This window comes from Colletes gigas, unplaced genomic scaffold (genome assembly GCF_013123115.1).
Source record: "Colletes gigas isolate AHSC1104 unplaced genomic scaffold, ASM1312311v1 Colletes_gigas_Sc00010, whole genome shotgun sequence".
NCBI lineage: Eukaryota > Metazoa > Arthropoda > Insecta > Hymenoptera > Colletidae > Colletes > Colletes gigas.
In genome coordinates this window covers 7667695-7719976 of record NW_025106639.1, presented here as the reverse complement: position 1 = coordinate 7719976, position 52282 = coordinate 7667695, and the positions used below count along the sequence as shown (strand labels likewise).

The following is a 52282-nucleotide window of genomic DNA, read 5'->3' as shown; positions in this document are numbered from 1 at the left end:
CGGGAACGGCTGATATCGCTTCTAAGCGACGTGCCAGACACACCGACGTCCGCTGGCACCGTGCGAAAAGAAGCGCGTCTCTCTATTAACACCGGCTACGGATGAAAAACCGTGCGAACCAGTTCTCGGAGACAGTTCAAAGAACCTCCTCTTTCGACAGCGGCAGATGGATCGGAGCGTTCTCGCGCGACGAATTCGCTAAAAGCTCTGGCCGTAGCAATCCATACGTCAACGTGTCCGTTGCAGCGTCGCGACGCCTCCGAAAAATGCCTCCAAATGGAAGCAAATTTAACTATCGCCGTTTCGTAACGGTGCAATCTACGAAGAAGGAATAAAAACATGGAAAAAATTTCTAATTTTAAATAAAACCGAATAGAATTTAACCCTTTGCGCTCCAAATTGTATTTGAATTTTGTTACCAGCGGCTTCCAACACTTCCAAGTGTTTTATTTGAAAGTAGGGTAAATTTAAACAGATTCAATGAAATATCTGTTTCACTTACACTGTTGTATTTTCTAATTTTCAAGTGTACGATATCTCTTTGGTTTCGACTCGACATTTGTTCAAATTCAAACCAAAGATATATCATACACTTGCAACAATAGTGTAAATAACACAGATATTTGATTGAATTTGTTTGTTCCTCCATTTGTTCAAATTTCCCTATTTTTCAGTAAATTTCAAATAAAACACTTGAAAGCGTTGGGAGCTGCTTGGTAACAAAATTCAACTATAAATCGGAGTGCAAAGGGTTAAAATTAAAATATCGTACTCTGTAGTGGTCCTCGCGAGGGATCTATGAACGTACGATCTTCCGAGGCTTAAAGGCTCTGCATTCCCGTTCCGGGGGGCAGGATCAAGAAATAAAGGACTGGGAGCCAGAGTCCGGTCTTTCGTAAATATTCGCGCGGCTGACAAGTGGCTAGATACCGAGGACTGCAAATCATTTTTTTCGGTCGTCTCGAGCCGGACACGCGGGGGGTAATCCTATTAGCAAGATGGCGAGCTCCTAAAATCCTATCGAGCTCTTTTCTTTTTTTCTTCGTTCCCTGCGCATAGGCGAATCTAAAAAACACAAAGAGGACGGTGTTTAAAAAACGAGCCAAAAGGCGGGAACCTGTCTGACGGGAAGGCGGCGAAGCTGGCCCCCGCGTCTCGTTTCGTGGAAATAGTGAACGATGGCTGCGCGTGTGCGACTTACACGCGATAAAAACGGAAGAAAACAATTGCAACGAGACTTAACAAGCGTAGGAAACATTTTATTTAAAACAACGTCGTACGCTCGATTCGATAACGAGACGAGCATCTCTAATATATAGTTAATAACGTGAAATGTATTTTTTAACGCGCGATAAACGTACAGCGTGGCAAAAGTCGACGAGAGCAAGTGTCGTAATTAACCGACTTTTCCTACGACGCACGCATTTCCCACGATGATGCTGTTTTCCATACAATGTGTGCCGCAACAATGCGCTACACATCTCAGTATTCAGACAGATCGGTGATACCGCGATGTGCGCGTTAATTATTCACTCGTATCGACGCTTCTGTTAACGTGGCGCGCATTTATCGAGGCCGCGTCCATCTTCGCGTTCGAGGTTTTCGTACGTAGGATTTTTCCAACAAATTTTTCGCGAACCCTCGACAGGACCAAGTGTCCCGATTACCGTGAAATTATACGCAACGTTGTCGATACGTTATACAGCAAACAGCATCGACTCGTCAACTCAACGTTGACGCGGGACGACAGTGATTATTATTCGCGTTTAATCGAAACGGTACCGCCGGTGAAAACTAAACTTTGATCATTATACGCCCACGTGGCAAATAGAGTATTCCATGAATCGTTGAAATCGATATCGACGTAAACGTGCAAGGAAATTGCATCGAACAACGCGGCTAATTGGATAGGGGCAACGTTAAGTGTACACGTTACAAAGACGCTTTATAAATAATTGATATCGTGCATTTATTAGTGCACCAGCGCGATGTTTATTCCATGCTGTTGAAAGATTCTGACGATCATTTTAATAATTTCGCCCGGTGTTTGGAAAGGGGTCGACGAAATTCTGTTCGGTGGTTCCCGTTTCTATTTTCCGGCGAACGTGAAAAGGTTCGCGATCCACCGCGAAACGACTCGTCCCACATACGAGGGCTACCGGTCGGAGAAAATGTACTAAGTAACGCTAAGCAGGAAAATTGCCGGAAGATGGAAGGTATTAATTTACGCAAATTGCAGTCGAACGCGAGGAGGGGGGCGATCGCGACACGAGAGAGGAAAAGACAGAAGGATGGACGGTTTCTGATCCAGCATCAGGTTCAATGTCGACAAGTTACGTACCTACGGAATTACGTGGCCGCTTCGAAGACCGTCTTCGACACCGTTTCGAACGGATTCCCGATTGAACGCGCGTAATTCGTTGATCGGGGAACGTTCGTCCCGACGCGTGTCGTAATAATTATTTAGCGAACGAACAACAGGATGTTGTGCCAGCAACTGTATCTCAAGGTTTCCAGACAAACGGAATCCGTTGTTCGTTATCCTGGCTCCTTGGAATCGTCGAGTAGGTGGTCGAACGATAGCGCGACGTCCAGAGAAAAATGAACTACGAAAACAAAGGAACACGACACCCGAGATGCGCCATATTAATCAGTGCACGAGTTATCTGCTCTTCCGGGAAGTATCGTATCCGGTGAACGATACGCGCAGTCTGTTGATAAAAATATAGCAATAACAATACACGTAATCGCATCGGCGATTCGATTTCGCTCTTCTTTACAATTGCCATTCGAAATATTAACCCTCGAGTGGACAATCTCGACCAAATCGGTAAATGAAAATCGACTCTCCTTTGAAGCATTTAAAAAATAATTAACTCGTGCAGGATTACATCAATTTTCAAATAATTGCATTCACATATACAGAGCGTTCAGCCATCTCTGGGAAAAATTTTAATGGGCGATTCTGGAGGGGCAAAATAAGACAAAAATTAAGAATTCCAGGTAAGGAGGTACTGAAACTTTTCGGCGAAAATAGAAAATTTCAAATCGTTCTGAAAAAATTATTTTCAGTAGCGGGGGTCAATTGCAATCATTTTTGGTGAATAGATATACCCCCGAATTCCTACTCAGTTTCGAGAAAAAAATTCAGTAGGTGCCTGAACTTTTCGACGAAAATAAAAAATTTTAAATCGGTTTTAAAAAATTATTCTTAGTTGCAGGGGTCAATTACAATCATTTTTGGTGAATAGATATACCCCCGAATTCCTACTCAGTTTCGAGAAAAAAATTCAGTAGGTGCCTAAATTTTTCGGCGAAAATAGACAATTTCAAATCGTTCTGGAAAAATTATTCTTAGTTGCAGGGGTCAATTACAATCATTTTTGGTGAATAGATATACCCCCGAAATCCTACTCAGTTTCGAGAAAAAAAATTCCTTACCGAAGATATAGTTTGTAGCCAGAAATACTTTTACGCGAATCTTTAAAATATCATAACTTCTGAACGGATTGGAGGATTTTAATGTTTCGACCGGCAAACAACGCGTATTTTAGTCAAGAATATGTAGAGATTATAAAAATATTCGAAAAGTTGCTCCTTAACCCCGTAAACTGAGAAAGAACCCCATAAAAGTGGGCCAATACTCATACAGCCACAACTCCTACAATAGTGAATATATTTCGATGAAACTTTTCCCCGAAGTAGAGCTCATGGATACCTATAAAAAAGTATTAGACAAAATTTCCGGTAGGACGTCAGGAAAATTTATTAAAAATGAAAAATGAATTTTAAGAAAAATCGACAGGGGGTAGGTGCCTAAATTTTTCGGCGAAAAAAAAAATTACAAATCGTTCTAAAAAAATTATTTTCAACTGCAGGGTGTGTATAGACATACCCCTGAAATCCTACGCACTTTTGAGAAACAAAGGGGTAAAAGGTACCGATTGAATACGTTCAGGCGAGTTTCGCGAGAATGGCAGCGTGCAATTTGGTAGCTCCTGGCAAATTCACTTCTTTGTAGCCGGGCAGCTCCTTCTCGCATCTCTGCAGCCAAGCTTTCACGTTCGGGTAATCGTCCAGGTTGATCACCACCTGCGAAACGGTTCAAAACAATGTACCACGCGCCTCTAAGATTTATTTCCACGCGCGACGATCGAAACGTGAACGCTTACGGAGGTACTGGACGTAGTGGCGGCGGAACACAGATCCGCGAGGGTGTAGGAATCCCCGACGAACCACTTCTTACCCTCCAGGTGCTTGTCCATGATCTCGTAGGCCTCTTTCAAGGCCGTCGATCCCTCCTCGGCAATTTCCTTCTGATCCAGGAAGATTATTGGTTTCTACGGCAAATAAAATTGAAAGTTCGATAGATCTACCCCTCGAATCCCTGTGGAAGAACTCGGAATTGATATCTAATCGATGGAATAATTTCCATTTCTATTTTGAGTGGTGGTTTTGGCACCTGGGAACTGGACAGCTACCAGAAAAGTAAGACGCGATAGGGATAGGGTCGTTTGAGAATTTCACGTCGCTACTTCTCCCTGTAATATTAATTCGAGCCGGCTACCGCTTATAAGCGGCGCACACGTAGAGGGAAACGAGTCCCTCGTAGTTGGCCCATCGCGGGGCAAAAATGCGCAGTTAGCTGACTTTATTAGGCGCCGTAAAAGGTACATAGGATGCACAGGGAACATCCTACCGGCATCACATAATGCTCCTGCGCGTATATACGCGCGGAAAGGCGAATAGCATTAACCTCCTTTCGCCTGGCTTAATCGGCAGCCCCGATGGACTCGCCTTTGTCCATGGAACAAGGCCCCCATCGACCAGATACCGGACTACCCAAGTGCCATCCAACCGTCCAAGGATTCTACGTGTATCAAATATCATATTTTATTCCAGGGGAATCCCCAATTTCTCTCTTCAACCCCTAAGTGGGTCATTGGGGCCACAAAGTTTGAGCTAATAATTGTAACAATTCAGAGACTCCACTTACCAAACCGTCCAAGGATTCTACGTGTATCAAATATCATATTTTATTACAGGGGAATCCCAAATTTCTCTCTTCAACCCCTAAGTGGGGGTCATCGGGGCCACAAGTTTGAGCTAATAATTGTAATGTGGCGTCGCCTCCCATGCTCGCCACCAGAGGGGTCGCGCTCTCACAAGCGCTCGACCGACCCCTCCGTTGTTATATATACACTATATATCCCAGTCGTCTAAGGCAGGGCCTGCTAGAAAGTCTTACTGATGAGTCCACTGGCAGGCCCGGACGAAACGGCGCCCCCTCCTTTCCTTTTCTGTCCTCCTACGAATTCTCACGAGATCCCCTACCCGCAGCGAAGCAGCGCCACAGTAACAATTCAGAGAGTCCACTTACCAACCGTCCAAGGATTCGACGTGTATCAAATATCATATTTTATTACAGGGGAATCCCCGATTTCTCTCTTCAACCCCTAAGTGGGTCATTGGGGCCACAAATTTGAGCTGATAATTGTAACAATTCAGAGAGTCCACTTACCAATCGTCCAAGGATTCGACGTGTATCAAATATAATATTTTATTCCAGGGGAATCCCCGATTTCTCTCTTCAACCCTTAAGTGGGGGTCATCGGGGCCACAAGTTTGAGCTAATAATTGTAACAATTCAGAGAGTCCACTTACCAACCGTGTAAGGATTCTACATGTATCAAATATCATATTTTATTCCAGGGGAATCCCCGATTTCTCTCTTCAACCCCTAAGTGGGTCATTGGGGCCACAAATTTGAGCTGATAATTGTAACAATTCAGAGAGTCCACTTACCAACCATCCAAGGATTCTACGTGTATCAAATATCATATTTTATTCCAGGGGAATCCCCAATTTCTCTCTTCAACCCTTAAGCCATCGGGGCCAGAAGTTTAAGCTAATGATTGTAACAATCAAGAGTCTACTTAAGCGTTAAATAACGATCACTTACGAAGACTCTCTTCGCAGGATTGAAATGCCGTTCCGCGTCGAAGATGAGCTGCTGATTGATGAGGGCGCGTTTCTGCAAGTCCTTCGGGTACAAGGAATCGTTTTTCGCGTACTTGTCGACCAGGTAGCAGGCGATAACGTGGCTGAAACAGTCGATCTATGTATTCATTCGAAAGCAGCGATGTCTCGATCGTTCTCTAACGCAGCCCTGTTACCTTTCCGCGAGTATGAAGCCATTGTCGTTTAACGCTGGGATCGTGTGCTGGGGATTGATCTGACAAGAACGCAGAAAAGTTATAAATCATTGAATAAATCAATTTACACTCCGGTATACTAACTTTTAAGTAGTCCTCCTTCAAGTGGTCCCTGCTGGCGAGACTGGTCTCGAGAATGTTCAGCTCTAGCCCGATCGCCTTCGCTGTAAGTAGAACCGAACGACACGGTGGACTTATTTCGTCGGAGTATAAGACGACCTTCGCCATTTTGTCCTCGAGGTATCCCTAAAATAATTAGTAAATCAGAGCGATTAAAATTCTCCGATCTCCTCCGCGGTACACTCGACCGATCAAGGACCAAATCTTCGAACGAAATGATCGAAGTTTTCGTACAATTTGTACGAGGTAACGACCAATTTAACCTGACGTACAAATCTAATTATCACGAACTGAATATGCTTTCTCCTCGGAGGCTCTCGTAGAAGCGGAGCTAGAACACGCTCCGAATCAAGCGTATTGAGTCAATTAACCGCAACGTTGACTGTGAATGCGTACAGCCTACTCCGCTTCGGGTTCTTCAAAGCAGATTTCAATTTCATTCTAGTTTCTTTTTTCACTTCTTATCCTCTTATCGTTCAGATTCCCGCGTAATCGCCTCTGTTAACTTTGTAACCTTGTTATTGGAACGATAAAACTGATAATCTTTTCCAAATAGTGTTGGATCGTTCGAAGAAGAACGATCAAATTGCTCGTTATTATATCAACCTTGTATTTCGATTCCTTTTATTATTTTAGCCTATTTAAAACGACCCGAATACTTCTATTATGGCCAATAGAGCGTTAGATTTTCATTATCTCTTATCTCGACTTATTATTAATAACGCGTTGATGAAAAACAAAACTAGTGTTATTTGTTCCCTGAATCTTGTTATTTGTATTACGTATATGTACACGTACCTGTCGTCAAAACAAACGGAAACGATGTTGCTATAACGATGTACGGTGATATTAATGGGGACCACGAATGTTGCGTATAATCTGTTGCGCGCCACGTCAGTCCGCAATAGCAACTAGAATCTCTAGAACGAATTGTTCACCAATCATCGGACAGATGGAACCCGTGACTTTACTAAAAAACGAGTAGTCGTTAAACCGGTCTCCTTTTTGTAGATGGTACTAACGGCCCCCACTTTCACACGCATTGCTAAACACGCATAATCCAACCTGCAATTCATCCTTCCTATTCCTCTTCGCGTCCCTTTCCCTCGAAATATTCAAAATCTCCAATTTCTTATCAAACAAATATTACGGGACACCAACGGACTCCATTCCGAAGCGCCATTTTGAAAAATGGGTCCACGAATTTCTACCCGACCGTCAAGAGGTTAAAAATCATTGTCCAACTTCCTAAAGTTGTTCACGTTTGAACGTAACAACTGTTCGATAACCGTGAATCTATATTAAGCCCGGTTCGTTTCGTAATCGGTCACGCAAAGCGATTAGAAACGAACATCACGCGAGAAATATTTCGTTGACTTCATTTTTTCTTTCCTGTACCAATTGTAAAATTAAACGGAAGTAGCATCGTGGAACTACTACGCGTAAACCAACGATTCTCGTTTGAGAATCGAAAGCCATTTAAAAAAAGGTACGCCGATGAAAATTTCGCCATTTTTGCCAGGGCACTGAATTACATATCGACAACGGTTGTAATAGTTGACTATTTCAGACCGTTGCATACCCCTCGAACAAAACATCATTGTAAATAATAAACATGTTCGATGTTACGCAATCTTCTGCATGGATGTGTTAGCGTATCGAAATTTTGCATATCATGGTCGCACACACACCGACATCTGTTGCAACGAAAGTAAACATAGGAAAGATGAAACGTTCTATGCGAACAAACGATTACGTGGAACTTCGAGCATTTATAAATTTGTATGCTTCGATCGACTGGGTGTTGATTATAAATAAAATACATCGGTATCGTTGTGATCAACGCGTGTACATTTCGTACGCTTCGTTTTAAAGAAGTGTCTTCGGTTTGGAGTAATTTATATGCGCGCAAATATTCTCCGTAAAATGGTGTATTTTTTTACCGGCAGATGGGGCTGTGGATTTCCGGCGATAAAGAAGGAGCTGGCGATGCCGCGACGATATAAACCGAATGGTTGTTGGACCTGTCGAATCTCCTTTTTATAGGTGATTCTAACAAGAGACACGCATAATCTATGGTAGTCTATTCGTTTCCACATTCCACTGTATATTACTTCTCGGAGTCATGCTTGTTTTAACACTTTAATGGGCCCACGTTTCACACGAAGGCTATTGTCTATTGTTTCGATCCGATGGAAGCTCCCTGTTTTTCGACCCGATACTGTCAAACGAATACACTTTATTGTAAATAATAAACGTGCTCGATGCCACGCAATATTTCTAATATCTAAATTTTCCTTATCGCGTTGCTTGGTCACGAGGAGGATCGATCATCGGAGATCACGTAAGATGATTTGGAAACGATGTTCCTGTCGACATCTGTCGGAGACGCCATAAACCGTCCCGTGTTATCGAACCGCGACAGTTCAGTTTTGATGATTTTTGTTTCTAACCCCGATACGATTTGATTTTTAATTACGATATCAATCTAAAATGTTTATAGAAACAAAATATCGCATGTTCTAATGTTATTTACGACGATGACGAGCAACGTCGATCGCAGGGCAACGACGAACGAAATTTGAACGTTTCGGGGATAAAAATGTACAATTTTCTGCGGTGGATCACTATTTTTTAAGGAAGAGAATAAATACTGATCGAAAACCTGTAAAGCTACTACGCCTGTTTCGTTGTTCCCTGTTCGTTGGCGATCGAATAATATCCATATATTTCCATTCGAATTCGCGTACCATGTTAGATTGTGCAATGAAAATCTTGATAGATAACGAATGTATTTATAGGAAGATTTTCACACTTAACAACATTTAAAGAAACCATAATCCTTGATCGTTCATTCACGTGCCCTCGCTGTTGGAAATATAAGAGGGATAGTTTCACCGAGTCCGATGGTCATTCAGTTTTTAGTCGCGACTCAACCACCTCGTCGATAGTTCGTGTCGCTTGTCGTCTTTCGCCGAACCGAACTTCAAACCAAACCGTCAGTGATCGTTTCAATTGTTCGATCTAAAAGCAAAGGGTACCGATATCGATCGCGATAAACTCAAGAAACAAAGTGTTTAGGTGTTTTTAAACTACGATCCAATTTGATTATTAATTCGAGGGCATTGCAGTGGCCAAAAAATGGCTTGTCCTTTATCCGTTGGCATTGCGTAAGTAACAGTTATCCGAGCTACTAATGGTAAACAAATGGAATCCCATCGAATTGTTTCTAAACTAAAAAATCGACAAGACTCGACGCGTCTGTATCAATTCGTTAAACTCGTACATCTTCTCCTACGTCTATTGACCCTCATAGACCTCACGACGGGTTGTTATTACGGGAGGAATTAATTAACTCGATAATTAACACGTTCCATGCCGGATGAATTTTTTTCTAGAAACTGGGTAGGATTTCGAGGGTAGGTCTGTTCACCAAAAATTATTGTAATCGACTCCCGCGACCGAGAATAATTTTTTCAGAACGATTTGAAAAATTTTTTTTTCGCCGAAAAGTTCAGGTACCTATTCGAATTTTTTTCTCGAAAACGTGTAGGATTTCGGGGGTATGTGTAACGACCAAAAATGATTGTAATCGACCCCTGCAACGGAAAATAATTTTTTTAGGATGATTTGAAATTTTTTAATAACTTTTTAACGAAGCCTCGGTCAAGAAATTTGTATTCTTGGTTTTCGTCTTATTTTGCCCTATATATCCTAAACACCCTGTATATCCGTGATTTGAAACTCCTCGAATAACAGTTCTTTGGGATTCTTTGGCAAAAAAACTACAAAATCGATTGGAATAAAAGCTTCAGGGTAGATTTGAACGTGTTTTGGTAATTTCAGGGAGGATCTCGATCAAGATGGCGACCAATTGACCGAGGGCCCGGGTATGCTTTACAGCGAGTACCTTCGTTTGGACAAAATCCTGACCGCGCAGAGATTGTTGAGCGCCGAATACAACAAGGAAGTGCACGACGAGCATCTGTTTATCGTCACTCATCAGGGTAAATATTATCTGGTTGCGTAATTTTCTGTTTTCGCGTCGATAAGCAAATTAAATATTCCTCGTGTCAAGGACAGTATTTCTACGATCGTGCATCTTTTGCCGTAGCGTACGAGCTTTGGTTCAAGCAGATCATCTACGAATTGGACTCGGTGAGATTGCTCTTCAACCCGGAGACCAGCGACTACGACTCTCTGAACGGTACACCGAACAATCGTACCGGTGTTCAGAAGAATCGGCTCTCCCAGGTTCTGAACGAGTCGAGAACCCTGGAGATCCTGAAGAGATTGAACCGCATCGTCCTCATTTTGAAAGTAAGCGACAGAAGACTCCACGTTCAAACCGATCAGAAGCAGGAGCTGTACCGTGAATATTTCTGGTAAACGGTTGGAGGAAGAAACAGCGAAACGAGAGTTTTTCCCGCGCAAACGCGAGACCACCGATAGGTAATCCTATGCTCGGGGAATCGAGGCCAGTGGCCATACGTTGACAATGACAGTGATGGGAGGAACGTGAACGACCCTTAATCGCAAGCCAATTAGGGCACTATTCATGACAAGGGTGTTGATCCGCTGTGGTTACTCTAATCGAATTTCTTTGAAATACGTCACTGCTCCCAGGGGCCAGCGACACACTGTCTCACATCAAACATATCAAGCCTCGCGTCTTCGACCAAACGAACAAGAACGAATTCCAGATCGCTGCAGGAACGCGTAACGCGGTACGAGAGAACCAGTTTCAGATGCCGTTCGCACCACTCTTTGCACGACGATTGGGAAATCATTCCCCTGGTATCTGCTCGAGGCAGTCTCATCGTCGTTAGAATACACTACGTGTATGTTTCTCATGACCGATCGTCGATGAAAATCGAGACACTGTTTTTCCCCCGTTCGTCCTCCACGGAGCGTTAACAAACGGGTCAAGGTTCCCGGGAACGCGACACTTTTTCGTTACCGTTACCTTTCTGCCTTCCCCACACACACTCCCACCCCGACTCATGCCGGAATAAGAAAGATTGTGGGAACTGCAGAAATAACAGCGAGATCTATGTAAGCTAATACCGCTAGATGATACGCGACACCCCGCGCTCACACGCATAGATGAGTTAGGTAACAATCTCGTGGCGCTCTTACCATACCACAGAATGCAGGTGTGGTCGTCGCCTTTTCTCGTCTGGTTCCGTTGAAAAATCGCGTCGCAGGGTCAAGCGGGCAGGATTTCACGTGATCTACAATCGCGACCTCCCGGACGATCGTTCGAAATTTACTGTTCAGCCTGGAAAAACGATAGAAAATAGGAACGATCAGAATAATCAATTCATTGAAATGCGCATTACGGTTAACAGATCGCATACGTTGGTGGTTACGCTTCTTTCTGGCGCGGTAGACGCGTAAGCGTGGCAACCATACAATCGCGGGGCATGGGTTGTCTCTTAGACGTGGACACTCCAAGATCGATTGCGTGTCTGCGTCCAAAGACGCGCGGGCACGGTAAACTATGTATCCGCGATAAACTTAAAGGATTAAATTCACGTAGAAAGAATCTGCGTTTTTACAGAAGCGAACTAAGGCAAATTTATTGTATTTTGGAGGATTCTCGCGTAAGCTCCGATAGTCCGATGTCTGTTATTTTTTTATTGTTTGCAGCTACTGGTGGACCAAGTGACGATTTTGGAAACCATGACGCCGCTGGACTTCATGGCGTTTCGGGACTACCTGTGCTCCGCCTCCGGTTTCCAGTCGCTGCAGTTTCGTTTGTTGGAGAACAAGCTGGGCGTGAAGCAGGAGCACAGGGTCAAGTACAATCAGAGTTACGTGAGAATCTTCGGACGGGATCCGAAAGCCATCGAGGCGATCAAACGCTCGGAGGAAGAGCCGAGCCTCAGCTGTCTCGTCCAAAGATGGCTGGCGAGAACGCCGGGCCTCGACCCTCGCGACTTCGACTTTTGGGGAAAGTACAAAAACGCCGTCGACAAGCTGATCGCCGAACAGGAACAACTAGCCCGAGTAATCGTTTTCCTTCGAACGTCGACACGCTTTTCCAAATCGTTTACATTGCGGGGATCTTAACGTTTCGCGTCGTTTTCGCAGAAGCAAACGAAGGAGCAGCTTAGAAATTATTACTTGTCGAACGTGCGCTCGCGACAGGCAGCCTTCGACACGGTCTTCAACGAGTCCCTTCACAACGCGCTGGTGTCGCGGGGCGAGAGGAAATTCGCCTACGCGGCTCTTCAAGGCGCCGTGATGATCACTTTGTACCGCGACGAGCCGAGATTCAGTCAACCCCATCAGATTCTGACCGCGTTGATGGATATCGATTCCCTTATCACGAAATGGAGGTGTAAGAAGAAGCATTCAACCATTTATGTTTAGAGAGAATGATAATCGACTTGATCTTGTCTCGATCACCTTGAAGAATTAAGGAACCATCGTTTTTTTGTATTTTCTAGATAATCACGTTCTGATGGTTCAGAGAATGATCGGATCTCAGCAACTCGGAACCGGGGGATCTTCCGGTTATCAATACTTGAAGTCTACTCTAAGGTAACGTATCATAGATATGAACATACTGGAGTCGATACTGGAACAGAACGAAATTTATTACGTAAGAAACGTGTGACCGGGTAAGAATGTGTTTTACTTACTTACGTGTATCGATAACAGCGACAGGTACAAGGTGTTCTTGGACCTGTTCAACCTGTCCACGTTTTTGATACCTCGCCATATGATCCCGCCGCTGACAAAGCAAATGAAAACGAAACTGTCCATTGCCTGCAACGGATGGAATCCGGACGACAATCAGAACAATTCCGACTGTACGCTCGAGAATACCTAAATGGACGAACACACATCAGGAACGATAAGGCGATTAATAGGTTTACCAGGAAATGTTACTTTTAGATACACGTAAACGATAGAAAGTAAATATTAAGTCGATAACTTAAAACTTTATTATACTCGGGCACTTAGAGTGTATTATAACGTCTGTAAAATTATACAAATGGTCGCGTAGATTATCGTGCAACACGATACCGACGCAAGGATTCCGTCGTAACAATTATCGAACACGTAGTCGTACCAGCAATTGTCGTTGTTAATGTTATTGTCGTTTGCGAAGATATCCTGATTAAAGACAGTTTTGCGAGATCTATGTACATTTAACGTTCAATACAAATACTTAATTCGAATCAAAGAGTACCTTAAATATTTTTATTCGTTTCAAAGGACATCCAACGACGAGACCTGATTCGCTATACCTATTAACAGAACCAATTCTCCGTGTTAATATATTCATAAGGTATTTCATATTTCACGGGTGTTCGCGAGCGTTAAGATAAATCGTACCACATAAATTACTGCCTATTCCTATGTACATGTAGCCTTTATCTCCGAAGCTCGATCCCCACGAATTCTTGACGATGTAGTGCGGTATACCGGCCGATTTGTCGTACCCCACTATCTGTACAGCGTGGTTCAAATTATCAAAAGAGCCATCGCAGTGATATTGTATTACACCGCCCAAGTAGTTCTGCCAAGATAAAGCGTTCACTGCAGCCGCTACTGGTCCGTGACTAGCCAGCGTTACCAGCAGCTCATCCTCCGCGTCTCTAAAGCTAACATCCGTTAAACCTTTAATCGCCTTAACGACAAACGCGGCAACTGATTATTACTCGTTCCAAGCAGCGGCCATTTTTTAATATCAAGCTTAAGAAGGAGGCTGTTCAAAAAATGGAAAGAAAATATTCAAATTCCGATCCAACGATATTCGATTAGTCGAATCTTTCCTTTCTTAGCCAGTTAAATAAATACTTGTTACTCGAGGAATGTAAATAAATTATATCTGCATAAGACAACGTTTAATTTTGATATTTTCAACCCAATCTTCTTTGAGTAATTTAACATAATCGAGTATGTTAAGAAAAGAATGTAGCATTCACGTTCTGTATGTATTCAATGACACCGAGTTCTTATTAACAAGAATAATGCACGTCAGCTTATGTAAGGAAACCTTTACCGTTAATTGCACGCGACGAGACTCGAAGATGCGACATACCAAACGGGAATCTCCTACCGATCAAATATGCCTGATACGTGAATGCACGTTTTATAAAGTTTCTTACCTATCGCACGTGAAATCTTTTATTCTTATGCCAGACTCTTTGTCCAATGTCCTGAAAAGAAAACATTTTGTTATTAATCTTTGCCCATGATACGCGTCGTTAAAATACATCCTATTGCAATACACTCACTTCCCCAATTGGCACGTGCTCGTCTTTCGCGTGAGCGGGTAAGTGGATTCTTGAAGAATTTTCGCTTTCGACAACAGCAACCACGAGAGCAAGCTGCATACGTCGCCCCCCTCGCATCCAAAATTACCGTTCTTCGCGCAGTCGATCATCTGTTGGAAAAAAAATCAGAAATTACTGGAAAATGGAAGATTCATGACAATCGTTCGATAAACTTACTTCTTGCACGCTTAGCGAATATAAAGTACCATTTTTGATCGCAAACATCGACTCGATGACTTCGACGGTGCTGAATGCCCAACAAGCCCCGCACGATCCTTGGCCCCTCACGGGATTAACGACTCCCTTCTCCCTCCAATCAATTTTTAAGGGTACATCGGCCGATCTTTTATCCCGATCGGTTCTGTGACGCGAATGGTGATGCCGATGATACGACGCGTTCACGTGTTTTCCCCCTAACAAATTGTTCATTTGCATATAAGGCTTATTTTGTTATTGTCCTCCGTCCGCTTCGTTGCGTTAGCTGTATGTAAATTCATACCGTAAGTCCTGATCGTCGTCTAACACGTCAACGATTTTGTTCGACTATACAGGGTGTTCGGCCACCCCTGGTAAAAATTTTAATGGCGGATTCTAGAGGCCAAAATAAGACAAAAATCAAGAATACCAATTTGTTGATGGAAGCTTCGTTAAAAAGTTATTAACAATTAAATTCAAAAATTTCAAATCGTTCTGGAAAAATTATTTTCGGTTGCGGAGGTCAATTATAATCATTTTTGGTGATTAGACATACCTCCGAAATCCTATCCATTTTCGAGAAAAAAAATCGAATAGGTACTGAAACTTTTCGGTGAAAACAAATTTTTCAAATCGTTCTGGAAAAATTATTTTCGGTTGCGGGGGTCAATTACAATCAGTTTTTGTCATTAGACATACCCACGAAATCCTGCCCACTTTCGAGAAAAAAAATAGAGAAGGTGTGAAATTATTCGAGAAAATTAAAAAATTGCAAATCGTTGTGGAAAAATTATTTTCGGTTGTAGGGTTCAATTACAGTCATTTTTGGTGAATAGACATACCCCCGAAATCTTGCCCATTTTCGAGAAAAAAATTCAGTAAGGGCGGCACTTTAAACGTTAATAACTTTTTAACGAAGCTTCCATCAACAAATTGGTGTTCTTGATTTTTGTCTTATTTTGGCCTCTAGAATCCGCCATTAAAATTTTTCCCAGGGGTGGCCGAACACCCTGTATACTCGATACGCATTTTCATACAGTGCATTTCCAAATTCTCTCACCTCTTATGGGGAGGTCAGGTACGAGTGTTTGCGCCAAAAATTCGTCCTCCGACATGTCAGAGTACACGGTCAGCCCGTAAAACGCGCTCTCTTGCGAAGATCGAAGGCCATTCATTGTTTCTATGTGCCGTAACGATCTCTGCAACGAAGACACGTCACAACCTTTACGCGAGCAATGCTTTCGATTATATAAAAAACGAGTCGAGCATCCTTGTATCGTAAAAAAAATGCAAAATACCTACGCGCATATAGGTTAAGAGGATATTCTAGTCTGAAATCTAGAAACGAAGAAGAAGAAAGAGGAAATGACGAATATGATGTTCCTCTGGAGCTTGTAAAGAACCGTGAACCCGTACTATCTCTTTATTTAAGTAGCGTTTACGTCCGCTACTATCATAATGATATGAAAAGACAGACGAAAAGTAAACGCGAAGTGTCTAATAAATGCAAAATTATTCAAACAAATACAGAATAATTTGTGCCTGACAAACACTGTAAACTTTCATAATCGATTATCGGTACGAGCAATCTCAAAAAGATGACTCGAGTGTTCCGAACAAATAATATTCGCAATCTCTTAACGATTAAAATTACTTGTGTCTTATCGAATTAGATATGGAGCCTGTGGATTTTGTAAACGAGAAAACAAATAAAAATGAAAGAACGCGAACGCGGGAAATTTTCCCGCGCATTTTTACTGATACAGGTAACCCTCCTGTAACACGATAGATAGGTTCCTAGAAAATGCTGTGTTGTGCGAAACCGTGTTACACGAAACCCAGAACCAATATAAAAAGGGGATATGCGTTCCGAAAACTTATTAAAAAGAAATATTTTTTTTTAATTTGATAAGTTATGCTACCTGTACACATCAAGCATTTCCGAGGACCGTAATCTATTTTACGGACGTACCTTAAACCGATCGAACCTTTCCTCATATTCTGCTGGATCGCTTCTGTAAGATTTATTGAAGCGAACGACGTAATTCTTAAACAGCTTAACATCCTCGATGTTGGTATCGGGGCCCACTCTGATCGGTATTGCCAGAAAACATAAACCCACTATCAACACTGTGAGAGCTATTCTTCTCCACTCCATGTCAAAGGCAAATCATCGTTCTGATATACGGTACACTTCACGGCAGATCACCGTACGCATACACGAATAAATTCTCGTTGCATGACACGATAAAGTTGTGTCTGCAACGTGAAGCGTATCTCGTTGTACATGTGTGCGCGATGGTACCCAGGACCGTAAGAAGAAAATGTAATTATCATAAGCTTTACGATGCCGGGTTAGCCTTGTTACATTTTACAGAGAAAAAACTATGAAAGCACAGTGCTGCATGCAACTTCTCGATGTTCGTTTGTATCTACTTTGCTCGAACTTCAAGTATCGTTTCATCTTTTTATTCGTATTAAATAGGAGTTAACGGCATGCGATGAATTTGTTTCTCGAAATTTTGAAAACATTTGTTTTAGCGGACGAATAATGCATTGGACGTACAGCATGTGTTCAAGAAATTATTGTAACAAATGTGCTTTAAATATTACAAATACTCCACGTAAAGGAGTGTATGTGCTCTACGCTTGAAATGACTGAGGTCTCATAACCTCTATTTAGTTAAGCCTTTATATTTAATTGAAAGCGATCCACCAGTGGCTCTAATTTAAATGTTTTTTCTCTTTAAAAACAGAAAATTAATTTTTCTAATAAGTGACTACGTAAAATGATGTATTCAAGCGATGTTTTCTTCCATAATAAATATTGTTTTGACTTTGATGTGGCGCTCCAAGCAAGTTGGGATACTTCCTCTTCCAGTCGAGTCTTTTGGATTTCGGTTCCTTTTGTCGCTCCAGCCTAAAACATGGACAATCGTTCAATTTCAAAGAAGAGGAAGGTTGGTGAATTTTAGCAATCTGTGATGAGAATTTCTCAAAAATATGACTTACATTGTGTCAAAGAAAGCATGAAAGGGAATATTTCACCAAAAAATACGAACATATAACACGTGAAAGTTATGGATGATATGGATGCTTTCAGCTGTTAACCATTCAGTTAGATGCTTGAATTCTTCGCGTTATAAACATTACAAATGTGTTATCTTCGTGTGCATCGATATAATTTTCATTTATTATCAAATTAAATTAAATACACTAGTACAGTCGCGATAACATGAAATATTCATTTCATATATGTACGTGTCAACAAACATGTACTTTTAGGTTAACTCGTCTTTATTTATTGGAAGCTGGTCACGAAGAAATTATGTTAATTAATTTACATCTTCCTTTCAGTTTGTCGGAGATGGAGTCTTCAAAGCAGAGTTAAACGAATTTTTAACCCGTGAACTCGCCGAAGATGGATACTCAGGAGTAGAAGTACGCGTGACTCCGCATCGTACCGAGATTATTTTATTGGCAACGCATACACAAAGCGTTCTTGGAGAGAAAGGCCGTAGGATCAGAGAATTGACTTCTGTGGTACAGAAACGGTTCAACTTTAAAGAAACACAGAACATTGAATTGTACGCGGAGAAAGTTGCGACCCGTGGTCTGTGTGCTATTGCTCAAGCAGAATCCCTGCGTTACAAATTAATAGGAGGACTCGCAGTGCGAAGGTTAGCTTGATAATTTAATTACCATAAATAACTTGCGAACATCCGTAATAACGAACAATAAATATAATTGTTTTTAGAGCTTGTTACGGAGTTCTTCGTTTTATCATGGAATCTGGAGCGAAAGGTTGCGAAGTCGTCGTTAGCGGTAAATTGCGTGGTCAGAGAGCCAAATCCATGAAATTTGTCGACGGATTGATGATTCACTCTGGAGAACCCACCAATGAATATGTTAACACTGCAACGCGTCACGTACTTCTCAGACAAGGTACACCTTTTAGACGGCTGAAATTTAAAACAGAATTAAAGATTTTAACTTTGTAACGATCTGTTTGTATTAGGTGTGCTTGGAATCAAAGTGAAAATTATGCTCCCGTATGATCCTCAAGGCAAGACAGGTCCAAAGAAGCCTCTTCCAGATTCTGTATCTATTGTCGAACCAAAGGATGAAATATTCCCTTCGCAACCGGCATCTGAAGTGAAACCATCCAAAGATATGCCGCAAACAGCACCACTTGCAGTGTAATTTATATACAAATGACAATAAAATAAACTTTTAAAAGAACACTTTTCTTCTCGATAATTTCGATTTAAAGACTGAGAACTGAATGGAATATGTACACGCTCGAGAAAAGACACAAGTCCAACTGGCGCTCTCAATAAGAAAAACATTGCTGAATAACATCGGCGCGGTTGCGTAGTAATTACCAGAAAGGTCAAGCGCCGAGAATTTACGGAATGGAAAATTTGTATTGCCGAGTGAAACGTAAACACGAACGATAACAGGTGTGCTCGGGAAGTCTTCTCCCTTTTTTTCCCGTCAGCTTTCCCTTCCGTAGTTTCGATATATCGATTCTCGATCGTTACATTGATTTTAAATACGCGTGTAAAAGAAAAAATTTAAATACAATAAAAACAGTGTATAATAATAGTATAAGACAAAATATTTATTACTGTTTTTTATTTATGAAAATTTCACAGATCACGCTTAATCGTACTAATTATTTCGTACCATCTTTTAAATAAAATTCAATGGCAATAGAACAATCAGCCTAAAACAGCTTGTAACAACAATTAATATTGATATTGCAAAGTGAGCCAAAAATTATTAACTAAATACTGTTTTATTATGAAATTCACAAAATGACCCATATCTACAACAAATAAAAAGATGTCTAATATTATATATTAACTATACTTAGCGCGCTTTGAATATTTCTTGGGAGAAGTGAAGTGAATATACCTAAATCAAATGTTTTTTAAATGTATCGAAAACAGAATAATGTGGAACAATATACATTAAACAATATATAATGCGAGTTTACCTTGGAGACAATCACTTGTTTATAAGTGTGCAGGAATGTTACAATAATTAAAAACATATACATGCAAAATAGTAGAACAGACTAATGATATTCGCTATAGTGAGATTGTTATGCGCTCATTCGTGGAAATTTAGAATTATGTAATTAAACTCTTGTTGCGTTATCGATAGTATGCATTATAAAATATTAAAAATTCGATTACACGATCTGATCGTACAACTATTTTTGAGTTTTGGTAAATAAATTCTAAATCCGATCTAGTAATTATTTGTATGAAATGTTTGTAAAGATATCGCTATTATAACATTTAGAAATAAGTAGACATTAATCGTAATTTCAAAATGTTATACTTTGATTGTTTTTCATACACTTCAAATGATAATTCATAGGCTTGTTGCTTTTGATATTTGCACTTGTTTTATCATTCAATTATACTGTATGAAATAATTATTTCATGAACCCTAAAACCCCATGATATCTAACTTCAAAACTGTTTTATTGAAAATTAAAAATTACTGATGAACTGGAACCATCTGTTGTGTGAGTAAAAGTAGACCCTGGATCATCCGCCGCACTATTTCTGGCAAAGATTGTCTTCTTGAGAATGAACTCAGCTTATTTCTAAGTTCGTGAAATACTTTACGGGTATATGGATTTCTTTGCGATTCGAGACGCGACTTTAAGAACTGATAGTAGATAATAGGTGTCAGTAAACCAGCACGGCCTCTGTAAAAAGTTAACATTGTAAAATGCATTCAAAATATTTTTCTTTAAAAAATAAACACATGTTGGTACTTACGTAAATACTAGGAGAACTGTAAATGGCAATATAATTATTTCCGATAATGCACACAGACGCAAAATGTTATGCGACTGGAAATCGAGTAAAAATATGACGAACCGCGCTGCCCACCAATTATACTGTCCTATACACTTAATTAGAAGAAGAGAAAACATCAGTAATCATAACAATGACTATACATATCTTACAATGCTACTTTAATGTTATAGCATTAAATTATATAATGTTAAACTTTTTTACTTACGTTAAGCAACGTCTGCGAATAATCTGTAAAATGTATCAGTGCAAATAAACATATGGGAGTTAACACCACTAATCAATTAGTTAAGGAATAAGAATTTTCAATTATTCCCATACAACACGTCTGTCAGAGATAAATTATTTCAATTTGCTATGTAGTATCAAATAAAAAGGATACATGTAACAGGAGCTGCATACAAGAATATCAAGGAATAAAATAAATAATGAAAGGAATCTTCAAAAAATAAACTTTCTAAAAATTGTCTATTAACTTGAACACGTGGCACTCTTTGGTGAAGCCGCAATGCACTTGTCGCCGCACTACTCATTAAGGCTTTGTAATAAATGTTATATGGATTGCTAAAAAAAGAAATACAAAATTAGTATCTGCAGGACTTGTTTTTTTATATATATAATAACATACCCAAATATAGGAATGATGTAACCAATAGTAAATATAATAGTAAAAAGTCTTGTAATCCATAACGCAACTTTAATCTTATTGTCAATAATGTGTAGCTTCAAAGCCAGCCAACCTTTTTCTATTTGTGGAGAACTATCACCTGTACCTGTACCCGTACCTGTGCCTGTACTTGCAGTATCTGCCATGCTATTTATTGACAAGAAAAACTCATGTAAAATAACGAAGAATTACATTTTCAAATTTAAAAACATCTATAAAACGTGTACACAATGTGTATGTATTTAACCTAAACAAAAATATATTCGAAAAGAATCTTTTACAGATACGATAGTTATGCAAATCGCGTCCTGTTTTCTAAAGTGAAAGCAGCTAATTCAGACAAGACATTAAAAGTATAACATCCTAAAGTTTACATAGACTAATTTAATTACGACGTTAGAACGATCTCATATTAATAAAAATTTTCAACAACGTTAGACGTTAAATGCGATCAGAGCTTCAAATTTTTTTTAAAAGTGTAATTAACCGAATCCATCGATTTGAAACTTTTAACAATCGTATTTGTAAGTCAGGTAGAATCAATGGTAGTAATGTAAAATGAACTTACTTCGTACAGAGGTAAATCAAATGTTCGTTTACTTAGTAAAAATTTATAGTTTTAAACTTTTACGAATTTCAATCAGCTAGAGCGCATCTATACGCAATTCACTACCCACATACGCATGTACTCTACTACGCATATATCACAATATACTAGTGTACATATGCCTTAATAATTACACTGAGTTTCGTTTTTAAGATTTCTAATTTCTCTGATAGATGGTGCGAATGATTTCCTTCGCCGTGGCGATATCGCCTGAAGTTCGCCAAGAGGGGGCTACAAGTTTACCGCCACATGAAAATGCACCTTAATCGTTCAACTGAAAGTAACATCGTAGAATAGTTGGATAAAGGCGAAACTCTATTGCTATTCGTGATACTGAAAGTTGAATTTTTATGCACAACAGAACAATGGCAGATATTTTAAAAAACAATAGAGCCAGAGGCTTTATCCATTTGAATGTATAATTATTCTCAGAAAACATTACATGTCTAGATTGTAAAGATCATTTCATCAAGATATTTACGATGTATTAAATTCAATCAAATATGCAATTTACAATTGACATTAAGTACTTCTAAAGAGTACATGCATAAATGAATAATTGATTGGTCATTATTTTCATTTGATTTATGAAATATTCTTAATACAGTTGTTTCTCGTTTGAGCTTTCCATACCAGTGCATCGATATCAGATTTTCTACATTGCAAGGAACATTTCTTACTTTGTATTATGATGTCATTGGTTTTTACAACTATAAAATCTATGCAAATAAGAAACATCGAGTTGTAATACAAATTGAGCAAACATGGAATAAGATACACGTATTTTGTGAATACATCGTGCTTGCTAATGGCAATGAATATTAATTCTAGATACATATGGAACAGTATGTGGCTCCTAATCTAATATACCACATTGATATTCTGTTTTCTGTAGCCATCTGATGATCATTTATGAACTAACAAAATCCCAGATTGTATGTAACCCGTTATGCTTGCTCGTACAATCAACATCAGTAACGTTGCGTTATTTTGTTATTTATTTATCAAAAATATAGGTTTTTCATTTCATTTCTTATTATTCGGTACCTTTAAATTAAAACAAAAATTATTGTCACTCTCGAAACCTCTGTTTTTATTTAGAAATTCAATAATTTCAAAGCTATTATACCGTCACCCTTAAAACGCGTTTGACCGAATTAGTGGCACCCCAATTAATGAGAGCAATACCAAATTGGAAAACCCAATTTGGTACTGTTTTCTTAACCTGAAATGAAGTTACGCGTTACTGAAGTTCGACGATACGTTTGTGTTGTAATCGTAGGTATTACATACTGCAATACTATAACCTTGCACATATAATATACGAATAGAAAATTAGGTTAGATGCACACAGACTACGGAAAGTTTCACTTCGAAATCCATACAATTATTTAGACGGAATTGTATTAACAAATACATCTCTACGTACGAACTTTTAGAAAATAAGCTATCGTGGGTCAAAGCCCTTTAGTGGTGTAATTCCGCTCAAGGGGTATAGCAGGAAATAAATAGTTTACAGCACTATCCCTCTCTCTATATTCGGTAAAAATAAAGAGCCGTTCCTCGCCGGAATTTCGTAAATCTGGTCACATAACTGACGAGACCAACTATACATCGAACATCAGATAAAACGTAATTTTCCTATACTTTTTTTGTTTTGCCGTGCTCTGTGCTCCCAGCCAAACTTTTTGTCGTTACATAAAGTGCCGTGTTTTATTAATGCATCATTAAAATACGTTTACATCAGTGGCATATTCGATGTAACATATTACTTTCAATGTAAATATTGTCGAAATATACATATACACAAATTTATAATCATTTCTTAAAGACCCTTCCACTCGTTTGGCAAAAATATTTTGCTTGAAGAAAGTTTATCCGAGAATACAATATGTTTATAACGTTAATAAAACTGATATTAGTATTGTTAAAATTAGTTTACATAACATAACAACGTAAATCTGACCTCAAATCGAAAAGTATTACATATTACAGTTTACGCATGTACTGTTGCTATAAAAGCCCTATGTACGTGGATCGATATGAAAAGTAATAAGTACTTAATAATATGGTATCTTTAGTGTAGCGAATGGTATGTTTAAAAATAGTAATTACGCGATCAAAGTTAAATCATATGTTATCCGGATAAAAGTACATAATACCTTATTTGTATTATCGTTTCGGTAACAAGATAAAGATTGTTCACGATTAGTGCGGACACGGTAGGAAGGAAAATAGGTGGAAAATACACCTTGTCGAATACAGGCGTGATTCTTTTGGTATAACGGTAGAAATCTTCCGTTCGAGACGAATGGAAAAGTAGCTCAAGACTGTCTGGGGGTAAAGAGTTCTCGACGTGTCCGCTTAATTCAGTTCTTTACTAGCAAACGTAACATTAGCATGACGATTAGTCTGTCCTGCGAATTGCATCAATTAACACTTTTCAAAATTGCGGAAGATTAATTTCAGAAACATGCTATTCATCGGTTCGATTTGCGCTATAATTACAAGCATTTTCATGTATCTTAAACATCGCGACAATTGGTCCATTGCGATCAGACGTCTCATCATTAAAGTGAAATACTTTATACTGGGCTTTAAAGAAGTAGTCAATGATGTTATGAATGCAATATATAACAAAAATGGTAAGTAATTTTCACGATTTTTGTTTTCACTCATTTTCATAATTTAAAGGACGTTGTTTAATATTTAAAACGATATTTAAAATGCTGCATTCGCTCTGTATTAGTTCGAAATTGAGAAACGTTCCGTCAATATACGTTCCTTCGATATTATTAATAATAATAATAATACACTATATATTTTTACTTTTTATAATTATATACATTATTAAATATGTATTTAATAGACGATAATAGTTATTTACATGCGTATAAATTATATTTCTAAAATAATTTACAATTTAAATCTATTACATCAGTTCTCATTGCCATTTTTCATTGTAATTGCAAATTATTTAATGAATGCACTTTATATGCAAGTAAATGTATAATTTTGATTATTATGTTCCTGAAATAAAAAATAAAAATATGACATTCATGACAAAAAATAGAAGACTTAAAATAAAATAAAATAAATGTTACTTTTTCTTTTTAAGATTCTCCACCTCAACCAGGCAGAATTGCAATTGTCACAGGAGGTTCTAGAGGGATTGGTGTTGATGTAGTTAAAATGCTATTACAACTTGATATGGAAGTAATAATTGGTATGTTTGTAAAATATTGAAATTCTTGAAACTATTCTATTTTTTCCATGATCTGTTGATATCAACAAATAAATAGAATAATTAATATTAGTCCATTTATTTAGATATAAGAAAATCAAAATAGAGAAAAACAGTCTTAAGTCCAAACTTGTATTCTAATCTAGCTATCAAAGTGTATATATATTTATTTACATATATAGTTTGTAAAAACTGGTATAGGTAATATTACACGCATGTTTAATAATTTTTAAACATATTTTCCAGCTTGCAGAACACCTGTTGCTGGTGAACAAACCATTCTGAAAATCAGAGAATCTGGTGTTACAACCGGTCAAGCAAAAGTGTACAAACTTGATAATTCTTCTTTGGAATCTGTGAAAGAATTTGCTGCAGAGATAAAAAAAGATTATAAACAAATTCATATTTTAATCAATAATGGTAAGACACAATTCAGAGTTTACACTTTTTTCCCCATAAATAGAAACAGGTGTTGTGTACAGAATTATGATAGTAAAGGTAACATTATTTTGATATTTATAGCTGGTGTTATGTTTTGTCCATATCAGGAGACAATAGATGGTTTTGAACAACAGTGGGCCGTTAATTATTTATCACATTTTTTATTGTCAGCCCTTCTATTACCATTGCTGAAAGCAGGCGGTCTCCCAGAAAAAACCAGTAGAATCGTTAATGTTAGCTCATGTGCCCAACTTTTGGGTAAAATTAATTTCAGCGACATTAACAACAAGTCTGTATTACCGTTTCATCTAAAATGACTATGTAATTAATGTATTCACTAATGAAAAGCTTTAACTCTTTGAACAGAAATAAATTCATTACGGAAGAAGCGTATGGACAAAGTAAATTAGCGCAAGAAATATCCACAAAAACGTTGCAAAATCTTTTCAAAGAGAAACAGTATAATGTACAAGTTTACTCTGTACATCCAGGCATAGTATTTACAGATCTTTTTGAAAATACTTATATTTGGAGGTTTCAATTTCTTTTCAAACGCATTTTGAAAGTAAGTAGAGAACAAGATACGTTCGTTACGCATATTTAAAAACATTCGGCGATAATAAACGAATATTTATGTTTAGAATCCCAGAAGGGGAGCTACTTCTATTGTGTATGCGGCTGTGAACAAAGCGATTGAAAAATGCGGCGGTATATACATCAGTAACTGTCGTTCTAGTCCTGGTCACCCGGATGCTTTGAATTCATCTATTCAAAAACAATTGCTGGAACTATCTCTCAAACAAGTGCAGCTAAAAGACATTTTCCAGTACGCATAACGATGCTATGAACTATCAACGTTGGACATTTTGTATTTAAGAGAAATACTATTTATTACAAATCAGAAACTAAATAAATTTGTACATTAATTTAATTACGTACTTTCAAAATGAAACAATTTTATAAACAAATGTGTGTATAATACTATTTTGTAATTTATTTATTTGTATCGAATATTACTAAGCAAATTGATAACAATTTACAATAAACTTATATGATACAAGAGTATTAAAAATCTTGTCAATGTAAAAAGTGTATAACATTGTACCTCTTGAAACCGTTTCATTTTTACGTTCATTACTAATACGCTAGTTCACATAATATATTAGGTTGTTCGGAAAGTTTATATATGAATTCGAAATACAATATTTTGTTTAAACGTTCACCTTTATCGAGTCATATAATGCACCGTTTTGTTCTATGACCTTGGGCCCTTATTTCGAGTAACTGCACGATACCTTTAAGAAGGTTCTTTACTTCGGAAAAATGAATCCAGCTGATTTGTAAGCCCTTGCAAGATCGAGAGAATACGATGGTTGAAACAATACATCCCAGTCGAAGTCCAATAACTTTTGTCGCACGAACATTACGCGAAGATAGTAAATTTTTTGATCCACCATTTTTCCATCCAATTGAAACACACGTACTTAACAAAGCCCGTGAAATTCTGTTAGCCAAGCAACACACTCCGGAATATTTGTTTATCGCCATAGCAACCGGTTCCATAGCAACGCGAAGTGTACAAATTTAAAAACGAACTTTCCGAGCCTAATGTATTAGGTGTACAATGAACACATCAAATAAGTTAATTAAAATGCAGACAACTCGTAAAACTTTTTTTCGCACACCATAATTTCGGATAATTGCAACAAGTGTTTTCAACTAATACAACACCATTTATTATTTAGCATAGCATCTATTCAAACCTTGGAATTTGATTAATAGAATTCTTTTTTTTTACTCAAATTATGTACTATGTTTTTTCCTTTTTTTTAGAAAGTTGAATTAAATAATATATATATATTCAATACCGTCTATAAGATACATTTGTTACGATAAATTTTATGTTGACACGGAAGTTAAAGATGTATCATTTTACAGTTGTTTTTTTTTTTTTTGTCCATACACGAACTGATATGTTTTTATCAGTATAGTTTTATTACAAAATTTTTGTTCATGTTTCGTATTTTTTAAAACTTACAGAATAAAATTGTTAACAATGAACTGTTATTACACGACGACAGTAATTTAAAGTTTCAATTATTTTGTTGAAACTTAATTATATAAGAATCATAATAATTAACACAAAATTGTGCAAAACGTACTATCATTTCCCATGCTATAATTAGAGTTTAATATTGTTACAAACTGTTTGAACTACAGATATAAATATATATATCTATAATATTATTTGCAATTATAAACAATATTGTTGAGAAGAATATCCACGTTATTTTACAAATTTTAGATTTGTTTTATCCCGAATAAATTGTAAAAAAAAGGAAAATTGGTATAAAAAATAAATGCATAATGTGCTCATAATTACCTGATAAAAAAAGCAGTTATTGAAAATACAAAACTATATCAACTTATTTATAAATGTTTTATATTCGAAACATTAAAAAGTGTAAGGACTAGAGTAATGTGTTAATAAAATTGTGTTAATTGTTACAACAGTACGAGCAATAGTAGACTTATCTTATAAAATATAAATAATAATAAAAGATCTATAAATAATAACATCAGACAGTACACAGATGGAACAAGCAATAATTATCCGCTGGTTTAAAAACCATAAATAAAATCTTAAACAAATACAACAAAACTTTGGCTGTGTAAATGCTGCTAAGAGAATCTGTTAATCGTGTGCACTTATCATAAGTAGCAATAATAATCGATGTAAACAATTGTTAATAATAGTTTTGGTAAATTATTATGTGTTAAAAACGTATAGAATTGTTTGCTTTTTAATATCAAGCATCAGTAGATCTTTACAGCGGTGTAATAAACACTTATAATATATGTATATTGCACGTTTGAAAAAATCCTGGATAATATTAGGCTTACAATTTTGAGTAAAAACCTTATATTCACTGCGATGACCCCGAATTCAGTCATCAAATATGAAATATCTATTTGTACTTTCCGACACAACAAAAAATACTATAAAAAATATAGCATAATTCCGTTCATGGAAACATTATTAAATGCCTAAACACAGGCCCCCTAACTTATTTATTATTCATATAGTGCAATCATGTAAAACCGTAACGAAAAGATTCCTTTAGTCGATCTTTATGAAAACATGCTACTTTATGAACAAATATTTATCAACATACTTAAAATTCATTTTAATTTTAAGTATTGAATACTTTTTTGCAACAAAACTGTCGATATAATCTGTATGATATAACACTAGATACTAACATATAATATCAAAGATGTGCTAATATTAGAATCTTCATTTTTTTAGTTATGGAAGATTGACTAGTATCATGTTCAATCTTCATCCTCTATAAAAACTGTTCGATAATGTTCTACGTACATATTTAGCAACTAAAATTATGTGTGTTATGGGTGAATTAATGTTACATAGAAAAGCTACTTAAGAAAGTCGACTACAACCACAGTTGCTTGTATCACCGATTGATGTTGTTTTTCCATTTATTGAAGTTGTATTTGTTTCATATCTAGGTAGTTCTTTACTGCGTGCTTGCTAAAATAATATATTCACTTATCTACAATAAAATTCTTAAATAAAAATTCCCTAATAAACAATGTATTGCCCGATTACCTCCATGAGTTCAGCCGCTATCTCCATGAACAACCGTTCTACATTTTCCGCTTCTTTAGCGGACGTTTCTAAAAAGTACATTCCGTGTCTCAGTGCAAAATCTTCTCCAACATGCGTTGGTATTTCTCTGTCCTCGCGATCAATTTTATTACCTATCGATTAATCGTACGCAATTAATACATATTAAATAGTTGCGATACGATAAAATACTTACCCACTAATATCCTAAGAACTTTATTACTCGCATATTCTTCAATTTCACGTAACCAATCTGGTAGACAATCGAACGTAGGTTGACAAGAAATATCATAGACTAAAATCAGAGCATGAGCGGATCTGTAATAACTCTGAGTTATAGAACGAAACCTTTCTTGTCCAGCAGTGTCCCAGATTTGTAGCTAAAAGAAAGTCGGTATCAATTACACGCGGCATAGAATTATTCTAAAAAAGTATATACAGATATGTTAGATGAATCATAATGCATTACATCATGCGCATACCTTAACTTTCTCATTTTCTACTTCTACGGTCTTAATCATAAAATCAACACCTATTGTTGCACCTTGACCAGGAGGAAATAATCCCTACAAAATGAACGAGTATATTAATAATTAAGAATGTATAATACGAGTAGAGAAAATTTCTTAAATGTACAATTTAGGCTGTGCAATTCAAGTGCTACAAAAACAGATGGTGTTGCTTGCACAGAAAATCGTACATAAGATGATAAAATTTATTTATCGCTCGACAAATCTTCGACACGTTATTAATAGTAAATAATGTGGAAGCGATCAACAATGTACATACCTGGGTAAATCTGCGCACGAGGCAAGTCTTGCCGACGCCCGCATTTCCTACGAGCACAACTTTGAAGAGAAATTTATAATCCTCCATCACATCTGTACCGCGTTACGGTCAGAAATCCTTGCATAAAACTAACGATACATTTACGAGCAAAACCCGTGTAATTTTCTCGATCGTTCGCTTCGACGGCAATACGAAATCTCGTAATACGCTTCTTTCAACGAGACACGCTTTTCTTTACGATCGTACGCAAGAACAATTTCACGGCATTATTCCTCGATCGTAGTTCTCTTGTAATTTACTGAACACACGCGGGTCCATATTCACAGAGTAAAAATGAACGAACACTCAACACAAATCGCGTACGCCTTTCCAGACCTTCTGCCATTCTGTCAAAATGACGTTTTCACCTGTCCCCGCCATTTAATCATGACGTTATCGCGATTTAGAAATCATAAAAAAATTCGCGAGATCACGCGCGAATAGATTAATTTGGAAATTGTTCGATGATCGTGAATCCTCTTCCGTTTAGAAATTCCGACACATCATCCCATACTGTCTGTAATATCAACTTACGAACGGTATTCAAATAATCGTTCACGCGTTAAGTTCAAAAGATATTTCCATCTACGTATTTCCCAATATTATGGTTCTGGACGTTGGTAAGCGTGTTAGAAACGGTAACAAACGGTTTGAATTCAAATTCTTGTCCGTTGGAAGATTTATAACGGCCAAATAAATAACTCTGAAAGCTAATTGGGAAGTTTCCAATATATCTCTGATGTAATTAGCGTAGTACGTTACACCGTGTTAGTATTACTTGCAAATTTAAGTTATTCATTTTTTCGGCGAATGTTCTGCACAGAATTTTGGGTAAAGCTTCCCTCGTTCAAATTATTAAAGATTAAATTATGTTTAATTGACGGAGAAGAAGTTTGACGATAGGATCCCAAGTGAAAAGAAGAGACAATATACTAACGTAAGGATTAAAAAGGAAATTCGTGAATCTAAGGAAACGTTTCGACGACTAAGAAACTTGACAATAGAATTTGATTTTAAGTTTCAATGATAGTTTGAATTTTGTCATGTTATTTTATCGTTTGATTAAAATTGCACTTGAATGAATCGCGACGATGAGAACTGGACCGTATTCTTCTATTTTGCCCACTAGCGACACACGCGGATATATGTGGAATTCAGCTACTACTGAGCAAACTGTTATACTGCACTTTACAAAAGAACTTACCATTGGTGCGTTACTAAAATTCAACCGACAGAGTAAGAAATCTGACCAATCGAGAGTAGCGTTATATAGTTGTAATCCCGTTAGAAGGTACAAAGGAATGGTAGCCATTTTACGTGGATATCCCGTTCGGCGTAAGCAGTAGTATCAGCGTGATTATCGCAAAAAGTCAAAATAATCGTGGTTCGGGATATTTCTGTTTTTCGAAATGCGTTAGAAAAGGTAAATGTTTATTAGTGTTGCATATCGGGTACTCGGCAATACACGTTGGTAGGGCGCGAATATATAATACCGAATGTCGTTTAAGTTTGTCCGACGGGCGTTGAGAAAATCCAGATGCGTGTTGGCTATTCGTGTACACTTAAGTATTTGAGCTGAATTTCGAAACGTGCGGTGGATATCACGATTACGGTGTAATAAAAATTCGTTTAAAATGCGTGAAACTATCGAGCAGAAAAAAAATCAATATGTGCCCCGCGATCTATCAACCTTTTGTAAAAAGGTTCCAGATAATATTACATAAATAGAAACAGTTAACTTACTAATTTCTTCTTATCAACTTGGGTCCTGTAAGGTCAATGATCTTGCCGATTCCTTTCGGTGTAAACTAAATCTCGATAAACCGTGAACGTGTTTAATCATTTCTGCCCTACATATTAGAATCCGGTAAAAGTGGAATAGCCTAACCATAGAAATTTAAGAATTAGTACACCATACAAATCTTGTACCACTTTCTCGTTTCATTCTAAACTCGTCCCATTTTTCACCAAAGTCCATGAATCTTGTTATGATGCAATTAATACGCAACATGAGCAACAATGTTTATTCTGCTATTTGTTAAGTTACAATATTAATAATTTGTTAATGCTATCCAATTTTGTAGAACATGTGTATTTAACTATCTGAATTGTCAAATGCATTGTACTCTTGGTAGTATTCATAATTTAATATTTTTTAATTAAACTTAAATTCTATGAATTTTTCCTTTAAGAACAATCTTGTAACCAATCTCTCAACTATGTTAAGTAATAGAAATTATTTAAATTGCTTCCATGAAACGGATTAATAAATTCTTGTTGTCCAAGCTGATATGTTATTTTAATAAAAGATCAGTCATCGATATGTGTTAATTTTCTTGCCTTCCTACAATAAAATTTATATTTGTTTATTTAACATCTGTTTTCTGTGTGTCACAGTGTAATTACAACTGTCAAGTTGACGAAGATTTGTTGCACATATCAATTGGCAACACAACACCATGATGTCAACAAAGTCTAAGGAGATAGCAGATGAGTATATCTCATCACTGTCGGATCTGACCATCAATAGCAAACCTTTGATTAATATGCTCACCATGTTGGCAGAGGACAACATTGAACATGCATCAGCAATTGTTCAAGCTGTTGAGAATCATCTGCAAAAGGTTATCTATCTATTGTAGTAACCATAGAATAATACAAATTGTTTTGTACATTACAAAATATATCATTATACTTATGTTGTTGCATACTCATTTAACATTAATTATTTGTTGTTTGTAATAGATGGCAATATTACAAATTTAATCATTTTCTTTCTTACGTGGATGTTTCAAATTGTTTATTATCAAAGTGCTTTGTTTGCTAGTATTAGTAAAATTATATTTCAACCCTTTGCTTTTAAGTATAACACACGTACATAGAAGTAAATAAAAAATAAACACAATAGAACGAACTGTAATAAACTGTGTAATGCAAAATATTGCTTACAGGAAGTATATATAGACATTTTTAATAATTTACTCAGCATGTAAATTTTATATAGATTTATATAAAATTGTATAATAGCTTTTTATATTTACTTTGTCCTAAGTAATAGAGAAGTGTATATTGGAGAAATGTTACTGTAATTTAATATTGAATATTAAGTAAAAGCTACTTTTTCATTGTTATATTCTACAATCTTTTATTATATGCACATATCTTTTTTCCTCCTTTTTCTTTTAAAAAAAATTTTGTACTTGTGTAACATAGTATGAAAAGAAATTTGAATTTATCGATATTTTGAATCAAAATATAAATCGAATATATTCCGTTTTTATAGGTGAGAAGCGACATCAAATTACCTGTTCTTTATTTAATTGACTCAATTGTAAAGAATGTGAATGGAGCATACTTGAATCTCTTCACACAAAATATTGTTAACACTTTTTGCGGAGTGTTTGAAAAGGTACGTTTTTAATTTTTTTTTTTAGACCGAGAATGTATATATTCATACGTTTATATATCACTATATACATTATTATCGATTATATTTGTATCTTACAAATACAAGTATATTGCATCTCGAGACTATTGAACTCTGGAAGGCCATAAGATAATTATTTAGTCAATACCGGGGTCATTGTACTCGCAACTTTGTATATACAGACGTTTTCTATTGGAAATGTGTAGAAGATGCAAAAATTATAATGTTTGTGTAAACGAACAGGTGGATGAGAATACGCGAGCCAGTATGTGGAAACTGAGACAAACGTGGAACGACGTGTTTCCTGCGAATAAGTTATTTTCATTGGATGTACGGGTGCAAAGTATTGATCCTGCTTGGCCGATCACTGCCTCTCCTACTAGCGTTTCTTCTGGATCTATCCACGTCAACCCTCGATTTTTCTCGATGGTAAGACCTGTCAATTTTCATACATCGATTACGTATTTACAAATGATATTTTTAAAATAAAAATTCTTCGAAATTACTTCCAGCCCCAGCAATCTGCAACATCGATAGTAGCACAACCAATTGTAGCGCCTGTTAAGTTGCCTCCAGGTGATCCCGTAACACCGACAGAAGCAGCAATGCGTGAACAGGTATTAAAAAAGCAACGGGAGTTGATAGAGTTGCAGAAGAAAAAGCTCGAGCTAGAACTACTTCAGGCTAAGGCAAATTTGGAGCAGCAACAACGGCAACTTGATAAACAGGCTGGAAATTTGAAAGCAGAATTGGTAAGCGAAGATAATCGTGATTCTCCGATTATATTGCTTGTAATGTAACAGATTTATATATATAATATGTATTTATTTTGCAGGTTGCAGCAACAACCCACGTTACATCAGGCATGGAAACTATTTCGCAAGGAAAACCGGTCGCACTCAACGTGCCGTGTCAAGCGTCAAAACCAGTAACAAAACAGGTAGTTATTTAAGTTATTATTTCTTGCAATTATCGTCTTCTGTTTAGTTGTACGCTATTTACAAATATTTCGTTTCTGTTTCAAGTTTCCAGCAGCAACTGCTTCGCTTCTGAAAAATGCAGGAACGAACAATGGCCCACGAATCGCACCGGCTAGTAGTATAGCAGTAGCATCGGCTAAACCTGTGTCACGCGATCCAAGAATAAAGACTACTTCGGCTCAAGATGTACCAGTCCCAAGCGTGGATCCTCGGCAACGAATAAGTACATCAAGTCAAAAGGATACCCGGGGTGAAGGCCAAACGCAGCTAGCGGCAAATACAAACACTGTACTTTCAGATCAATTAAAACAGCAGTTACTTTCGAAACAGGCTGTAACTAGCACTATCAACAAGTCTCCGACAAATCTTGCCGGCTCCGATACTGCGACGATAAACGCTAGTAATAACAATAATGCTAATACGAACCTCAACAATAATAATAACAATAAAAATTTCAGTGGTAACGCAAATAAAGATGCTGTGTCGCATCGAACAAGTCAAAAGAAAGACCCTCGATTGTCTAGTAATAGTAGTGGTAACCTAAACAGTAATAGTTCCAAAGGTTCTCAAAGTCTATCTGTGGGTAGTAATAGTTCTTTAACGTTATCCGCGAGCAACAGAGGAGGTGGTAGTAACGATTCCAAGTCGAAGGACACGAAGGGCTCGAATTCACGGAGTTTTTCATCTTCGACGATCGAGAAATCTTCCACTTCCTCGAAATCCTCGCATAGAAAGATAGGCAACAAATCGCGTTCTAAGCAACCTCAGACATCTCCGAATAAGATACCGAAAGTTGACAGAGACGTAAGCCCAGTTAGGTCCAAATCTCGTGAGAAAGACAGTGGAGACAGTTCGCCATCCTCGCGCACCTCTCCCCAATCCTTTCAAACCTCTAAGAACCGAAAGAAGAACACGAAATCGAGAAAGCGTAGTCCAAGCCCTCCGTATAGAATCCCCAGGCGTAACGATACAAAGTCCAATTCAAGTCTAAGTAGTTCCGGTGGTGTTACTGAGGAGGAGCAGTCTGGTTCGTTGATAGTGTCTCCTCCTCATCCACCAACATTTAAAGAAATTCGACCGAATGCTAGACAAAGAAATTATGTAAGGCGAAACAAGGACGGCAGTCTAAGTCCCGAGCGGTCTCCAGTAAATACTGGAAACGCTCAAGCTTCTGCGGAGCCGACTTTGGAATCATCCAGCAAAGACGAAGACTTGAGAGCAACGCTACCTCTTCCAGGTGCAACTGCTTCTGTACCGGAAAAGAGTGAGTTAATAACTTACACTTCTTGTACATGTACATACATATCATATAAGCCACTTGCAGATAGAATGTATCCGAAACATTTTACATTACTTGATGGTGAGTCAACTTATACGATATGTAATCAATAGTGTACACAGAGATCCATTCTAGCTATTTTTGCTTACATTAATGCTGTACTTTATTCTAAATACGACACCAGGACGGTCTCAGCCCTAATAGCAATTACAAGATTTTAATGGGTGAAATATAAAAACATGTTTTATTTATAAGTAACATGTAGTCTTTGTTCCTATATCGGGCAAAGCAAAAATTTATCATTTTTCAAGATATAAAACCTAGCATGCAAAGAGGATACAAAGATCCTATGTGCTGGTAAAACTGAAAATAATGCGTGTAATGCTCGATACGGGATACGTGAGTTATTTCATCTTATTTTCACATCTTTTTCAGAAGAAGACTTAGATTTGCGCGTATTGCCACCGCCAGTTAATCCCAACAAAAGACAAAGTTCGGAACACATGGAATCATCTTTGATCAAAAAAACAAAGGCCGAGAAATTTGACGCGTATGTATCTTTATTCTATAACGTGAAATTCTTTTTTGAACTTCCCGTTACGAGTCTACTAGCGTGAATTTCTACCGAGACTGGGTTTGGCGGATACTGTCGAATGTTTCAATTGCATTCTACTTTTTTTACTAAACTAACATTGTAACGCAAAGATACCGCATGTAACAATTTTTATATTTGTTCCAGTTGTATGAAATTGTGCGCGTGAAAACATCAATTGATCGTCTCTTTTGAATTTATAGATTATTCGGAAATGAAGACGTTGATCTACGAACATTGACTCATCCTAAAGCTGGACGACCGCCCACGCCACCTCCACCTGTGATATCGGGTGAAGATGGTAAAGATGGTTGGGCAAAATTGAAAACACCGTCAAAGAATGACAGAGAGAAACAGGCTAACAACACTGACGACAAAAGAGACAGTAGAGATCGTAACAGAGACAGATTGGGCAGGCTCAGGCTTTACAATAAACTTCCGGATGATCCGAAAGAAAGAAGAAGGACGCTATCGAACGAGGATCAAGACAATAGGCCAGGGCGAAGAGGTAGAGAGAATGATAAGCCGGAACGAAACGAGGATAGAAATATTGAGATAATAATGAAACAGGCCGCCGAGCAATTGAACCAAGGTTCGATCACCAAAGCGCAATACAATATTCTTATACAGGAGGTTTTACACATGAGCGAAGATCGCAAATTGAGAGCCGCGCAACGGAAAGAGAAGGAAGTAGGTTCGATTGTTTGGGAAAAAGGCGTGAATCTGGATATGGCTGGTGCAGGCGACCGTGCATCCACCTTCAGCCCTTCGAGCGATAAAGAAGTAATGAGAAACAAAGATCACCCTATTCCAAGAAATCCGAATGGTCCAAGATGGCAAAGTCAGCCGTGGCAACAGCCAGGACCATGGGCTCACCCACCAGGACCTCCTTACGGCCCACAAGGACACTTCAATTCCGATTTCAGGCCTGTCGGTCCATGGCAAAATCCGAGACACTTTGGTCCCATACGACCCGACTATCAATACCATGGCGGTTTCAACCATAATCTTGGTCCAAATCCTCGTCTGGGACCTGGGATAATGGGACCTATGGGACCCAATGGACCACTTATGTCGAACCTTTTACCAAATGGCCCGATCGGTCCAATGGGTATGCCTAATCCACCGGCTATATCGTTACCAGGAATGAACGGACCTGGAATGATGATGAACAATGGACCAATATCGAATCTTATGTCAAATCCGAATATACCTCCGTTGAGCGCAACGAGAAACGTATCGCCGAATTCATCCTCTAAATACGATCTTGAAGAAGGCGATCAGAATTACTCTACGACGATGATGAAAAATCAAAATCCTCATAGCCGTGAATTACCGCCTCCGGACTCGAAATTGTTGGACGAAGTCGCGAGGGATACGATGAAATCTATAAACATTGATAATATACCGCGTGAAATTAGATATTATGGACAAACTGGTGTAGTTTTTATGAACTGGGACGATCCTAGAGAAATTGGATTCCAGAACGGTATAAGACGAATTTTAATCGATGACAAAGACACTATCACTTGTGCATTTAACGATCAATACAAAGAATTTATGTACGAAGGTGAAGTTCATAGGTACGTATTCAAATATCGTAACATTGAATTCTACTTATGTTTTATACTCGTGAAATCAATGAACAGTGTTACCGGACTCTTTTCTTACTGTTTCTAGAATTAAATTAGGAGCACCCACGAGAGAATTGTACGTCGACGACCGGTGGTATGAATGTTATTTCGGCGGTATGCCCGTAACGATAGATCTTGGCGGTAAAAAGGTTAGCGTCAAGTTGGAAGGACCACCGCCTCAAGTAAAGATCGGTACCGTAAAGAGAACAGACTTGGTAGTTGCCAAAATTAATCTTATTATTAACGCCCGAAATATGGTCCCCGTCTTTCTGGATGCGAAACCGCAAATGTAAGTTGCTTTCGAATGTTCGTGAGCTTTAAAACAGCGATATAAAGTAATTTTTTAGTACACTAAAATCAATGAATTTTTACAGATTTGAAATCGAAGGAAAGCCACATACACTTGAGTTTATAGACTCGTTGCAAACAGTTCTATTGAACGGACGTCCGTTTAAAGTCGAGTTTGGAGGATTGCCAAAACCTATTATTGTTAGGGATAAGAAACATTTTATACGATTTTCGGTATTGCCAAGAGGAGTTCGTCCGGGTTACGTTAAGATTACAGGTATGAGAGGCGAGGAACCGATCGAGTCACCACCCACACCGCCTCTCTTAACGCAGAAACCGAAAGTAGATACAACCTCTGCGCCAACGCAATTCTCATCGGTCGAGTCGGAGTCAACGTCGCAAGATGGTTCTGATCTTAGAACGACTCCCAAACCGGGTAAATATTGTGCTCGTGAAACTAGATTCTGTATACCGCGTGTCTTGATGTTTTTGTGCGTACGCATAGTACATTTTTCTATGGAATATTTCATTAGTCTTGTAGCGAAAATTCCCTTTGTTACAGATCTGCAATTAGACATGTTATCTTCGGTTTTACCATCCGCGATGGCGCCGGCGTCCGGATTGTCGTATCAAGCCGAACCGGCGGAAAATCCGCCACCGGCTGCTCCAGCATTATCCTTACCACTGAATATGAACGAGCTATTCCAGCGATTAGTCGAAACCGGTATCGTACCGAATCTGTCGGAACAAAAGAAACACGAGGAAGAAGAAAAGAAAGAGCCAGAAATTATTCCCGTTTCGTTCGATAAACCAGAGACACTCAAAGTGTAAGTTTAATGAAACAATTCTTTGTATCGGAAGACACAAGTTTTACTCTTTCTGCTTTCTTTTTGTGCAGCAAACAACCGGCTATCGCGGCAGCATTGTACAGTGGTATGCAGTGTAGTTCCTGTGGTGCTAGATTTGCACCCGAATTGGCAACTCGGTACAGCCATCATTTGGACTGGCATTTCAGACAGAACAGGCGAGAAAGAGATTCCGCACGGAAAGCTCATTCTCGACCTTGGTATTACGACGTTAGCGATTGGATACAGTTCGAAGAAATCGAAGATCTGGAAGACAGAGGTAGAGTATTTTTATATTTTACCATTGTCGCCTATAGAAGAAGTATCGAATGTATTTTTCTCACTTTAATCTTTAGCACAAAGTTGGTTCGAAACGGAGAAACAAACGGCGGACACGGAGGGTGTCGCTACGGAGGATTCTCCTCAAGAAGCATTGCAACCTAGTGTTCCTACTGGATCTGACGAAGATTCCAGATGTCAAGTGTGCCACGATGCATTTGAACAATTTTACAATGAAGAGAAAGAGGAGTGGCATTTAAGACCAGCGATTAATTTCGAGGAAAAGAATTACCATCCGCTGTGTCTCGATGACTACAAGGTTAGCCTCCGCGTTTTATTCTGTGCTTAGGTTTTGCGTTAACATTTTCTATCGTATTTTCAATTACCATATAGCCGGTTATAAATTTATTAACGAATTTTCCATTTGTTGCATTCTTGCAAAAATAATAGGAAAAGAGTCTTGTGGTATGTGCTTCTTAAATAATTAATATTCATATATTGCACTTGCAGAAAGTTTCTTCACGTATAGATATAGTGGAAGTAATTAGGCACTGAAAAATGTAACGTAAATGCTGCGATATATTTTTAGTTTTTTTTTACATTTGGTTCCTTTTTGTCATGTGTTAATTGTTAGCAGTTTGTAGACGAGTAGAAACAAAGGTAATGATGGGTAAAAATATCATTTTATACATCATTTATATCCATCGGATCAAATTAGAAGATGTTGCATTACTTTCACATATATCAAATATACTATTGCATTGTCATATAAACGACTCTAAAATATCAGTTATTTGTGTACATCTATACATTTTAGAGAATTAAGGTAACGGTGAATTTTTCGTTTGCGTAACGTTTTGTTGCACGTTTTAATAGTTATCAGTAACAAACACTTTTTAGTTTGACTTTCCGTTGCATATCGAAATCGAAATTGCTAATACCGTTCTGCTTTTTTCACGCCATTAGAGAGCTTTGGAAAAATCTGCGTTAGCGCTCGAGGAAACGATCGAGGAAATGGAGGATGAAAAGAAGATCACCGATGAAATGTCTGCAGAAGAAAATAAGACTGAGGAATTAAGCGTAGAGGCGTTAAATCTTGAAATAGAGACGATAGAAGCGCCCGATGAGATAATGAAAGATAACGCGGAGGAAGCAGTTTTTGACATAGAAAATACAGACGAAGCTATGGTTGTAGATGATAATGCAGATATCGAACAAAACGAGAAAGAGAAAGAACAAGAATTAGGAACCAACAGCGAGGAAACTGTCGACACTGATAATCTCGAAACAGAAGTTGCACTCGCGACAATTGAAACAGAAGAGTGCGAAACAGAAAGTGTCGATAAATCTTTCGAAAATATTAAAATCAAAGAAGAGCCAATCGATGAGCCCGAAGAACAACTAGAAGAAGAACAATTCGATTTTACCAATGTAGAAATTAAAGAAGAACCTGTAGAACCGGAACCAGGTATGTATTGTGCGCAATTAATATTAAACCTATCGCTATCTATCGTGTAGTGTACTGATTTTTTTTTAAATTTGCAAAATAATTTTACAATTAGACCCCGAGGAGAGCGTAATTACCGAACCTGCAACGGCTGATACGACGTACGCTGCTGTGAAAAGTTCCATTGATGGAAATGTAGAATTAGATTCCACGCCTGCAGCGATTCCAACAGCTCCGTCCCGAATTAAGATTAATATTACGAAAACATTGTGTATAAATAAGGAACCAGAAGAATCAAAGGAAAAACCTGTATCCGAGACACTCGCCGAAGAAATAGCAGAACCTTTGGTGGCTGCGTCTATAAAACCTGCTTTGCAAGGTAGAAAATTGTCTAATTTACCCCCTGTGGAGAGAGGGCAAGAATTATCAGGTCTTTGCTCGATTATGTAAATAGTACCTGTAATATATATTCAAAATAAGTCTGCATGAGAGTTGTGTGGTTTGAATGTAATTTTGTGTTTAGCGCTACTTAAAGGACTAAGTATCGATGTATTTGTACATCACATTTTTGTGCAACTTATACGACCTGATGCGAAGTGCTTACAGAATTTGTTTTCATTTTTTTTTTCTTTCTTTTCTTTATTTTTTTTTTACGTATAATTAATTTTTTTGAATTTTACATATTCTTTTGCATTTCGTACACTCATTTTTACTCGTCTATTTTTCCGACTGCCAACACGGTGAGAAAAATCAATCCTATTCACTTTTAGACGTCACGCCGTATAAGTTAAAAGTTTACGTTGTAATGTGCGAAAGGATAAGCGTATGCGTGTGTTTAGCTTTTTCTAATTTTAATTAAGGCGGAAAAAGAGAAGAAGAACTGTAAATATTTAATGTAATCGAGACGATTTAATTAGAGTGAGATAGCGTAGTAGCATTCCCAACACAAAAAAAGTGCAATCGCATTTTGTGACAGAAGAATGTCAAAAAAATGTAATACTGATGTGCACAAGATTAATTAAGAATTTCATACTGTTTGTACTTTGTAAAAATATTCGAATGGTACTCGATACAATTGTTTTCTAGACGTGTCAGCTCTGTTTTGATTTTACAAAACACGAAAAAATGTGGTCCTGCAAGAAGTAACGAGAGATTACCCAATTCAGTTAGATGTACAAATTGTGTGATATAAAATTGTTGATCATAATGTACATAATACCACCATTAAAATAATCGCGACGATATTGGGTAAGGAAGAAAAAAAAAGAAAAGAAACAGTTACTACTAGAGGATTATTTTGTTGTATAAAAAAAAAATCTTGTTGATTATTCGGGGTCTGACTGCCTTTGGTTGCTTATTTATGATCCTAAATTCACCTTTCTAAAATATCCCTTATAATAATTACCATTATTAAAAAAAAACTTTAGAAGTTTAAATTTTCAACTATACAAATATTTGAACAAATAAAAAGTATTGATACAAAAAGTTACTCTTTAGTTGAGATTTGTCTCGGTATTCAATAAACTTATTTTTAGAAAAAAATAAAAAAAAAAAGTATTATTAAAGTTACTGTTTACTCCTTGTCCTTAGTATAGTAAAGCTTTGTAATATTGAAAGTTGAGATATTAAAATACACCTAATAAAATTGTGCTTTCTTTACACATCTGAGAGTGAGCTTTCATTTAATATTACCTTCATGTCCTTAAAACATCAGATATATTTATCTACAAAATGTGTTTGCCTTATTTTAATCTATTCGTGTTTACTTTACTTTTACCAAATAAAATGGCTTTCATTTAGTATTTTAATAGTAGACAATAGCTGTTATGTTTGGGAATAATCAAGTAGACAACAATCCTGAAATCTTTATTCATAAACTGCAATTATGTGGCCATCTAGGAAAGGCAATAGTATCCTTAATGTTTGATATTCCCAATAGACTTTGTAAAAATCTTTCAAACCCCATTCCAAAACCACCTGTTGTAACATTGCCATATTGACGAAGTTCTAAATACCAAGAAAGATTTGATGCTAAAGGTAATTTTGATTTTAATTTTTCATAATCATCTTCACGAATACTCCCTCCTACTAACTCCCCTACTTCAGGTACTAAGAGATCCATAGCAGCAACCTTTAAAGGAAAGTAAACTATACATCCAAAATGCCCGTTACTTAAAAGCATCATATTCCTTATTTGAAATATCTCACCTTTGAAGTATCATCGTTACATTCTTTCATATAAAAAGGTTTGATTTCTTTTGGCCAATTTATGACAAATGTTGGAATATTATTGTGATATTCTACTAAAAATAATTCATGTTCCTTTGTCAATGGACATCCATATGCAATAGGCTGACCGAATTGTTCAACATTATTTTCTAAAATCTTAATTGCATCATCATAAGTTATACGTATGAACTTTTGATTCAACCACTTTGGTTCGTGGCCGCCAATTGTACGAATATCAGAAGTACAGTTTTCAATCATATCTTTGGTAACATATGTTATCAACTGTTCAACTTCATCCATTATATCATCAATATTATCAATAAATGCCATTTCAGCTTCTAACATGTAAAATTCAGATAAATGCAATCTTGATTTAGAATTTTCAGCTCTAAACGCTGGCCCAAAATTATATACCTTTAAAAGAGCTCTGAAAAAATTTAACAATTTGTGGATACTTTCAAACCTTTATACCCTACAAGCTAAACCTTGTTCAACTAATTTTTTAGTTTAATCACCTTGCAACAGTTTCTAAATGTAATTGTCCAGAAACTGTTAAGAAAGTTCTGGTATTAAAATATGATTCATCGTCCGAAACATCTTTCCTTTTCAATAGTTTGGCAGAATGTGGTTTTACTAGAAATAATTCACCTGCGCCTTCGCAATCATTCGAGGTTAAAATTGGAGTATGTACATTAATAAAATTTCTAGATTGGAAATAATTTACAATAGCTGTAGATGCTGAACTACGCAATCTTAATAAGCTTGAGAAACTTTTAGTCCTTGGTCTTAAGTGCAAATATTTCCTAACATATTCATCGCTATATACTTTTCTCGGGGCAAAAGGGTATCCAGCCATAACGTCGCATGTACCAATTACTGTAACATCATTTGCATGTAATTCAATACTACCATTTTCAGCAAGAACTAATGTTCCTTCTGCTTTGATGCTGCTTCCATAACTCAATTTATCTGGTTTCTTATCTTTTGGTATAACAATTTGTAATATTTTCGAGGATCCGTCGTTGAGATCAACGAAAACACTGTTTTTCATCTTTCTAACTGCCTTTACCCAACCCTGTATTAATAGATTGTTTAATAATTAACACCATGGACACGACGATATATGTGTTTTCAATCGATAAAATATAGATGAAAAGAAAATTCTAAATTTATTCCAACGTACTAAGAAAATAGAATAGATGAGCGGACAACGCTAACTATCGATGTACCAAAAAATAATAGAGCACGGCTAACCTGTAGTTTTATACGTTTTCCAACATCTTCGTGGAAAGAAACATCAGATATTTGATGCATAGTGTGACTATTGCACTTAGAAACATTTAGATTTACGAATAATCTTCTTAGAATTTTGGAAAACATAAATGACATTTTGTTTGCAATATTACGGAAGCTACACGACCATACACGACTAATTACACCATAGCAAGTATATAACACAGTACACCCGATAATACAGATTCGTACCACGTGAGGCAAAATTGCGAAGCTTCTCTTTCTTTCACGATACAGGGTAAAAGAGCCATTTACTGGCAAACTATTTTATTTCAAATATCGAATAAACCTTGTGCAATTAATATCAAGACGTAATTTTTAATAAAACATAATTTGTTGAGATCATACAACAATCACGAAAGGAATGAATCATAATACAACGATCGATCAAGCTTTTATTCGATATTTGGATGACAGTGAATGGGTGATAAGAGTTTCACGCATATTGGAATTATTGTCATGACAGTAGGTAGATATTTGTTCATAAAAACAAAACTGTACTTACTGTCATCCACGTTCTAGCCTGTGAGCACCTAACCTAACTTAACCTGACCTGACCTACAGTAGTTGGATCTTCTATTCTAACAGCATTTGGTCAATTGACGATAATTGAGGTGTCAGTAATTCGGTCAAACACATTTCGAGGATGACAACACAGACGTGGCATGAAACAGACATTGCATGCAATACTTTTTTCTGGACGGATTAGGGGTATGCGAGCTCCCTTACCATTTCCGGATCACTTCCAACGTTACCGGCACCACACCGGAATTCGAATTTAGCGCTCTCAGCGGTTAGAATTGGAACTAAATATTGGGAGAATTTAAAAAATCAAAATCAGATTTCAGGAGTGGTACAGGAATGGTGAAACCTGGTAATTTCGTGGCGAAGGACTTTCGTCGAAGCCCGGAACGTTTAAATGATTTTTCACGAAACAGGGAGAAGCGTTAATGTAAAAATATATATATTTTGAGTAGCCTCGAAATACACCGGACGTATTCGTTTAGTGAAAAATGCATAGGTTCCAATTTATTTACAATCTTAAAGTGTACCAACTTCGAGCTATACAATTTTACCTTGATATGCTACACGAGCTACTTTCCTCTCCTGTTATCGTATAGCCGACTACTCCATCAAAGAGCTCAATTTGTTACACGCAATGACGATAATATTTTATACAAGTTTTTTAAAACCTCACTGTTCACGCTACAAATATATAATACAGGTATCAATGCTATTACCCCTCCTTGACTGACAGACGATCCGCTTATGCCAGGCCCAAACGAATAGTCTTTTGCTAACGATGCGAGTACCACTGTTAAGAAAATGATTTTAACCATGCAAACACGCTAACGTATTTTTAACATTGAATGATAGTTTACCTGGTACGAGTTTATCTTCCTGTATCGCGTTCGTCATATAGTTATCTTTGTCGGCTGAAAACGAATTATCGCAGGTGAGGAAAACGCGAATGCGTATAAAATAAAGAAAGGTCACTTGTCTTCGTTACTTACGAGCGCCTTCCGTCGCGAACCGTATTATTTCCGACGGTTTGCTCCATCCGTAACGGTTTTTCGACAAAACGATGGCCTCGTAGTGGGTCGCTTCTTCCAATCCCGTCAGATTAAAGGAATACGTGTGAATGAAGCTATTGCCATCGTGGCCGCTTGGTATATACAACGTATGCCATTCGCCAGGAACACCGTTCTAAACAGAGGACACAGGACATTCGACTAAAAATGGAGTTCGACGCGAATAAAGCGCATACAACGTTCCAAGAATCATCGGACCCTTACCCTGTATTTACGAAATCGGAATTCGTATTGGACGATGGAACTGTAACTGTAGACTTCCCAAACGAAATTGTACGAGGTCTTTGAGAGGCTGTGCGAGGTCTTTTTAATGGTGGCGGGGTTCGCAACACCCGATAATTCAACCGCCGCCTCGGTGATTCCCAAGGAATTAGAAGCCCTGCAGAGGTAGAAACCATAATCCGTCGTCCTGACGTTCCTTATCACTAAACTGTGATCGCTCCCGGCGTTGTGCTTCACTATTCCCGACGTATACTTCACGCTCTTGTTATTGAAATACCACTCCACCTACGGGGATAGAGTTTCCCACAGTCAGAGGGGACTGAGAAGTTACGTTCTCGAGACCAATCATATATTTCGGTTTCTACGGGCATAGTACTCATGACTCGATGTCTGTTATAAACGTATCAGTTTCGGAGACTAAAAGATCTTCCCTGTTAATTCACATTCTGTTGAATACACAGAGATTTAAAGAGAGAAGGCGATGACGCAACCGAGGAAAGTGCCTGGCGTCAGAATGCAGCGATACTCTGAACTTTGCTCGATCAAGAGAAGTCCGGAGAAACGCTTTGTCAGCTTACGAGCTTAACCCTAGCGGGTACTTTTCGCGCGGAGGAGTGTCGCGTGTCACGTTTCCCGCGAATCGATTTGTCACGTGTTTCTGCTTCGACGGTATATCACGCCGAATCGATCACCTCTTTCCCCGGTGTCAGCAGTCTTCTTCGAATTGAAAATAAAATAATTTTAAAGAAAAATCGCGGAGAAATTTTTCGGCGAAAAAAAAAAATTTCAAATCGTTCTGAAAAAATTATTTTCGATTGCAGGGGTCAATTATAATCATTTTTGGTCAGTAGACATACACCCGAAATCCTTCGCACTTTTGAGAAAAAAATTCAGTAGGTGCCTAAATTTTTCGGCGAAAATGGAAAATTTCAAATCGTTCTGGAAAAATTATTTTCAGTTGCAGGGGTAAATTACAATCATTTTTGGTCATTATACATACCCCCGAAATTCTACTCAGTTTCGAGAAAAAAATTCAGCAGGTGACTAAATTTTTCGGCGAAAGTGGAAAATTTCAAATCGTTCTGAAAAAATTATTTTTAGTTACAGGGGTCAATTACAATCATTTTTGGTCATTACACATACCCCCGAATTCCTACTCAGTTTCGAGAAAAAAATTCAGTAGGTGCCTAAATTTTTCGGCGAAAATGGAAAATTTCAAATCGTTCTGGAAAAATTATTTTCTGTTGCAGGGGTCAATTATAATCATTTTTGGTCATTATACATACCCTCGAAATCCTACTCAGTATCGAGAAAAAAATTCCTTACCGAAAATATAGCTTGTGGCCAGAAATACTTCCCCGAAATTGCACGCGAATCTTTAAAATGCCATAACTCCTGAACGGATTGGAGGATTTTAATGTTTCAAACGGCAAACAACGCGTATTTTAGTCAAGAATATGTAGAGATTCTAAAAATATTCGAAAAGTTGTTCCTTGGCCCCGTAAAGTAAGAAACACCCCATAAAAATGGTCTAATTTTCAAACGACCATAACTCCCAGAATATTGAATATATTTCAATGAAATTTTTTTCTGAGGTAGAACTCATGGATACCTGTAAAAAAGTATTAGACAAAATTTCCGGTAGGACGTCAAGCAAATTTATTAAAAATGAAAAACGAATTTTAAGAAAAATCGACAGGGGGTAGGTGCCTAAATTTTTCGGCGAAAAAAAAAATTACAAATCGTTCTAAAAAAAATATTCTCGATTGTGGGGGTCAATTACAACCATTTTTAGTGAATAGACATACCCCCGAAATCCCACGCACTTTCGAGAAAAAAATTCATTACCGAAAATCTAATGTCTGACCAGAAATGTAGACTTTCGCCAACGATTTTCAGAAAACCTGTTCCCACAGAATTTTTGTCTCACGCTTTGTAAAATTGCTTACCGTTGCCTCTGGCCACGCAGTCACCCCGCAATTCAACTGCACTCGAATCCCAGGTGGTGCGTGCATCCAGGTTTTCGACATCTCGATTCTGGGCTTGTCTGCGTAGTTTCCCGGGGGGGGGGGGAAAAAAACATAAAATCGATCGCGTGATATTAGAAATGGCATTTAACACTCTGCAGGGATGAAAGTTTAAATTTTCATCGGGAAATGCGGGCGTTTGATTCCGCAACGGGCCTAATATTTGCGTGGCTTTCGAACTAAAAACGGACAGGGACCTGATATCCTCGAAACAAAACGTAGCAATAACCGAAACGTTCAAAGAGAAAGCTCGTCTGAATTACTTATGAAACGAGCGCGTGCTTTCGCGGACGACACAAAGCGCGCTTTACCAAATGTAACATATTACATTCTTGGAACGAGATTTTCGAAACAGAAGACAATCGTTCGTGCGTTGTTGAAACACTTCCGTGATCCGTCGCGATGGTTATTAATATCACGAGGCTCGTTATTGCCAAATCGTTTCGACTACCGTCAACAAACTGTTCGACGTATTCGTACGTCGCATGGCTGCAATTATATCTTACGGACGTTCGATCGGAATACTAAAGAGAGGAATGCTAGGCAATTTCCTAATTTAATTAGGACCATTTAAGAGCGTATGCAGGATGGCGTACGCGATTACTTCCGCGCGTACCGACGTGCATACGTGACGTAAATTATTAATGCAAATGTAGGCGCGCCGCGAAGAACTCGCAGCAATTCGGAACGGACTTAACAAAATTACGCGCAACGAATAGAATTTTACTCACATCTGATGAACAGATCTATAGTCGCGCTGGCGGGTTCGCCGACGTCGTTGTTCGCGACGCAAGTGTATCGTCCGGCGTCGCCGGGACTTTCGGCGTGAAATTGCAGACGAGATCTGTCGTACAAAAGTGGTATCTCCCCGTCCTGTCGACGAATAAACATTTTCACCGTTTTCGATATTCGACGAGTGTCCATTCGCTGTTTCCCGTGGACTGGAAAATCTAATTACCTTATTTCTCCAGGAAACGATAGGGACCGGAACACCTTTCGCCACACACGCCATGTCCACTTCCTCCCCTAGGTTGACTTCCAGCTTGCCGGATTCTGGCACTGGACGAACAGTGGGCGGATCTGCGAACATCGTTTCCGTTCGACAAACTTTTCCACCCCGTTCTTATTTATTCCCGACTCTTTCTACGATGCGAACACGTCACCGAGAATCGCGACGTCTGATAGCATCGACTGGACTTAAATTGGACGTTCGTGACGTTTATCCGATCTCGTAAAAATGCGTGCTTGTTCAAGAGAAACTAAACCTCGTTTCCAATCCCACGGGGCACGAAAAAATAACCGCAAAATTCAATTCCACGGAGGATTTGTCGAACAGAGTCGCCTTCTCATTTACTACGGATTTCGTTGACCTTTTAAAACGCTGTTACATTTATCCTTTTCCTGAATCGAACTCGGGCTACATTTTATTGAATATTTTGTTTAGATCGCGTTGAATCTTATCCTATTTTCACGCACGGCGAGATGGAACCGAAATCCTTACGGTCGGGAAAACTCCACGGGGAATCTCGTGGCGGAGTAGAGTTTCCTGAATCTGTTCGCGGGCCGACGCGAAACTCAAAGGTATCCTTGGATCGTCCATAATTTCGCAGCGACGACGATACGCGGTAGAATCGATACACGCGTTTTAAACTATCGATTAATTAATTGACGTGCTTCGTTGTCCAGTGGCAATTAGCCGCAAAAAAATGATAATATTATCAAATAGTTACGATCGTCCGCGTTAAACGCGCCAAAAACATTATCTTGATAGTCTTTATATACATTAAAGAATTGCTATGTTTTCTCGATCACAGCACGCCTGAGCTACCTTTTTGTCGGGGAGTGTAGCTCCTCCGTACTTACACATCACTTCTATCTCGTGTACTTGAGTGGCGTATCTCCAGGGAGTTGGTCGAGACGCCTGACACACGTATACCCCGGTATCGTTCCGTTTCACATGGGAAACCTCCAAGCTCCCGTTTAAGTACATTCTAACTCTTACGGGTGGTACATGTCGCGGCTCACTGCTGTCGGCCAAAAGGATATCGTCCCTCCACCACCTCACCATGGTTTGCACCTTATCTGAAAAAACGTGTGATATACACTAGAGCATTGTACATTAAATTGCCTGTCTAATCAGGCATTTACAAACGACGCTCGTCGATGGTATAGGCTTGCACCAAATATCTTTAGACAAACGGCACCATTAACATGCCACGAATGCATCAGCTTGCAATTTAGCGAACACCGAAGCTAACCGTTTCCCCCGTCGATCTAATCTGACCTTAATCCCGACCAGATAGAGTATCGAGGCCATAGTTCGCCAAGTAAACTTGACGTTCTTGGCGGGGAACTAAAGGGCCAAGTACTTAATCCGAATAAAGTCCTTAATTCGCGTCGATCTTACAGTCGTTAATCGTCTTAACGTGCTCGATCTTGTGCCATAGTTGCGACAAGGCGAAGCAAATGTCTGACGCCTAATCCCGTTAACGAAATCACCGCTGACAACGCGATCGATCGTACGGGTAAATTGTTTGTACGATCGCTCAGTTCCCATGATTAACGTACAGTGGATCCTCTTATAACACGGTGTCCCGTAAAGACGACTCACCGTCATCCTCGACGTAACACGGAAGTAAAACCGTGTCGTTTTCGAACGTCTTCACCGTCGTTGGATGACTTTTGAAGCCATTGTTTACCGCCGCGCGACTGCCTGCAACAACAACGTACAATAAATATTCGGAATAAGTCGGTTAATTCGTTTTTATTACGCGAAATTTTGGACGGTCGTGTGTACAGAATTAGTACGCGTTGTACGCAGGTGTATCGAACGCGTTGAAATTTCACGGAAAGATCATCATGCGCAGTCATGTCACACAGGGTACACGCATCAAAGGTTTTATCAGGCGGACATACATATACACAATCCCGACTGTCACTGGTTTTGAGCGAAACGACAGCGAAAAAAGGGGATCGCGATCTGATTTTTCCCGATTGCACTCCGACCTATCGAGGATAATACTTTTCAAACGCTTTTTCAAAACAAAAATTGCAGAGGTAACATCGAACCAACCATTTACCATTCACGGCTATATTTGTCGTTCCATTCTTAAAAATAATTAAATGATTACAATCCCGATTTCAGCGAACGGACCAAGTACCTACAATGAAAGTTTCACCGAACTTATTAATTTACGGTTTCATGCGTCAGATATTCTCCAATTAGCAAATAAAGTGGGTGCTTCTTCCGGTTCGTGTATGAAAAACACATATTTCACTTGATGAGGAGAGTTCCCCTACTAAACGTTAAAAAATAATAATTACGTTGAAACGTACGAAAGCAGAAAATGTAACATGAATTCATTACCGTGAATTGAAATAAGTGGACTGACAAACAAGATCACCTACTATATGCAATTGCTCGAAACAAATCTTTCGAAAGACGCGGAGAATGAAAACTCCACGCTCATCCCAATCAAATGGCAGTATCCATTAACGAAATTAAAAAAAATAATATAGATATATATAGTTTCCACTTGCCTACGATAAAAATGCAAAACATCCAACCAAAGGGCACCATGTTATAGAAACATGTATGTACGTTTCCACACTTCTGAACCACAAAATTAATTAAAAAAAAATAAACGACGATTCGGAATCGTACCGTATGCACGCGTGAACTCTTCGACTTTTCACGAGACACTGATCTTGGCTTAAGATGGTGATCGTATTCCTGCGATCTTAACGCACGCGCGCACACTCGCACACAATGTGACACACGCGTCTGTTCACACACACTTCACGTTGCGTGTAATTATGACCAGTTGCCCATTGTGCGATTCAGGGATGCTCATATCGCGACCCACCAAAGTATCTTAAGCGCCACATTGTCTCCAAAAATGATCTAGAACTCCATTTTCGACGGTATCGTGATCAAAGTATTCAAAATTTTTATAGCACAAGTGTTTATTTTAATACAGAGACACAAATAGTTTTATAGCTTCTTCTAACTAAATTAATATTAACCCGTACAAGTTAGTACTATCTA

General features: G+C 38.0%; 10 protein-coding genes across 13 annotated transcripts; 4 read left to right on the top strand and 6 right to left on the bottom strand.

Moving 5' to 3' along the window:
* Nucleotides 1–3809: 3809 nt before the first annotated feature.
* On the bottom strand, nucleotides 3810–8520 carry LOC122397640 (glutathione S-transferase 1-1-like). 3 transcript variants are annotated; one of them, XM_043396920.1, is made up of 6 exons: nucleotides 8279–8520; nucleotides 6300–6461; nucleotides 6177–6235; nucleotides 5963–6104; nucleotides 4173–4340; nucleotides 3810–4092 (listed from the first exon to the last, which is right to left on the bottom strand). In XM_043396920.1, exons 1-6 carry the CDS (start codon nucleotides 8432–8434, stop codon nucleotides 3955–3957), a joined length of 825 nt encoding a protein of 274 aa, XP_043252855.1. In that variant the 5' UTR covers nucleotides 8435–8520; the 3' UTR covers nucleotides 3810–3954. The 3 variants fall into 3 exon arrangements, with proteins under 3 accessions (XP_043252855.1, XP_043252856.1, XP_043252857.1); XM_043396921.1 differs by lacking the exon at nucleotides 8279–8520 and adding an exon at nucleotides 7134–7319; XM_043396922.1 differs by lacking the exon at nucleotides 8279–8520 and adding an exon at nucleotides 6608–6764.
* A 730-nt stretch (nucleotides 8521–9250) lies between these two features.
* LOC122397712 (tryptophan 2,3-dioxygenase) lies at nucleotides 9251–13192 on the top strand. Its single transcript, XM_043397062.1, has 7 exons — nucleotides 9251–9505; nucleotides 10182–10342; nucleotides 10450–10655; nucleotides 11988–12347; nucleotides 12432–12681; nucleotides 12791–12884; nucleotides 13005–13192. The coding sequence occupies exons 1-7, from the start codon at nucleotides 9477–9479 to the stop codon at nucleotides 13174–13176; spliced, it is 1272 nt and encodes a 423-aa protein (XP_043252997.1). The 5' UTR covers nucleotides 9251–9476; the 3' UTR covers nucleotides 13177–13192.
* Nucleotides 13193–13470: 278 nt separating this feature from the next.
* On the bottom strand, nucleotides 13471–17125 carry LOC122397713 (cathepsin O-like). Its single transcript, XM_043397063.1, has 7 exons — nucleotides 16797–17125; nucleotides 15885–16023; nucleotides 14807–15042; nucleotides 14591–14739; nucleotides 14462–14512; nucleotides 13686–13954; nucleotides 13471–13597 (listed from the first exon to the last, which is right to left on the bottom strand). The coding sequence occupies exons 1-7, from the start codon at nucleotides 16980–16982 to the stop codon at nucleotides 13560–13562; spliced, it is 1068 nt and encodes a 355-aa protein (XP_043252998.1). The 5' UTR covers nucleotides 16983–17125; the 3' UTR covers nucleotides 13471–13559.
* Nucleotides 17126–17667: 542 nt separating this feature from the next.
* LOC122397718 (40S ribosomal protein S3) lies at nucleotides 17668–19066 on the top strand. Its single transcript, XM_043397067.1, has 4 exons — nucleotides 17668–17784; nucleotides 18182–18504; nucleotides 18582–18769; nucleotides 18843–19066. The coding sequence occupies exons 1-4, from the start codon at nucleotides 17752–17754 to the stop codon at nucleotides 19025–19027; spliced, it is 729 nt and encodes a 242-aa protein (XP_043253002.1). The 5' UTR covers nucleotides 17668–17751; the 3' UTR covers nucleotides 19028–19066.
* A 415-nt stretch (nucleotides 19067–19481) lies between these two features.
* Nucleotides 19482–22088, bottom strand: LOC122397715 (Krueppel homolog 2). Its single transcript, XM_043397065.1, has 6 exons — nucleotides 21900–22088; nucleotides 21293–21478; nucleotides 21047–21228; nucleotides 20873–20940; nucleotides 20626–20759; nucleotides 19482–20552 (listed from the first exon to the last, which is right to left on the bottom strand). The coding sequence occupies exons 2-6, from the start codon at nucleotides 21475–21477 to the stop codon at nucleotides 20339–20341; spliced, it is 783 nt and encodes a 260-aa protein (XP_043253000.1). The 5' UTR covers nucleotide 21478; nucleotides 21900–22088; the 3' UTR covers nucleotides 19482–20338.
* A 1916-nt stretch (nucleotides 22089–24004) lies between these two features.
* LOC122397714 (retinol dehydrogenase 12-like) lies at nucleotides 24005–26699 on the top strand. The gene is made up of 6 exons (XM_043397064.1): nucleotides 24005–24583; nucleotides 25057–25164; nucleotides 25429–25602; nucleotides 25705–25912; nucleotides 25990–26188; nucleotides 26265–26699. The coding sequence occupies exons 1-6, from the start codon at nucleotides 24412–24414 to the stop codon at nucleotides 26457–26459; spliced, it is 1056 nt and encodes a 351-aa protein (XP_043252999.1). The 5' UTR covers nucleotides 24005–24411; the 3' UTR covers nucleotides 26460–26699.
* A 1401-nt stretch (nucleotides 26700–28100) lies between these two features.
* On the bottom strand, nucleotides 28101–30661 carry LOC122397720 (ras-related protein Rab-30-like). Its single transcript, XM_043397072.1, has 5 exons — nucleotides 30062–30661; nucleotides 29755–29838; nucleotides 29469–29652; nucleotides 29255–29406; nucleotides 28101–29176 (listed from the first exon to the last, which is right to left on the bottom strand). The coding sequence occupies exons 1-5, from the start codon at nucleotides 30146–30148 to the stop codon at nucleotides 29066–29068; spliced, it is 618 nt and encodes a 205-aa protein (XP_043253007.1). The 5' UTR covers nucleotides 30149–30661; the 3' UTR covers nucleotides 28101–29065.
* A 745-nt stretch (nucleotides 30662–31406) lies between these two features.
* Nucleotides 31407–42333, top strand: LOC122397706. The gene is made up of 16 exons (XM_043397053.1): nucleotides 31407–31523; nucleotides 32498–32724; nucleotides 33384–33509; nucleotides 33771–33956; nucleotides 34040–34279; nucleotides 34363–34467; nucleotides 34553–35771; nucleotides 36222–36336; nucleotides 36582–37961; nucleotides 38059–38301; nucleotides 38387–38736; nucleotides 38863–39127; nucleotides 39199–39425; nucleotides 39502–39743; nucleotides 40391–40892; nucleotides 40987–42333. The coding sequence occupies exons 2-16, from the start codon at nucleotides 32560–32562 to the stop codon at nucleotides 41319–41321; spliced, it is 5700 nt and encodes a 1899-aa protein (XP_043252988.1). The 5' UTR covers nucleotides 31407–31523; nucleotides 32498–32559; the 3' UTR covers nucleotides 41322–42333.
* A 219-nt stretch (nucleotides 42334–42552) lies between these two features.
* Nucleotides 42553–44504, bottom strand: LOC122397711 (probable asparagine--tRNA ligase, mitochondrial). The gene is made up of 4 exons (XM_043397061.1): nucleotides 44355–44504; nucleotides 43616–44175; nucleotides 43080–43527; nucleotides 42553–43002 (listed from the first exon to the last, which is right to left on the bottom strand). Exons 1-4 carry the CDS (start codon nucleotides 44487–44489, stop codon nucleotides 42742–42744), a joined length of 1404 nt encoding a protein of 467 aa, XP_043252996.1. The 5' UTR covers nucleotides 44490–44504; the 3' UTR covers nucleotides 42553–42741.
* An 885-nt stretch (nucleotides 44505–45389) lies between these two features.
* On the bottom strand, nucleotides 45390–51860 carry LOC122397710 (limbic system-associated membrane protein-like). Of its 2 annotated transcripts, none has more exons than XM_043397059.1 (10): nucleotides 51775–51860; nucleotides 50846–50947; nucleotides 50098–50316; nucleotides 49193–49314; nucleotides 48966–49107; nucleotides 48157–48254; nucleotides 46190–46492; nucleotides 45908–46100; nucleotides 45776–45829; nucleotides 45390–45708 (listed from the first exon to the last, which is right to left on the bottom strand). In XM_043397059.1, the coding sequence occupies exons 1-10, from the start codon at nucleotides 51812–51814 to the stop codon at nucleotides 45536–45538; spliced, it is 1446 nt and encodes a 481-aa protein (XP_043252994.1). In that variant the 5' UTR covers nucleotides 51815–51860; the 3' UTR covers nucleotides 45390–45535. The 2 variants fall into 2 exon arrangements, with proteins under 2 accessions (XP_043252994.1, XP_043252995.1); XM_043397060.1 differs by having other exon boundaries at nucleotides 45390–45690.
* Nucleotides 51861–52282: the final 422 nt, after the last annotated feature.

Bases quoted from the DNA above. Each gene is read 5' to 3' on its own strand.
- LOC122397640 (XM_043396920.1), bottom strand. From the start codon at position 8,434: ATGTGGAAACGAATAGACTACCATAGATTATGCGTGTCTCTTGTTAGA. The intron at 4,341-5,962 runs GTAAGTGATCGT...TATTTGCCGTAG, and splicing joins ATCCTGCGAAGAGAGTCTTC to AAACCAATAATCTTCCTGGA. The intron at 4,093-4,172 runs GTAAGCGTTCAC...ACCGTTTCGCAG, and splicing joins CCACTACGTCCAGTACCTCC to GTGGTGATCAACCTGGACGA.
- LOC122397715 (XM_043397065.1), bottom strand. From the start codon at position 21,477: ATGGCAGATACTGCAAGTACAGGCACAGGTACGGGTACAGGTACAGGT. The intron at 20,941-21,046 runs GTATCCTTTTTA...CTAATTGATTAG, and splicing joins GTATGCAGCTCCTGTTACAT to TGGTGTTAACTCCCATATGT. The intron at 20,760-20,872 runs GTAAGTAAAAAA...CTTCTAATTAAG, and splicing joins ATTCGCAGACGTTGCTTAAC to TGTATAGGACAGTATAATTG.
- LOC122397714 (XM_043397064.1), top strand. From the start codon at position 24,412: ATGCTATTCATCGGTTCGATTTGCGCTATAATTACAAGCATTTTCATG. The intron at 25,603-25,704 runs GTAAGACACAAT...TGATATTTATAG, and splicing joins TCATATTTTAATCAATAATG to CTGGTGTTATGTTTTGTCCA. The intron at 26,189-26,264 runs GTAAGTAGAGAA...ATTTATGTTTAG, and splicing joins TTTTCAAACGCATTTTGAAA to AATCCCAGAAGGGGAGCTAC.
- LOC122397706 (XM_043397053.1), top strand. From the start codon at position 32,560: ATGATGTCAACAAAGTCTAAGGAGATAGCAGATGAGTATATCTCATCA. The intron at 38,737-38,862 runs GTAAATATTGTG...CCTTTGTTACAG, and splicing joins TAGAACGACTCCCAAACCGG to ATCTGCAATTAGACATGTTA. The intron at 40,893-40,986 runs GTATGTATTGTG...TTTTACAATTAG, and splicing joins ACCTGTAGAACCGGAACCAG to ACCCCGAGGAGAGCGTAATT.
- LOC122397718 (XM_043397067.1), top strand. From the start codon at position 17,752: ATGGACAATCGTTCAATTTCAAAGAAGAGGAAG. The intron at 17,785-18,181 runs GTTGGTGAATTT...TCTTCCTTTCAG, and splicing joins CAATTTCAAAGAAGAGGAAG to TTTGTCGGAGATGGAGTCTT. The intron at 18,770-18,842 runs GTACACCTTTTA...TGTTTGTATTAG, and splicing joins TCACGTACTTCTCAGACAAG to GTGTGCTTGGAATCAAAGTG.
- LOC122397712 (XM_043397062.1), top strand. From the start codon at position 9,477: ATGGCTTGTCCTTTATCCGTTGGCATTGC. The intron at 10,343-10,449 runs GTAAATATTATC...CTTTTGCCGTAG, and splicing joins GTTTATCGTCACTCATCAGG to CGTACGAGCTTTGGTTCAAG. The intron at 12,682-12,790 runs GTAAGAAGAAGC...TGTATTTTCTAG, and splicing joins CCTTATCACGAAATGGAGGT to ATAATCACGTTCTGATGGTT.
- LOC122397720 (XM_043397072.1), bottom strand. From the start codon at position 30,148: ATGGAGGATTATAAATTTCTCTTCAAAGTTGTGCTCGTAGGAAATGCG. The intron at 29,839-30,061 runs GTATGTACATTG...TTCATTTTGTAG, and splicing joins TCGTGCGCAGATTTACCCAG to GGATTATTTCCTCCTGGTCA. The intron at 29,407-29,468 runs GTAAGTATTTTA...ATTAATCGATAG, and splicing joins AGTTCTTAGGATATTAGTGG to GTAATAAAATTGATCGCGAG.
- LOC122397711 (XM_043397061.1), bottom strand. From the start codon at position 44,489: ATGTCATTTATGTTTTCCAAAATTCTAAGAAGATTATTCGTAAATCTA. The intron at 43,528-43,615 runs GTGATTAAACTA...AAATTTTTTCAG, and splicing joins CATTTAGAAACTGTTGCAAG to AGCTCTTTTAAAGGTATATA. The intron at 43,003-43,079 runs GTGAGATATTTC...TTTCCTTTAAAG, and splicing joins GTAACGATGATACTTCAAAG to GTTGCTGCTATGGATCTCTT.
- LOC122397710 (XM_043397059.1), bottom strand. From the start codon at position 51,814: ATGGTGCCCTTTGGTTGGATGTTTTGCATTTTTATCGTAG. The intron at 48,255-48,965 runs GTGAGTAAAATT...GAAACTACGCAG, and splicing joins TATAGATCTGTTCATCAGAT to ACAAGCCCAGAATCGAGATG. The intron at 45,709-45,775 runs GTAAACTATCAT...TTTTCTTAACAG, and splicing joins GGAAGATAAACTCGTACCAG to TGGTACTCGCATCGTTAGCA.
- LOC122397713 (XM_043397063.1), bottom strand. From the start codon at position 16,982: ATGGAGTGGAGAAGAATAGCTCTCACAGTGTTGATAGTGGGTTTATGT. The intron at 14,740-14,806 runs GTAAGTTTATCG...TTTTTCCAACAG, and splicing joins ATTCGCTAAGCGTGCAAGAA to ATGATCGACTGCGCGAAGAA. The intron at 13,955-14,461 runs GTAAGAAACTTT...AACGGATGTTAG, and splicing joins AAAGATTTCACGTGCGATAG to CTTTAGAGACGCGGAGGATG.